This window comes from Vicia villosa, linkage group LG3 (genome assembly GCF_029867415.1).
Source record: "Vicia villosa cultivar HV-30 ecotype Madison, WI linkage group LG3, Vvil1.0, whole genome shotgun sequence".
NCBI lineage: Eukaryota > Viridiplantae > Streptophyta > Magnoliopsida > Fabales > Fabaceae > Vicia > Vicia villosa.
Window position 1 is genome coordinate 19,312,368 of NC_081182.1, and position 72,089 is coordinate 19,384,456.

The 72,089-nt window shown below is 33.4% G+C and overlaps 4 protein-coding genes and 2 pseudogenes across 5 annotated transcripts in view; 4 read left to right on the forward strand and 2 right to left on the reverse strand.

Moving 5' to 3' along the window:
* LOC131655058 (molybdate transporter 1-like) overlaps positions 1-1,097 on the forward strand; it is a 1,679-nt gene extending 582 nt beyond the window's left edge. Inside the window, exon 1 of the mRNA XM_058924961.1 lies at positions 1-1,097. This exon is cut by the window's left edge and continues 582 nt beyond it. Coding sequence (XP_058780944.1) covers positions 1-867 — 867 coding nt within the window. The 3' untranslated portion in view covers positions 868-1,097.
* A 4,133-nt stretch (positions 1,098-5,230) lies between these two features.
* LOC131657668 (uncharacterized) lies at positions 5,231-7,669 on the reverse strand (annotated as a pseudogene).
* Positions 7,670-8,586: 917 nt separating this feature from the next.
* Positions 8,587-10,535, forward strand: LOC131655059 (large ribosomal subunit protein uL10). The gene is made up of 5 exons (XM_058924963.1): positions 8,587-8,911; positions 9,032-9,100; positions 9,512-9,610; positions 9,693-10,085; positions 10,174-10,535. Exons 1-5 carry the CDS (start codon positions 8,654-8,656, stop codon positions 10,318-10,320), a joined length of 966 nt encoding a protein of 321 aa, XP_058780946.1. The 5' UTR covers positions 8,587-8,653; the 3' UTR covers positions 10,321-10,535.
* An 8,690-nt stretch (positions 10,536-19,225) lies between these two features.
* On the forward strand, positions 19,226-22,474 carry LOC131660539 (inositol transporter 1-like; annotated as a pseudogene).
* A 7,373-nt stretch (positions 22,475-29,847) lies between these two features.
* LOC131655060 (FCS-Like Zinc finger 10-like) lies at positions 29,848-32,765 on the reverse strand. 2 transcript variants are annotated; one of them, XM_058924965.1, is made up of 3 exons: positions 32,422-32,541; positions 30,951-31,991; positions 29,848-30,801 (listed from the first exon to the last, which is right to left on the reverse strand). In XM_058924965.1, exons 2-3 carry the CDS (start codon positions 31,976-31,978, stop codon positions 30,651-30,653), a joined length of 1,179 nt encoding a protein of 392 aa, XP_058780948.1. In that variant the 5' UTR covers positions 31,979-31,991; positions 32,422-32,541; the 3' UTR covers positions 29,848-30,650. The 2 variants fall into 2 exon arrangements, with proteins under 2 accessions (XP_058780948.1, XP_058780947.1); XM_058924964.1 differs by lacking the exon at positions 32,422-32,541 and adding an exon at positions 32,572-32,765 and having other exon boundaries at positions 29,850-30,801.
* A 14,300-nt stretch (positions 32,766-47,065) lies between these two features.
* On the forward strand, positions 47,066-48,518 carry LOC131655061 (gibberellin-regulated protein 14-like). Its single transcript, XM_058924966.1, has 5 exons — positions 47,066-47,128; positions 47,373-47,406; positions 47,902-48,116; positions 48,211-48,244; positions 48,337-48,518. The coding sequence occupies exons 1-5, from the start codon at positions 47,066-47,068 to the stop codon at positions 48,516-48,518; spliced, it is 528 nt and encodes a 175-aa protein (XP_058780949.1).
* The last annotated feature ends 23,571 nt before the right edge of the window (positions 48,519-72,089 follow it).

Genomic DNA, 72,089 nt, shown 5'->3' on the forward strand with positions numbered 1-72,089 from the left:
GGGTTTGATGGGTTGGTTTTAGCTATTGTTTGTGTTGTGTTTATCGTTGTTGTTAACGGTGCTGGTGAAAAGGATGATGAAGTACTTGAGAATGAGGAAGATTTGGTTGATTCAATTGAAGGTGCTGAGAGAAAAAAGAGTGGTAGATCATTGAAAAAGATGATTTTTTCACTACCTTCAGCTTTTTTAGTGTTTGTTTTGGGAGTGATTTTGGGTTTCATAAGAAGGCCTAATGTGATACATGAAATTAAATTCGGACCTTCGAATTTGGAGTTAGTAAAATTTTCTAAACATGAATGGAAACAAGGTTTTATAAAGGGTACAATTCCGCAACTTCCGCTATCAATTTTGAACTCTGTGATAGCAGTTTGTAAGCTATCTTCTGATTTATTTCCCACCAAGGATTTTTCAGTGACTTCACTTTCAGTGACAGTTGGGTTAATGAATCTTTTGGGTGGTTGGTTTGGTGCTATGCCATGTTGTCATGGGGCTGGTGGATTAGCTGGACAGTATAAATTTGGTGGGAGGAGTGGAGCGTGTGTGGCGATTCTTGGTGCGGTAAAGTTGGTTTTGGGTTTTGTGTTGGGAAGTTCGTTGGCGCATTTCTTCAAACAGTTTCCGGTGGGGATTTTAGGAGTGTTGTTGCTGTTTGCTGGGATTGAATTGGCTATGGCTTGTAGGGATATGAATAAGAAAGAGGATTGTTTTGTTATGCTTATTTGTACTGCTGTTTCACTTGTGGGATCAAGTGCTGCTCTTGGTTTTTTGTGTGGGATGGTTGTTTTTGGAGTTCTTAGGGTGAGGAATTTGACTAGTTTTAAGTCACTTTCTAGTATTTGGAAGCATGAAGAACAAGAGCAAGTTTGAAGAGAAAGATTAATGTATTTAGTGTTTCCTAATAATGTAATTGTGCTTCAATTTAGTTATGGTGTGTATCTTAAAAGTTTATATTTTGAGTTTATAATTTATGGCTTATAATTTTTAACTTTATTTTCAGAAAAAACAAGTTTGTATATCTTTTTATTTTAAATTTATAGTTTTCTTTTTCTTTTTTTTTTTGAGAAAATGAATTGTACAAGTGTAAATTATTTTTAGACGGTTCATTAATGACAATCATATATTCAGTCAAGTCAGAGTATAAATTTTAAATTATTCATATGATTTGACACTTTAAATATTTTGATTGAATGTTTGTGTAATATTTTTTTACTTCGACAATGTTATAACATTAAACTCGTATTTTTATTTTATAGACTTATATTTTTTTTAATAAGCTAATTTAAGTAATTTATAGATTACACTAATATTCTAAAGAGACAATTATTATTATTAGACAAAAAGAAATTAATCATTTTTATGAAAGGAAAGAAGTAGTACTCATTAGTAGGGGTGTTCAAAATCAAACCAACCCAATAGAAAATCGCAAACCAAACCAAATCAAAATTGCAAAAAACCGTATTTGATTTGGATTAGTTTGGGTCATCTTTTAATAAAACCGCACTGTTCGGTTCGATTTGCGGTTTGTATTTTGTAAACCGAACCAAACCAAATCAAACCGCATTATGTTACAACCTAACTTTTACTTAACTCACATCCAACCCAAACTTAAATCTATAATACCTTAACCTTATGATTACGAACAATTTTCTCATCGTTACACATGATTTTAGTCCCGATCTTCTCAAATCTCTAATAGCATTATCGCGCATTCTTTGCCATTACATCTTCCCTCTTTTTCTATAATCTTTACTCTCTTATATTCTTTCTTTTTCACGTTCTCATTTTTATGCAAATGTTTCCTATTTCAGTTTCGTTTTTATCGCACATCTTCTTCTCTAATCTCTCAACTCTTTTGTTTTTTCTTTTTCACCTTCACTAATCTCTCGTCTCTTCTATTTTTTTTTCATTCTAATAATCTTTATATTTTTTTATACTATTATTTTATGTTTATTATTCCACATTTGTCTAATTTAATTTTTACATATTAAATAGAAAGTTGTTGTCAAAATATGATGAGTTTTGTTGTTATTTGATAGTGTATGAATGTATAAATACAAAGTTATGTTGTTATCTATATGTATATGTATGGTTCAATAAAATATTTGTAAAAAACCGAACCAACCGAATCGAACCAAACCGCATTAGTTTGGTTTGGTTTGGTTCGGATTTTTTTTAAAAGCCAACCAAACTACACGATTTTTTCTCTTGCGGTTCGGATGATTTTTTTAGTTAAAACCGCCCAAACTGCGCGAACACCCCTACTCATTAGTAATTACACTACTTCCTCTCCTTGGAATAAATATTGTACTAGAAATTCTAACACTTTAGCATATTTTTAGTGCAAGGTTGTACGGTGGAATTAGATCCTCTGCAGTCTAAATATCAATCACTTTTTCTGCTGTTTCATTCTTGATCATTGCATAATTTGCATTAATCCTTTTAGTTCACCTGAACATTTTAATGGTATATTATTTTACTTGCTCATGACTAGTAAACACAATCCATTGATCCTTTCTTTTATTTTATTTTTTAAATAAAGACAAATATATAGATTAAATACCAAAACAATTACAAAAGAGAGTTGCTATATAGCCAACCAATCAAAATTCTTCTTAATGCTCAAAGATGGATTTAAAATAGTTTGAAAATTACAAATGAGATCTACATTAGAAAAAAAAAAGTTGGCACAAGAATCATCTCCTCTATAAATATGTGAAATGAAAATGTAACAATCATAGCAGTTTTGTAAAACCACATTCAGACTTTCTTGGCATAAAAGCAATCGAAGAAGAGGTGTTGAAAGGTTTCCTCAGCCTTCATACACATACTGCTTCAAGTAACAATGAAGCATCCTCTCTGTTTCAATTGATCATTAGTGCAAATCTTTTCCATCATAAGTCTCCAAGTAATCATGGAATTTGAAGGTGGAATGTCAACACTCCAAAAGATTTTGGCCCAAAGAAAAGAGATAGAAGGATCCTTGAATTGATAAACTTTCTTCAATAATTATTAATTGTTTATATTATTTATGTACTCTCTTTTCTTTATATTATTTTTTCTTAATCATTGATCTCATATTTCTTATTGTTTAGATATTCAAATAGTTATATATATTTTTCACTTAATTTGCTATTTTTTAAGTTTAAAAATAAAATAAAATAGTTGTACTTATTTCTTTGAATTAAATTTTTTAGCATGATAAAAAAAATATACTTGATTTGGTATCATGGGTTTATGGATCCGTTTGTTTTAACTTTAAAAAAATAACTTTTTTTATATTTTAATGTATTTAAAAAATTAAATTAATTATTATAAATTAAAACACTAATTTGGATATTTGATAACGTAAATATATATTATTGAAGTTTAAAACTTAGTCAAAATTATTCAAAATGGTTTCAAATTTAAGTGAATTAAATTTTATAAAATTTTGATATCTAAAAAAATTATAAAAAATAATAAAATATTTAAATATCATTTAAAAAAACTATTTAAATCAATTTTTCAATAAGTTTAATGGGTTCAAAAGACGAAAGCTCTTTCGACCATTTGTTGCAAACATCTTTCTTCTATTATTAAAGCAAAGCATAAAAGGGAAATTCACAACGGACTATGAGGGCGGGATTACAACAACACACTTGGCTTCATTAAAATAGGGTTGATGCACTTCGTATAGATATCATAACTCATCAACACCCTACACTTGCAAGGTAATATATAATTTTAATCACTTTTTTTGTTTATTTTCTTGACTGTGTTCTTAATTATGTAAAATTGTACTTATGTAAATTAAAATTTTAGGGAAAATGCTTTACTATGTTATCATAACTGCCTCAGGATAACAAACATTGTGAGGCATACTGTAATATCACTCAGGAAATTTCATTTAATTGTTAATTACCAAATTTTGTTTGGTAATGCATTTAGTGTGACCAAGAAGAAAGATTCATATTCATCATGTTTGTTTGGTCCTTTCCCTAAGACTTATGTAACAAAATTAGAGATTAATCTAACTCATCTTTATAAAATCAATTTGTAGAGTGAGGAGTGACACTTTATATAAATTTTTTATGGACATTATCTTTAACCAATATGGAGCTTGAATATTTTCCAATACACCCCCTAACTAGGGGTGGCAAACGGGCATGTCCGCCCCGTTTAGGCCCGCTCCGCAAAAGCCCGCGAAAAAACGGGGCGGGACGGTGCGGGCTTTTTTAAGAGCGCGGGTCTAAAACCTTGCCTCGCCCCGCAAAAAAGTGAGGGCGGGGCGGGGAAAGCCCGCGGGCATTCGGCTTTTTAGGCCTAAAAATAGTAAAATTCTATGAAAAAACAAATGCCCGCAAAAGCCCACAAAAAAATGGGGCGGGGCGGGGCGGGCACATTAAAGAGGCGGGTCTAAAACCTTGCCCCGCCCCGCAAAAAAGTACGGGTAAAACGGGCTTTCCCCGCGGGCCGGGCCCGTTTTGCCACCCCTACCCCTAACGCTTAACACTATTGGGCTTGGTGCTTGGATATAAACAATGGTGGCCTGAATCGATAAGCTTATGATACCATGATAAAATTAGAATTTAGCCTAACTCATCTTTACAAAACCAACTTATAGGGTGAAAGGTGTCACTCTATAGAAACCCTTCAAGGACATTATCTTTAACCAATGTGGAACTTGGATTTTTTCCAATATTATGTATACAAAAGTAGAATAAAATTGGTTGATGTCATGTAAGAAAAGTTTAGACCAAACTAGTTGTTGATCAAGTAAAAAAGCCAATGTCTAATCATTATTAAGGAGAACTAGATTTAAAAAAAAAAAAGCTAAATACCCTTTTATGCCTCGTATCTTGTACTCAATTTTTAATTTGGTCCCTTAACTTTTAAAAAGACCATTTTGATCCATCGACTTTTTAAAATGTATCTCATTAGCCATTTCCGTCAATTCTATTAGTCAAAATCATTTTCTAAGTCTTTGTGACACTAACATAGAATGCCACGTGGCTTAGGCCAATTTTGTGACTGATTTAGCAACGGAATAATCCGTCACTAAATTTTTTTTCTAGGTTTTAATTAGTTTTCTTCATCTTCTCCCCAAATCTTAAAATTTCAAATCAGAATTATCATCCAATCATAAGTGAAATGAAAAGAATTTTATACACACTATGAAAAAGCAAAGATATTGAAATTAAAATCCATTTAAATTTTGAGCAAATCTCAATATATGAGATTCAAATTTTCATCAGAGCTCAAAATTCTCATATGACACATAGTTCGGGTACTTGGTAGATTCATATGCATTGGATTCTTCAACAGGGAGATGACTCATATAAACTGCAACTTTTAGAGCTTTCAAAAATAGGAACTTCGCCTTTAAAGGAAGTTTCTAGAACAGAAGAATTTGCATGTGTCGATGTTTTATGAACTTCAGTTTCGCTTGTTTGAACAAATTATTTTGAAACAACATACGCACTCCATTAAAAACATCATAAATCACTAATCTTATTCTCCCACCAACCCAACTACCCATGTGACTCCCAAGAAGATAGCCAAATCTGCAAAAGCCTTGCTTCTCCAAGAATACTCCCCTATAAGTACCAAACAAAGTGTCAGTACCCCCCTAAGGAACCCTTATGTAACTGTACCGCAAGAGTGAATAACTTTGAAAAAGTCCCATCCAGAAGAGACCATGAATAAATCTAATAATGTAATAATAGATCTTAATTTCTTCCTTAAAATCACATGCCACGGTTCCAGAGCCCAATTCATAGAGTTTTAGAGATACCACCTTTGTTCTTTACTGTTGGAAAAATTCTTTTTTAAACATGCCAGCATGAAGATACCCAGAAATCAAAGTGTTCCAAGAAACGACATTTGTTTAAGAAATTTAATCAAATAGATTTTGGACATTATTAAAATAATGTATAGTAACATAAAATTTGATGAGGGGGGGGGGGGTATAAGCATAAATATTGAAACAACTATACCCAAAATGTATAACATAACTGTGAAGTTGTTATGCGGATTTGTGGCAAAGATCGGTGTTATACATTTTTTGAGTTTGAGTTTTTAAAGAAGATAAAGAATGTATTAAAATCTAGAAAACATATTTTAGTGACCAATTTTTCTGTCGCAAAATCGGCCATAAAAGTTGAACTGTACATTTCATTTGCCACATCAGCGAAAATTAAAATGGTCTTTTTAAAAGTTAAGGGACAAAACTAGACTCTGAGTACAAGATAAGGGACTAAAAAGAGTATTTAGCCTTTATAAAATTTGATATTAAGGAGAATTTACTTTAAAAAATCAATTATCTTTGAAAAATCACATTTTTATATGCCTTAAAACACAACATCATTAAGAAAACTTATAACTGAATCACTGATAAAATGACCTATAATGTCAAAATTGTAATCCTAACTTTAATAGTTTATACATAAAAGCTCAAATAGTCTCTTAAAATCCAATAAAGAAACATGTAATTAATATGAAGTTTATCTTATTATAATGTATTCTTGTTGCGGTAGGAAAAATTATGAGATGCGCTCGTACACAATGAAGACGCCACCAAAGCTTATTTTAAAATAAAAAACATTGATAAAACCCTTAAAAAATAAAAATATGGTCTTAGCAACTAAATTTAGGTTTGGGGTTCAATTATGCATAGGGAATATATTAACACCCTACAACATCCGTTTAAAAAAAAAATTACCTCTAATTAATTTTGCAAAAGAATGTTATTAAATTTATTATATAGATTTTCTCCTGATCATTAAACGTAAAGTATAGACAATTTACAAGAAAAAGGGGTGTTATTTTTATTGTGCTTGACAAGATTTGATCCTTGCTTCTACATATATCTCGGTGTGATGGAGAATTCAAAGCTACATAGTTTTTGGTAGAAATATCGTGTGTGTTGGTTGATTTTAAAGAAAAATGTTTTGATCGCATTAGAGCAGAAAAAATTGTTTTTTTATTTGTGATTGTATTTAGGAGGAAGACAGGTGTTAGAATGGGCAAGTCGTATGGCTTATGTTTGAACACTTGAAGATAAAAGGGATGTACATCCAATTATTCTTTTTTAACATATATTTGTTTATGAAAAGATGAAACTAAAAAATATCAAGTTATACCACACGCGTCTTGAAAATTTGACGAGAATTATGTGGCTTAAAGATGAGCTTTGACAATATTTGAGACAAAGGAGAATGCTATGAATTTTTCATCATATTTTAGATCATGACTTTTGTCTTATAATTTGATCATATCTTGAGATTCGTAACTCCGGTTAAGGTGGGACCAACGGAACATGAAAGCTAAGAAAAAAAGATAGTCAGTCCGATGGAAATAAAAACAATTTAAGATTATAGGAGGCCTGAGGGAATTACTCTCGTAATGGCTTATTTAGGGTAGGCCGTAATTCTCTCAAGCATCATCCAAAATTGCAATCAGGTTGGTCTTTGGTCGTGGTATTGACTGCAATGGCTTTTGGTTGGGATCTTGGACGTCGTAAAACTTATTTTATGAGAGCTTTTAAGACCAAGTTAAGCTCACAAACCGAACGAGAGTTTTAATTACGCATAAGTCCCAACCAAACAATGCCTTATCCTCACGAGCCTCATGTTATGAGGGATATGGATCATAGTAACACTCTTACACACCTCACAATCACATGCCTCATGTTTAGGGGGCTAATGGACTAGAACAAAAGTTCTTAAGAATATTACCCTTAAGTCAAATATTTGGGGGAATATGGACTAATATAAGGCTTGAAAACCATGAACGACATTACCATATAACCTCTTAACGTATGTCAAAAGCTCGCCACTCAAGCCCAACATGCTAATGTAAAATATCAACCACCACTTTCTAATGGACATATAACTCGGCGTTGAGGTCGTTAATTCATGACCCGAGTCCAAACACATGGACACCTATAAATCTTAATGTATTTGCCCTAACATGAGGATATGCTCGATCACCCTTTTCATCTTCGTAATAATTATGAGAAGATCTGTTAACAATTGCTACCCAAGATTATTGATGATATTAACCTCCTAAACAAGGTTGGAGAGGACACCCCCACAATTATAAATAAGAGGCCCTACATAAATCTTATTCATTAGATTATAATCCTAAAATACCAAAAACTCTAATCATAACACAACGTTAATAAAACTCCTCTCCCACAACCAAGACTTATCTATATCTTAGTGTTGGAAAATTTCACCCTTATCCGAGTAAGCCAAAAACAAAACAAAAAAGTAAAAGAGGAAGGAAAAAAAAAAGAAAAGTGTCTAGATTTTAATGGGTCTTTAATGATATTTTACTATTATTTATTCTTTACTTTGACTGAATTTTTTTTATTTATAAAAATCACTTTTTAAAAAAAAATGAAATTTTCTTATTTTTATTTTAATTAACTAAAAAAAATCATTTTTCATTTTTTTAATCAAATTTCATTTTTCTTAAAAGAAATTATATATAAACTAATCTAAACACTTTACAAAACCCTAATCTAAACACTTTACAAAACCCATTGGGCCTACAAAGGGTTTTACAATCCATACAAAACCATATTTAAACTCTTCGCTCATTTCTCCTCATTTCCTTTCACTCTCTTCCTCAAACCTTCCTTCCAGAAAGATCACCTTAAACCCTAACAATGGCGATCAAACCTACCAAAGCCGAGAAGAAGCAGAATTACGATGCTAAGCTCTGCCAACTCATCGACGAATTCACCCAAATCCTTGTTGTTAACGCCGACAATGTCGGATCCAACCAGCTCCAGAACATTCGTAGCGGTCTCCGTGGTGACTCCGTGGTTCTCATGGGGAAGAACACCATGATGAAACGTTCCGTTCGTATCCATGCTGAGAAAACCGGAAACAACGCATTTCTCAACCTCATTCCCCTTCTTGTCGTGAGTTATCGTATATCTGTCTCTCAATTTATTGATCCATGCATGAATTTGTATGCATGCATGAATTTCGATTGAATAATGCATGAATTTATTGATCTAATGTGTTGCATGTTCAATCAGGGAAATGTTGGTTTGATTTTCACAAAAGGTGACTTGAAGGAAGTTAGCGAAGAGGTTGCGAAGTACAAGGTGAAGTTAGATTTTCATAATTGTCGTATTTAATGTTGTTTTGAGTGTTATATACAATGTTATTTGTGGTAGCGTTGCTCTGTTTATGTTGTTGCTTTTAGTTTTGCTATTTTGATTGGATGCATGAATGTGAAATCGTCGATATAAAATATTCCGTGATCACTGATTTATTCAATAAGGTTATCTTGTTCGTAAATTTGATTCTTGTTCGTTGTTTTTATTCTCTTGATCTTGGGTGTTTTGGTCTTCTACATTTTGAGCTATCCAGTTGCAATATGTTTGTATTCTTGTTAAGAATTCTGCCGAAAACTTTGTTTGATCTATGGCAATTGCAGCACTGTGGTTGAATGTGCTCATCTGTTCCATTAATTGAATGCTTATTGAATACTGAATTGTCTTATATCTACATAGGTTGGAGCTCCCGCTCGTGTTGGTTTGGTTGCTCCAATTGATGTCGTTGTGCCTCCAGGCAACACAGGGCTCGACCCCTCTCAGACTTCTTTCTTCCAGGTTTGTTTGTAATCTTGTTTTAAAAATTGAGGTTGAGATTTATTGTTGCAGATATCAAACTTATGTTTATTCTCTTTTTTAGGTGCTTAACATTCCAACCAAGATTAACAAGGGTACTGTGGAAATCATTACCCCTGTGGAACTCATTAAGAAGGGAGACAAGGTTGGATCTTCCGAAGCTGCCTTGCTTTCCAAGTTAGGCATAAGGCCCTTTTCCTATGGTCTTGTGGTTCTTCATGTTTATGATAACGGTTCAGTTTTTAGCCCCGAGGTTCTTGACCTCACCGATGATGACCTTGTTGCGAAGTTTGCTGTTGGGGTCTCAATGGTTACTTCACTCTCTTTGGCTATCTCGTACCCAACACTTGCAGCTGCTCCTCATATGTTTCTCAATGCCTACAAGAACGTTCTAGCTGTTGCAGTTGCTACAGAATATTCTTTCCCCGAGGCAGACGAGGTTAAAGAGTACCTAAAGGTATGTGATTTGACATACTAATGATCCTTATACTAAAATAATGATTTTACTTTCCTATATTTCTTATACATTTATTTTTTCAATGCAGGACCCAAGTAAGTTCGCTGTAGCTGCAGTTGCTGCACCAGCTGCTGCTTCCGGTGCTGCCCCTGCTGCCTCCAAGGAGGAGGCAAAGAAGGAAGAGCCGGAAGAAGAATCCGATGAAGAACTAGGTTTCGGTCTGTTTGATGAATAAATACTTCAATTTTGCTATTAGTGGAGTTAAATTTTGCTTTGTTAGTTTAGATGAAATCAATACTTGATTCAGTCTAGGGGGCTAGCTATTTTTTAGTTTTCATATCATATTTCAACTCTACCAAAAATTTGTCTTAATTTTTTATTGTCTAATAACTTACAAACCTTTTATGGTTGTAAATTGTATTTGGAAAGCAAATTGCTGCCATTACTGTTATGAAAATAAAACTAGTGTTAGATGTTTTCAAAATATTTCTTTGGTCTAGTGATGTTATTATTTGAAGTATATGTGAACTCCAAAGATCACCAACTGGCATAATGATGTTATTTGTATGTAGTATGTGAACAAGGTCCTAGGTTCAATATTTAGGCATTCTAAAAAAACAATACTGCGAGAAATCGATTTGGAACAAGACAAACACACCTGCCACTCAATCAACACATTTGAAGTTGTCTAAATGCAATCTTCATCAACATTCTCCTTGTTTTATAGTTGCAACATTTTCTCATCAAGTATTTCTAAAGTAGAGTATGACTATTCTTGAATTGTCTCGAACAATTTTTCCTTGACTGAATTCATAAGTTATTTGATTCAAACCTTAACGTTGTTTATTTTTAAATATTAGAAGTGATAAGTTTTACAATCAAGTTCTCATTTATAAATTGTTTGATTTGATTAAAAAAAATATTTGTTTTGACACTATTAATAAGATCACATAGTAAATTATTTTGCGTGCAAATGTATGTTATGAGACCCAATTTAATACAACAATAAATTTCTATCGTATTGAGTATGATCATTGATCCGTTATATGGATCAAACAAACTATGCTATAATGTTCTGAACTAAATATGATTTGAAGAACAATAACAATAAATTTTTATCGTATTGAGTAGGATCATTGATCCGTTATATGGATCAAACAAACTATGCTATAATGTGTTGAACTAAATATGATTTGAAGAACAATAATGATTGGAGTAAAAGATTATATTAACCTCATATAGGGATAATGTGTGTATCGAAATAGGGGTGCGTAGGATTATATTAACCTCATATAGGAATAATGTGTGTATCAAAATAGGGGTGCGTAGAGCGCGAGTGATCAATTGTTTGCATAATTGTAAACGGGAGAATTGTTGATAAAATGATTAACTTTCTTATTCGAATTATGTATGATTAGATGTGAAATCTTATTTAACTATGATCTTTTACAAAACACGAATTTATAATATAACAATCCCTTAGATGTTGGGAGCCATCAATTGCAAGGTGATTCGCTTCACCAAAGCAACCCTTATATGTTGGAAGTCTTCAATAGCAATGACGAAGGTTTTACGACACATAAATAAGAAAACAGTTTTATAAAACACGAAATTTCATCTCGCAACGCTCCAAATGCTGGGAGTTTTCACTCGCAAAGATATCTGCTCCTTCAAAGCAACCCTCAAGATGTTAGGAGCATTCAATCACTAAGATAAATTTTGTAGAGCGTAAATAGACTAATGGTCGAGATTATTCCTATCGCAACACGAACAATCATTACAATGTCACTCTTCTGCCAATCGAATGAACAATTTATTGTTAAGTCTCATTGTCATCTACATTAATTCTCCCAAAATCCTTATATGGGAGAAAATATTAATTCAAATAAAATTATATATTTATATTCAAAAAATTATTACAACGCAGACACGGAAGATTACATTGAATCACATGTTTACGTTAAAACCATATAAAGGGAACCTAGTATAAGAGGATTAGTCACTCATTCTTAGGAGATTCATGATTTTTACAATCGGAGAGCAAATTTAAAAATTAACAATGATGAAGAACAAACACCTAATGATAGCCCTCAATTTCACCTCTTCTTAGCTAGAAAACACCTTAGGGTTCGTTTGGTTCAACGGAGGGAAGGGGAATGGAGGGGAGGGAATTTAACTAAATATATGCTTGGTTCAAAGAAGGGGAGGGGAGGGGACGGATTTTAACAAGTATGTTTGGTTCACAAGGGAAGGGGAGGAATTTTAAAATCCATTTACCTTTTTATCCTTATAAATATTATTATTTGTACTTAGTAAAAATAATTCTAAAAATCAATAATATTGAGTAAATTTCACCAAATAAAAACTTGTTTATTCATAAACCATAATATAACCGTAAACAACAATACACATTAGTTGAACTATATATCTTCAACGCAAATCAAACTATTATCTGATCTTATGATTCATCTAACCCAATAAAACAATTTCTATAATTAAAAATAAATAAAATAATGGTAGAATATTAAAAAAAATGAATAAATAATATTAGAGTTAAATTTTTTATTTATAACATAAATATATTATATTTGCATATTTTGTATATTATTATTATTTTTTAATTATTAATAGTATAATAAAAAAACCTTATTACTATCGTATATTATAAATAAGAACTGATATAAGTATAAGTATGTTATTATTATAAAAAAATAACATAATATCAAAAAAGGAACATCAACAAAATAAAAAAAACTCAACTGAGAGCAACAACGCACAAATAGCAACCGCACAATAGAAAAAAAATAAACGTGAAATAGTACAGAAAAAATCTAGTCTTTAATAATTCAATAAGGAGAATCTTGGAATAAAAAAATCATTGAGGTTAAAAAATAGGGAAAATAATAAAATTATGATTATTGAATATTTCCTCTCCTCCAAATCCTTCCAATTTGGAGGGGAGCAAAAAGTGAGTCTAGGAGGGATTTTGCTCCCCTCCCCTCCCCTCTCCTTATAAAAAATGAACCAAACACATATTTTTATAAATCTCCCCTCCCCTCCATCTACTCCCAACCAAACGGAGACTCTAAAAAATCGGAACCCTATTGAATGAACACATTTTTTTCTATTTATAAAATTATGAATTCGCGATGTTGCACCATGCACTAGCCGCACAATGATTGATCATTTAAAACACTTCCTTGTCTTTGCATAGTTGGGATTGCAACGTTGTGCTTTGGATGCGCCTCGATTTAAAGTTGAATTTGAAATATAACAAATCATATCTTATTGTTGGAGAAAATCATGGAGAAGATCATATCCAATTGAATCGGTTATTGTGTAATAAATCAAATTAGATATCCAATGTGAAACAATCAGAAGACATTGATATATAAGGAGGATCAGTATAAATTGAGACATGGATTTTGTGTGCAAGGTTTAGAATCTCCGTGCTAGGGTTTGAGACTTTGTAACTCGTATTCCACGCTAAAGCCATAATAAGAGTTAGGGTAGAATCTTTGTGTACACCACTCTATTTTTCAATAACTTGGCATAGTTGTTGGTTTGTCTTAGTTGAGTTGTAATATTCAATGTTCAATAGGGTTGTTATTAAAGTTGATCACTTTGTATTAGTGATTAGAAGAAAGTGAGAGGGTTTCTCATATTTAGGGGGAGACCTAAATAGAAAGTCATTAGGACTAAGAAGAGGAGTTGGACAACAAGAGGTTGTTGTTCATAGAAGACTAAGTGTACTAATTCAAAATAGTGATTTTTCTTTAGTGGACAGAGTGCCCTCTAGATGTAGGTGTTGTTTGCACCGAATTGGATTACCAATATCTGGCATTATTTATTGCTTTTCCATTGACTCTATATTACTTGTTAGACTACTTGTTCCAACATATGTCCCCTCAGAAACATAATTTCAATTGACATCATAGCAGACATCCTGTTGTGTTTGGGTGAGCTTCAAGGAAGATATTTTCTGTTCAAATGGACAAAACTAAATATGGAGATTCAGTCAGCATGTCACATGTTTTGGATGGCACAAATTGTGACTATTGGAAAACTATGATGGTTGATTTCTTAAAATCTATAGGTTATAACACTTGGAAGACAGTGGTTAAAGGTTGGAAACATCTTGTGATCACTTCTCAAGATGGTTCTACAAACTTAAAGCATGAAGCTGATGGGTCCAAAGATGAAGATGATGAAGCTTTTGGAAACTACAAAGCCTTGAATGCCATATTAAATGGTGTTGACAAGAATATGTTCAGACTAATCAACACTTGTACTGAAGCTAAGGAAGCTTGGGAGATACCCAAGACTACTCATGAAGGCACGTCCAATGTTAGGATGTCAATGCCTTATCTCCTCATAATTGAGTTTGAAAATATGAAGATGATGGAAGACGAATCCATATCTGATTTTAACATTAGATTGTGTGATATAGCCAAAACTTCCTTTGCCTTGGGAGGAAAGATGTCATAATAGAAGGTGGTGAGAAAGACTCTTAGATTCCTACCTCGGAAGTTTGACAGGAAGGTAATTTCTATAGAGGAGGCTCAAGACTTAAGCACCATGAAGGTTGAGGAACTCATTGGATCCCTACAAATCTTTGAAGTTTCTATAAACGGGATATAAGAAAAGAAGAAAAAAGGTGTAACTTTTGTATCCAATACTCAAGAGAAGATAGATCAAGGTGATAAGGATATTGAAGGCAATTTTTTCAGATGCTATAGTTTTAGTTGGTAGAAAGTACAACAAAGCTTTGAGAAGGCTGGACAGACAATAAAGGACAAATGGTCAAGATAATGTGTCTGACATCAATCCTCATAATAAGGATAAAGATGAAGAAAATTATATAAAAGGAAAGGGCCTTAAATGTTATGAATGTGATAGATTTGGTCACATAAAGTCTGAATGTCCTACCTTCCTAAAGAAACAAAAAAGAGATTCTCAATCACTTGGTTTGATTCTGATAGTGAAGAAGAAACTGCAAACTCAATGATAGCTTTCACTCGAAAATGTGTGTCAAATGATGAAGAAATGTCTAGAGTAGAACCTAATGTAACATATATGGGATTCTACATACAAAGTGGAAGGAAACATGTTTGAATGAGGAGAATAATAAGAGAACCATATGTTTGTTTCAAAAGGAAAAGGAGATGCTGACTTCAACCATCACAAGCCTGAAATAAGAAGTAGGCTTACTAAACTCCAAAAGTAAAAATATGACTAAGTTCGTGCTTATGTTGAATAATGGTTCAAATATGCTAGATGAAAAAATAGAGGTTGGAAAGATATCAAGATTTTGAATCCAGCATGATCAAGAAAAACACAAACCCCTATGAAAAGCTTGTTCCTCCCGAAAAAAAGACTGAGGTTCTTATGTTGAACCACATGTCCCAACATCGAGGTCAACATGTGTTTCCTCATCACAAAAGTCTCAAGAACATGTCCTGGAGATGTACTTATTGTGGTAGATAATATGGACATATAAGACCTTATTGTTAGAAACTATATGACTATCCTCAATTCTATTGTAAACCAAGACATAAGAGACAAAATGGCAAGAAGGTTCAAGAGAAGAAGGAGTGGAAGTCCAAAGTTGCTTACGCATCCTCAATAGATGATAGTTATGATGGAACTGGAGGAAGAATCAAGGATATAAGCAAATTTCTTAGTCTAGGTGTTCCTTGACCTCATGATGTGCTGGTGGTAGAAGAATTATCTACTAGCTTGACCACCAAGAGTAAACTATGTGATCAAAATCTGAATAATGTAGTACCAACCAAAAGTGTCAAGTAGAGAAGAAAGCTAAGATGTCTTATAAGATATTTCAATAAATCTAATTTTTGTTTTATATTAAGGACGAGAAAGAGTATGTGACAACAAAGACGAAACTATACATAATCATGTGCGTTAGTACCTCCACTAACTTTTATATATTTTTTGATGAACAATATAAATACTAATTACTATATTTTTTTTACTGTATTTATTAGAAGCAAAATTTGAATATTTTATTTATTTAATAATCAGGGTCGGCCCAAGGGTCAAGCTACTCAAGCAAGGCTTTAGGACTTAAAAGTTTGGACTTAAAAAAGGCCTCAAATTTTTTTCATCTAGTTATAAAAATATATAATGACACTTGAGGTACATATGTTATTGTAGTTGAGTTGGTAAAATATAGATCTATTTTTCTTATAGTCTTGAGTTTAACTCTTAGCAACCCCAAAATTAATATTTTAAAAGTCTCACTTTAAAATTTACTTTAGGCCTCTAAATAGGTTCGGCCGACCCTATTAATAATTAGTGTATTTATTAGAAGCAAACTTTGAATATTTTACTTGATCCATTAAACGAAAATTAAGTTTCAAACATACCATTTTAAACATTTTTTTAATATTACTTTTATTTTTGTTTAGTAATGCGATTATAATATAATATTAAATTTTGGTAGAACTTAAGTTCTGGCTTTAAACAGGGCCCCCGCTAGTGGATGGTGGAATTGGTCCTCTTGGATTAGTCGGTCGCAAAGCCGGATACCAAGATTTCTAAAAAAAATAAATAAATAGAATATTACATTAATTTTTCTATAAAACTTGTACCACTAGATAAACATGTTTCATATTTATTATATATTTATTTTTAATTAGAATTTCTTTCATACTATCTAAGATTCTAAAGTGTAATTGATGAGAGTTTTTTCTTTAACATATCATTAAGAATTTAATATAAATTTTTTATTTTAAAAAGTTATCATATTACTTTGTTTAGCTTTCAAAATATTAACCTCATGTCATAGACTAAATGTCAGATATATATCTTAATTTTGTATAAAAGTGAGTTTATATTTTGAATAACTGGATTAAATTTATTTCAGAATCTAGTGATATGTACTCGTGATTTAAAAACTGGATTCAACATTAAATTGGTGAGGATATTGTCATTAGTTTACTGTCGAATTATTGGATCACTAGTTAAATAGCATGACTAAACCGGATTAAATCGGTTGAATAGATCAATCGTTATAACAAAACTATATATGTATAATACCTGCCAAACCGTATGATTCGGTCTCTACAAAATATAAATAACACTTAAATTTTTTAAAAATATCATAGCATAAATAAATTCATAAGTTCATAATTGAAATTCAAAATTTAAATATAGGTATCACACATAACAAAATAGCATAAAATTATAGAGTATAATTACAAACAAAATTTAATCACAACATAATCTAATTGAATAATTTATAACAAAATAATTTAATTGTCTACTAAATTTAATTTTAAGAAAGTAAAAATTATTTCAAGATCTCTTTCTTTAATATCAAAATCATCTAACAACCACATATGTAACATATTTATTTATATTTTTTATTTTTATTTATTTTTATTTTTTATTGAAATAAACAAAACGGCGTCGTTTTAATTTTTTAAAATAAAAATACATTTAAACTGCTGATTTTTTCGATTTTAACCATTTACATTAATTTTGACTGGTTTATACCAGTTCACTAATATATCCGATCTAACAATTGAATCAGATCGATTACCTGACCGTTTTTCAGTTCAACTTGTTTGATCGGCAAATTCAATCCGATTTTTAAAACACTGATACGTACTACAACCCTTTGTCAAAATAATTTTGTTTTCTAATAAATATATATTTTTTGATGAAAAATAGATTTTAAATTAAATAAATGTTGTAAGAGAAATTGATTCATGTACAATAATGACGTGGACCCTAACGTGAGGAACGTTTGGTTTGACGATAAGGGTAATAGAGATGATAAATGTTAGGCTTACATAATGTTACAACTACACCGTATGTATATACGGTTAGACTTGTCTTTCTTATTTTTTAAAGAAATATTATGATTATACTAAAAACCTACATGTTGTATATGCATACAACTACATGCACTTTTGTTTTTTTTTAATAATTTTTTTTCTTTGATTTTTGTGTTAGAGTTAAAATATTTTGAAAATATTAAAGTGTAGATACGGTGTATATACATTTCAGTGTATATATAGCACTCCTCTATTTTTTAAGAGGTGTGCTATGTTTACACCTTTTGCATAAAGCATGTATCATTACACCGTATTATGTATATAATACCAAGATACTATACTTTTGCACAGAAATCAAAAAATTAAATTATTAAAAAAACAAAATTATTAGATATTATGTATAATAGTACGGTGTGGGTGTAAAAACTGGTGTATGAATATCTTTTCCCATTTTTTAATAATTATTTTTCTGCATTGATTTCTGTGTTACAATAAAATAATTTAAAAAAAGGTATGGTTTATATGCGGTGTAAGTGAATTTGGTGTATAGATAGCACACCTCGATAGAGATACACAGCACAACATGTCAGCACATATCAAAATGTGCTTCACTCACTCTCTCAGTGTGACCTTTGAATGAACATTTCAGCGACTCCCACAAGCCACCGTTGTTTCTCTCTCATACTCTTTTAGTTACTTATCATCATTTTCCATTTGTGCTTGTGGCCGACGACTATATTCCTGAAGATCAAATGCTTGATATTCTCTTCTCTTGTAAGGAATTGACATATTTCAAATTTAGCGGATTTAAAATTTTGTCAATTCCACCTAATTTCTGTGGCTTTAAAAAATTGCTACAACTTCACTTATCTTGTGTTGAATTCGAGTCGACTGCATTTGAGAGTTTTATCTCTAGTTGTCCACTTCTCGAAAAGCTCAGCCTTGATGAATGTATTGGTGGTAATCTTGTGATATATTCTCCTTCTCCCAAAGTCTTAAAGCTAGAAATGTGCAATACAAAGTCAATTTGTCTCAAGAAAGCAAATAATCTGATCGATTTTACACTCAATGCGGCATTTGAGGGCAGTGATTTTATCAAAAGTTTGCCAAAAATTAAGAGGTTTTCTCTAAATGGAATTGAAAAGGTTAGAAAACATCACTAATTGTGGTATTTTAATTACTGTTCAGTTGGCTTCACAGTATGATATTTTAAAGACTCTCACTCTTTTATTGTGTATATCTACTATCTACCCAATATTATAAAATTGACCAAACTACCAAATTTAACCTTCTGCCAAAAATACTTTACCCTTGCAAAAGGTTAGTTCAGTAATTAACAAATTGAATATTTTCACTTGCCATGTGTTGTTTGCTCATTCGTCAACTTTTGAAAATTTGTACTTGCTTACACATTTCACCATCATATCCCTTCCCTCACTTCTCTCTCTTTCTCCCGTTTTCTCTCCTCCCTCTTTTTTTCAACAAACCCTAACACCGCCGTCACCCCCTTTCTCCACCATTTCTACTGTCACCACCACTTCTAATGAAAAGACCGTAACCATTTTCTTACTTCTCATCTCACGACCTTCCTAATGTACCGCTTGGAGTTTTGTTTCGAAGAACTTCGCCGTGGACAACCGATGCAAAATGAACACGGTATATTTGTATCATCGTTTGTAATGGCGCACCAAAGCCGAAAATCTGTGTTCTCTTCAATCTCAGTTGATCGCAAGTCACCACGCATGTATGTTGTTGATTCTCTTTCAATTTTTCTTACTGATTTTTCATTTTCCTTTTGTTTTGATTTTGATAAATTTGATTGCAGATATCAGTAAATGAATGTAGATCCATGGAAAGATCCATTTCATTTTCCTTTTTGTTGATGTTTCAAATGTGAAAGATCCATATTTAAGGTTCAAGGTCTGAAAATGTTTGCTTTTGAACAAGGTATGAAAACGTTTGCTTTATGTTGTCAAAGAGTAATAGTTAAGGTTCAAGGTCTGAACTATTTCCTTTTGTTGATGTTTCAATGAAAAAATAAGTTTGTTGTTTTCCATTAAAAATTTCATGTCCTTATGAAATGGTGTTTTGTATGAAGATATTTTATCCTGACTTTTGAAAACAAATATTTGTGTAAGCTACCTCTCCTTTTTGTGTTGAAATTCATATCTTCTTTCGATTTGTATGCAAATGCTTTGATTTACACCGGTTTGAATCATTTTGCATATTTCTTTGTTATTTTTCGGTTTAATATACAGCCTATAACTTATTTTGTATCCATTTGTTCTCTTCATAACTTATTCAGTTTAATGAACATCTGTTGAAGTATAATGTATTGTTGCCTATAGCTGATTCTGTTTTCAGTTTAATATTCAGGTTTTGCACTTCTTTTTTCACAGGAAAATCAATGTTGAAGATCTTTCTTTAACATTCTATTGTACTTGATCAATGTGTGGTTTCCAATTAATATGTAGCTTTATCAAATGTAGTTTTTCACATCTTTTTTCAAAACACAACCAAGTCCCAAAATCAATGTTTTGGCTCCTATCAATATGTAGCTTCATCAAATGCTATATAATATATTTCCTGCTATATTTCAGTACATCATACTTCAGTTCAATTGTAACTATTTTTACATCTCTTCTCTGTGTATTGATATTCTAGGTGCATCTGGTTTTTGTTTCTATGATTGTGGAACTACTGTGTCAGAATTGAAGTTGCAACTTGTCTTTTAAATATTTTTGAATGGAACTTTGATACTATAATGCCTTTTTTGTTATCCTTTCTCTTAACAGCTGTTGTATCATATATTTTTGACAACTAGGCACACTGGAAATCTGAGTTGGACTCAACACATAAGAGCTGCAATGGGAGTAGCAAAGGTAATCCAGTTTTCCTAAGAATATATATTTCCCATGTGAAAACAAAGTGGGCTTATCATTTGGTTAGTGTCTTAACACGATTGGTCTGATCAAGGTATTTAGATAGCTTAAATTTTCACCTTATCTGAGAATATGATCATTGATCCTTTCTAGGAATATAATACTCACTCTTAATTTTTGATAATGATATTTTGTTTTGAGTTTCTGAACTGGACTGTTTTCTCTTATGCAGGGTCGGCTGTTATGCTTATGTATTGTGGTTGGCTATTAGGATTTTTTTTGTTATTTGAGAAACTATCTAATAAAATTTTAATAAAGCAGGTTCCTGGGACATGGCGATGGATGCTGGGCATTGCTGGTTTGCCAGCTGTTATTGAGTTTTTTGTCATGCTTTTCCTGCCTGAGTCTCCAAGGTGGCTTTTCCTGAAGGTGAAAAAAAGCTTCTATTTATATTTATGCATTATGTTTGGGGTATTGATTTCTCATTCCTTGAAAGCTTTCCTCATGCTAAAAGCTATCTTACACCAGTATCTTTATGTACAGAATAGGAAAGAAGAAGCTATTTATGTGTTGTCTAATATCTTTACTTATGAACATCTAGAAGATGAAGTCAATTAATGTTTCTGAAAAAGAACTGCAGAAACGGAAGAACATTAGATACATGGATGTTTTCCAATCAGAAGAAATCAAAAATGCTTTTTTTGTTGGGGCCGAACTTCAGGTTATCGAGCCAACAATAAACTTTCTGTTTTTTATTCCACTTTCAAATGATATATCTCTAGATATTGAATGAATTTGCTTGCATCTTATGTTGTGTAACTTCTCCCATATTCTCATTATTATGCAGGCTTTTCAGCAGTTCACCAATATCAGCATAGTCATGTACTACAATCCCACAATCATTCAAATGGTCGGGTTTAATTCCAATCAGTTAGCTCTTCTTTAATCTCTCATAGTTGCAGGCATGAATGCTGCTGGAACAATTCTTGGCATTTATCTAATTGACCATGCAGGGCGAAGGAAGTTGGCTCTCTCAAGCTTGTCAGGTGCAACTATAGCTCTGGCAATCCTTTCTGCAGGATCTTACCTTCAATCATTTGACTCCTCAAATATGATCTACGGGTGGATAGCAATTATCGAATTAGCACTGCATATTCTTTTTTTCGCTCCAGGAATGGGACCAATGCCATGACCGTGAACTCAAATCTACCCTGAAGAGTTCCGAGGTGTATGTGGATGAATGTCAGCTACTGTTAACTGGATTTGCAGTATGATAATGTCTGAAAGTTTTCTTTCAGTCTCTGATTCCGTTGGTCTTGGTGGGAGTTTCGTGATTCTTGGTGTTATATTGCGTGGTTGCTTTTTTCTTTGTGCTCTTCTTTGTGCCATAGACAAAAGGATTGACATTTGAAGAAGTGTCTCTCATATGGAAGAATTGACCCCTGGGTAAAGATTATAACATACAAACCCTTCTTGAGAGAGGAAGCCAATTCTAAGTGTCTCATTTGTGAGCAGCAATATTATTGGAAGCGAGCGAAGAAACCGATCGTAGTCATTTGAGTTGTTACTAGCTGCCACATAATGAGATGGTGGTGGTTGTGTTTTGTGTGATCATATGTTGTAGATTTGTATCATTACAAAGACATTATTGGTCTGTTAACTATAATGAGAAAATCAAGTAGCCTTGTGAGTTTTGGTCTGTTAACTATGAATACTATGTGTCATTGACTACTTTTTTGATGTGTGTATGATATTTAATGTTTGTATGTTGCATATTGCATGCCTGTTAATTTTACAATCTTAGCAGAACTAGAACAAGTTGACTTAGAGGTAATGTCAACATCTTATATTTTTATTCCATGTCATACATATAAAAATTCTTAGATTGGAGTGTAAAAGAGTTGACATGTATAAACTTTATAAAGAAAACAAAAATTCTATAAGTGATTATTAACATGTTAGTATCCCAAATCGGCCACATTCCTAAAATCAGTTCCTAAGTGATATATTGATAGTTAATTTAATAATCATTTACAATATATTCTACATTCCTAAAATCAGTTCTGAGGTGATACATTGATGTTAATTTAATAATCATTTACAATATATTCTCTTGAGATAAAATAATTAAGAGAATAATCATTTACAATATATTCTCTTGGGATAAAATAATTAAGAGAAGTATAAGTTAAAAAAAATTAAGAGAAACATGATATAAACTTTCACACGGGACACTATCACCACAATACCTATTTTATTTAAGTGACAATGTTTAATTTAATATTTTAATATTTTGAGATGAAATAATTAAGAGAAGTATAAGTTGAAAAAATTAAGAGAAATATGATATAAACTTTCACACAGAACACTATCACAACAATACCTATTTTATTAAAGTAACCATAATTAATTTAATATTTTATTGTCTTGAGATGAAATAATTAAGAGAAGTATAAGTTGAAATTTATTTATTTACATATATCTTGCACTATTAAATTCATGACTACGTGATTAGTACTCTGATAGACAATTACTACGGTTCCTGCTTACTTTTTTTTATATGTAATTAACTTTTACTTATCTCATTACAAATACATATTATCTTGCACTATTAAATTCATGACTACGTGGTTAGTACTCTGATACACAGTTACTACGGTTCATGCTTCCTTCTCCTTCCATTATATACATTATTTAACTTTGACTTAGCAAAATTCAAACCCGTGCGGACGCACGGGTCATCTACTAGTTTATAATAGAAGTGATGTTGAATTTTGATTGATGGTCTAATCCAATATTTATATTGAAGCTGTGTTATTGCTACTTCTAATTGTTGTACAGATAATCTCATAGATTTGTTGTTTATATGCATAGTATGAAGAGACCATTCCTGCCACGCTGTTAACACCCTCATTCAACTCTTTAGACCATCTCCAATGATAGTTTCTTCTATTGAGTTCTCCACCTGTACAGTTAATTTAATAATTAAATATTTAAAAAATTTGTCATGTCATAATAGAGTTGCATTGCAATGCAACAACTAAAAGATTGTAGTACTCAATCAAATCAAGTTATGAGGTAAAGTTGTGGGACCCATATCAGATTTTTATTAAAGTTAAAATTAAATAAATTTTTTTAATATGATGTGGCTTAGTGGGTCCCATAAAGAACTCAAATGTAAGTTGCACCATTGAAGATGCTCTTAGAGTATTTGAAATTGGATTACTTAAATTTGAATGAAAGAGGAGAGCTTTTGCGTATTGTTAGTCTACTCAAAAATGCACCTAGCTTGGTTAAACTTAATATAGAGATGAACATGAATACCTATACTTCTTAGCTTGTTTTTTATTGTTGCATTTTAAATGACAATTTTCATGTTTTATAATTACTTGTTTAGTTAACTTTTCTTGAATGGTCTTTTATTTACATTTTCAGCTGAAAAAATTTAATTAGTGTGTTGAACACTGAGATGTAAGAAAACAATGGTTGAATGTGAACTACTAGCCATTTAACTAGCTCATGTGTAGCATCCAACTTACTTTAGTTTTATTTTCATTGAAATTAATCTTTTTAAACACTAATTTGAGAAAAAAAATTACAATGATTTTGGCTTTTTAGAATAAGAGGCTAACGTGAAATAGTAATATTTTTGGGAGAAAGATTACAATGTGAAAAAAAAAAAAATTTAATACTTTTTATGAGGTGAAAAAAAATCTTATAGAAAATAGAAAGTGTCCTTTAATTTTCAAAAATATATTTTCAGATACATGTACACGCAACTCATTGTTACATAAGAAGAACTAAAGTCTACTTTTCAAGTAAACAATTTGAAACTTCTAATTGGTCCTAATTTTAATAACAAAAAACAAATTAACTGATACGATATACAATATAAATAATATAAATATGTATCTAAATTTGAAATTAGCTATTAATTTTAAAATAAATATTGATTATATAAATGAAATTGTATTAAAATACAAAGAAAAAAATCGAGAGATAAAAAAAGAATATTTAATATTAGAAAATAATAATTTTATCTTTCAAATTAAGATAATTATTGATTAAAATAATATATATTTTATTGATAATAACCCGTAAAATAGAAGTTTATTTAATACAATATAAAATCTAAGGGGACAACTTCTCTACCCATCACAAAAGGTTAGTGTACCTTCAACCAATCACAAGATTCCATTTAATTTTAATATATTTAATTAATTCTAAAAGAATAAAATTATTTGTTGTTTCCAAGAGATTTTACACTGAATGTAACTTTATCCAACTTTTTGAGTTTGGTAGATAAGAATTCACCAAAATTTATTTATATATAGATGTAAATTTAATATGAGTTATTTAATTGTAAAATAAAAAATAATTATAAAATCTCAATTTTTTTAAATAATCATACAAAAAGAAAACAAAATCATTTGTGAGATGAAAAAAGATAAAAAGAAAATTTCTGATATTTTGAAATAGAATTTTGTTTTTCAAATCAAGACAAATTGTTGATTAAAATAAAATAGACATTGTACTAATAATGACTCGTGAGATAAAAAATATTATTTGATGCGATATAAAATATATTTATATACAAATGCAAAATTTGAAATAATTTACTTAATTATAAAATGAATAATAATCATATAAATTTAATTGTAATTAATAATCATACAAAAAAGGAACCGTGAGACGGAAAAAGAAAAAAAATTTAAAAATAAAAATTTTATCGTTCAAATTAAGACAATGATTGATTAAAATAAAATAGATATTGTGTTGATAGTGATAACCCGTGAGATAAATAAATTTTTAAATTTATTAAAATTAAAAAATATATTATTAGTATTTTAAGTGATAATAAATAAATAGAGAAAAAAATTAAAATGAAATTGAAAAAGTGTGAGAAAAAAAAATGTGAGAGAGATTTGAAATTTTAATCAAGAGAGAGAATGAACACATGCAGTATTTAATTGTAATTATATTGGTGAAGGTTGAAAAATTAAATACCACATGTCACACATGTTGTAATATGAGATAATAATGAAAAAATAAAATACTCCCTCTGGTCTCATTTATAAGAAAAGATTCTCTTTCTAGATACATTGAATAAATAATGTATTTGGACACCATATTGTCCAGGTACATTACGTATTCAATGTATCTAAAAAGAGAATCTTTTCTTATAAATGGGACCGGAGGTAGTATTATTTAATAACTTAAATATCTTTTTTGTGTAAATAATTTATTGTAAAAGAGTATTTTATGGAGTCCATGTTATTGAATTGTTATAGATTGATACTAGAAGGACAAGAATCATAGACAAAAGCTTGAATATTTTATAAAAATTTTCATTGACGCATTACAATTCAACCAATTGGGTAACTAACTTTGTATTTCATTATTCACTTGCACTGGAAAAGAATCAATTTTTCTAAGATTCTGTTTCTCCAACTATGACAAACAAATGTGTAAAATCTTTTAGGAGATAAATGGAATGATTGTTAAGAGTCCCACATCGGATAATATATGGCCCGAACATGTCCTTATAAGTGGGGGCAATCCTCACCCTACAAGCCGGTTTTGTAGGGTTGAGTTAGGCCTAACCACACTTCTTAACATGGTATCAGAGCCTGGTTTAAGATCCGGTGGGCCACCTTCTATGGTTTCCGCTATCGGGCCACCCACCATTTATTTCCACGCTCCAGTTGTCTAGTCCTGGGCGTGAGGGGGTGTGTTAAGAGTCCCACATCGGATAATATATGGCCCGGACATGTCCTTATAAGTGGGGGCAATCCTCACCCTACAAGCCGGTTTTGTAGGGTTGAGTTAGGCCTAACCACACTTCTTAACAATGATATAAACTAGTTACCGTGAGATTGGAAAATGCAAGGTAGAAGATGATGACATGAGAATTTGAAGGTAATGTTTCCCGCGAAACCTGCCATATTCACGTAATCAAAATTTGTGCCTTGCAAGTAGTAAGTCATTTACATGTACAGATTTTGGAAGTACATTTTAAAACTAAAATTAATCATAAAATTGGGGCGTAGCTCAAAAGCAAATGAGTTGTGTGCATGAGGTGCCTTCGAAAATATATTTATAAAAATCGAAGTGCCCTAATAAATCATAAGGTGCATTAAGAAATTCCTAAAAAAAACACACAATAAATATTTGTTTCCACATTAATTTATCAGGCCAAGGACTAAGAACATACATCGAATATTTGGGAGAATTTCTTAAAGCACCTTATATACCTAAAAAACACCATATGCATTTTCTTAAAAATTTCTCAGTTTTTAAAGATGTATCTCCGGCACACCCTATTTTTAACGTCAGATTGTTCCAAAGATACATATCTGTGACGTGGTCGGAGATGTATCCTCAAAATTTATGTTGACATTAACGCATCAATTTGTGAATGATTCTCATATCAAATAATGTTAGAATATATTCTAAGATTCAACTATAATAACGATATGAATAAAACGACATATATATAAAGTTATAAGTCAAGACTACACAAATTCAAACCAAAAGTTACACCAAAGTAGATAAACAAAATACAATTCAAAATGTATTAAGATTACAAATACAATAACCTATTGCGTATAATGGACTATGAGTCAGCCTCGCCCTCGTCTCCCCAAGTTCCTGCGCTGCCTCTTGTACTGCAGAGTCTGTCGAGCCTCCGCCATCATGGCATCTATAACACCCCTCTCCTTAGAGTCATCCAGAAAGAGTCATCCATCAATACCCGTCTGCCCAATCTCCATGATACGAAGACACTTAGGCAAGACATCATGAGCATGATTCGCCCTAGCGTGTCCATCCTCTAGTATCTCCTGCTGATATTCAAGAATGTGACACCTAGAATAATCACCAATGTAACCGTCTACTTAGCTCCAATCATTTAGTGCTATGATACTTTCTGCCTCATCCGATACCAAACGATTAACAAAATCATCAAACACGGCATCCATATCTCTATGTTTCACAGTGGACGTAGCAAACACAAAAAGGAACTATGGGAATGTATTACATGTAGTCGAACTGACGCATGACACACTCAGGCAGATGAGGAGCCGTCAGATGCAACCCACAAGCCAACCATCCCTAGTATAAGACAATGTCATCAAAGAGAATCTTCTCACGATGACTGACGTAATAGTGGAGGTATATATCCTTAAATACTAAGCGGTCAATATACACTCTAAGCGGCCACAATTTTCCACAAGGGAAGATTGAAGTTCTTTGTGAAATGTTCCTTTGGATTGGTTGCATTTTATAAAACAACAACATGGAGAAGGGTTCAAAGTATTCAAGTTGATCTAGCTTGCTAAAGCTATACGAAGGTGTAGAAGAGACACATGTTGAACACAAAGTCCCAACATATTGCTACGACATATAGGTCTTGTGCACCAGAACTCTGCTGCTGCGTTTTGGAAGATTCTCTTATCAAAGATTGAATCAGATTTTATTGTTATTGAGTTAACAATATGATTATATATATGGTTTGTTGGACAACTGTGACGATCAAATCAAATTTAAAGAGATTTAAATTTGAATTTGTAACAAATCAAATCTTATCTTTTTGTTGGAGATATTCAAGGAACAAATCAAATTTCCAACAAAATCTGTATTATTCTGCACGACGTCAAATCCATGAAGAAAATCTCAGAAGAATAATGCTATATAAGAGGTCACAACCTACTTTGAAAATCAAACAATGAAGTATTGAAGCATTCACATTGAAGATCTTAGAGTGTTAGGTTTTTGTCTTATATTCCACGATAATGCTAATAGGATTAGTGTAGAATCTAATGTACACCTCTATGTTTAGTAATTTGGCATATAATGTTTGTCTAATTGAGTTGTAACATTCGACATCATTCATCTTGTTGATTGAAATTGATAACTATGGTTTAGTGGTTGTAATCACATATCACAGGTTGTGTGATAGAGAAAGAAATTGAGTAGGTTCTCAGATTTAGGAGGAGTCTCTAAATAGAAAATCATTGGGTAGTGTTAGGAAGAGGCATTGAATAACATGGGCTTGTTGTTGTTTGTAAGTCTAAATGTACTATGTTACTAATAGTGCATTTCCTTTCTCTAGGTTGTGGGCTCGACCATCTAGATATATGTGTGGTTTCACCAAACTAGGTTACCAAATTTCTATGTTATTTATCTTTTTTTCAGCTCCATCAACTGGTACAACTCATACTTGTGTTGGTTCTGGTATAACTTGTTGAACCTATTGTCGAAGCATCATGTTCGACATTTGTCCCCTGAGGAACATAATTTCACATACATCGTCCGTGCAATTTAAACGAACACTCTCTTTTCCTCGATCTCTTATCATCTTGTTTCAACTTCATCATTGTTAAAAACCCTTGTCTTCTATCCAAATCATTGTCGAACCTTCCGATTACAACGCCAAATCTCAAATTTTCAGCCTCCCTACAGACCCATTGCAGCATATGTTCACAAACAATAAACACTTATTTATTTGTAAATTGTGTACAAACATCTACCTCGGCAACAACCGGTCGAGCACCCGATTTAACATCATCATTCGCTTCATCCGATTTAACATCATCATTTATTTCATCTAGTTCAATATCATGCTTCACTTCGACTGATTTAACATCTACACTCACAATAACTTTGAAAAACATATTCGCGTGCACCATATCTAATACTAGCAACAATAGAAAAACAATATGAAACTCAAACTATCAGGACAATCTGGATATGTTCATCCGGACCACACCGAACTTCGTCCAAAGTAGCATATTCAAACTCAACGTTCATTTTTCAACTCAAAGACAAGATAAATGCAAGGAATGAGAGACAAAATAGATTAACTTTACCTGCAATTTCAATTTGTTTTGCTCCCTTTAAAGTGATAAAATACAAGAATGATATTTTGATTTTGAAAAATTGGTTGAAAATGAGAGAAATTCTTTTGAAGGGTTTTGCAATTAGGAATGTTTTTAACATGAAGATCATGTAAGGTGGTGTCTTATCAAATTTCTGCTGGACATTTTCGGAAATGCATCTATAAAAATATCACTAGTTTAGTTAATTAAATCAGTTGCGTGAATAACTAAACCCCAAAATGAATAGGTACTTCAAAGATACATCTCCAGATACACACAAACAATATACAAAGATGCATCTCCGGTTCATATTTTTTTAAAAAACTAAGGTGAAACTCAGAAAAGAAAAAATTGGTGTGATTTTGAATGCGTCCGAAGATACATCTCCGAATGAATGAAGTGCATTTTCGGATTTCCAAATGTGTGGAAGTCACGACTAAGTGTGGAAAGATCATTTCCCTTGCTATAGCTCGCTTTAAATTTCACATCATTGCTCTTTCTCATATAATATTGCAAAAATGCATCTTCTTGGACTCTACACTAGATTCTTCTGCCAAAATAGTAATCATAGGATTCGTCTAAATAAAGCATATTCCATCGAGTTGATAACCAGTAACCATCACTCTGCTATTTGTCCAGAATTTCAGTCCAAAAAAGTTATAGGCCAAAAACATTGTTTAGGTTGTGTACACATAGAGATAACAGAAATAATAATGCAAGAAAATTTCAAAAGGAGAAGCCAGAAAAACAGGCTTCAAACCCTTTAATTTCTACAAGCTATCAATAGTTTGATAACATTTTATATCTATAAAAAAAAACTAGCTTCATATAAGAGCCATAAATCATAATAATCCAACACAAAATCATAAATTATTATAGTCGAGACAAACGCAATGATTTACAAAACGATCATCCAATGGCTGCTAACGGATGCACATAAAACAGCTCAATTGTTCCGAACAGATGATCAAATGCGTCTACCCTATCTCATGGATAAGCCTCTTATATGATTGCTGGGATTCCTGTTTCAAAAATTTGCTCACCGGGTTTCGGTTTTGGAGAGTTCTCACAAGGAGGGTTGGATTTCTCAAGCTCTTCATCGATCATAATCGCCATTTCGCGACAAGTTAAGCTGCAAAATGCTTTCTCACCTCTGCAAAATATCAAATGAAATCAGTCAAAGAAAATATCAAGGTTCTGTGAATGTGATAGAGTCGCAAATTGCAACCCCAGTTCTTATCAAGGATTATGACAGAACGATAATTGAAACCATTGGAAGATATGCAAATAGTGCTAACTCACCTATAGATATAAATATCTTTCCCCTCCTCGAGTTTCTTGTCGCAATGGTGACAGAAACTTAAGAAGGCACGAGAGGGATACTGGTTTGGAGTTTGTAACCCTTTACCAATCAGATTCACTACCTTCTCCTTCTCGTGCTCTTCATTCTTAAAATGGTTTTTAACACATAAATCAGGATGAGTTTCCAAAACGCAATCACAAAAAATATGAGTTGTTTTGGGATTAGGCCCATGAGAGATCACACATGTATAATCCTCAGAAAGCTCAATCTCACTAGCCGATAGAGACTTCAAAATTTCATCGGAGGAACACATGGACAAAGTGTTTGGTTTCAACTCTGCCAATGCAATGGCATTTGAGTTCTCGTTTCCTCCAATAAAATGAGGAGGAAAGCTAACTTGAAATGCTGCATCTTTCATATCAAAATCATCAATATATGAATCACTAGCTTTCAATGATTTGCACGAATTCATTGAACAAGACCTAGTTCTCCCAATCGGTTCACCGAGTTCTAAGCTAGTTTCACCAATCTCAAAAAGGACATTGGATTCACATTCACCCTTATGAATAAGAGATTCGTTTCGGGTACAAAAGTCTTTAGGCAAAGACTCAGATGACTTAAAAGAATCCATACAAGTTTCACAAATTGGAGTTGTTTTGATCATCATTTGAAGAGTTTTTCGACAAAACCTAGAACAGTTACAATCTTCCAAAGACTCCACAATACTTAACCCAACTTTGCAACAATCCCAACTCCTCCGATTCTCCTCAAAAAGTGAAGATCTTTGGTTCCTAACAGGGTTACCTAAATTCGAAAGAACTTTAGTATCTAGAGGTGAAGTTGGACTTCTAACCGAATCCGAATCCAAAAACCCTTTTGGTCCTAAACCCACAAACAAACAAGGCATATTGAAAATCGAGTTGCCTTTGATATTGCGACCGAAGTTTTCAGAATTAGCATCAGAATTTGTCAAATAACCCATGTTGTGTTGATCTTTCTGGATTGAACTGCTTCTCTTCCTCAGCATTATCTCAACACACCTGTTCATCAAAAACCCAATTTTTTTCACATAAATCAAACAACCCAACACATTACAATGAAAAAGTTGAATCAACAAACAATGTTAAACAAATAGTTTCATCACATATGAGAATAAAAATTAAAACTTTAACCCACAAATATAAAAATTTCATAGGTCACACACATATTGCATGATTCAAGAGACCCATTAAACAAAACGTTAAAATAAACAATAAATTTGATTTTGAATATTACTAAAAACAATGTTACATTAATAGTTTCATCACATCTAAGAAAAAAAAATTAAAACTCTAACCTAGAAAACCATTATTGCATGATTCCATAAGACCCAGAAAACAAAATGTGCAAATTTTGAAACTTTAAAACAAAATCAAGTAAACCCCAAATGCATAAATTTGGGGAAAACAAAAAAAAAAGTTTTTTTTTTACCCAATAGAACACTGAAAGATTATTTTTTGATTAACCCCAAATGCAACATGTGAGTTATAGATAGGTCAAAGAAGCATAATCAGTGATGAAGAATGAAAGAAAACCAACCATAGAAAAAAGGGGAAAAGAAAAGGAAAAAGGAAAAGTCACCTGAGTTGTTTTGTTTCAGAGTTTTGAAAACTTGAGAGAAGGTTTTGAAGAGAAAAGAGTGACAAATGCGGTAAAAAAAGAGACTTGATGAGTGAAAAACTTGTGCAGTACTACTAGTGTTCTCTCTCTCTCTCTCTCTCTCTCTCTCTCTCTCTCTCTTCACTTTCTTTCTCTCTCTTGCATGCCTCAAAATCAGCGAAACAGTGAGCTTATGAAACACACTACTCTCACTCTAGAACTTCACTGTATAGTTTTGTCTTGTAGTGGTAGAATGTACTTTACCTGTTTTTGCATAATGGTTCATTGCAAATGGTGTTACTTTTTGTTGAATAAATTTAGTAATGTTAATTTATGGATGAGATGAAGGGTTATGATCTTAATTAAATAGAGTCATTATTTTCAGACAATTGTTTAGACGACAATTATTTCTTCGATGTGTCTGAATTATCCCTTCATTTCTCAATATAATTAATGATATATGGTTCTTAACCCAATTATAACGCTGCAGAGACATCAAGTGTGCAGAATATATATTTGAATTTGGGACATTTCAATTTTTTTGTTTGGATATTTCATAAACAGAATAGATATATTGTTATTCTACCCAAATCCCATGATATAAAAAATAATGGAAAGTAATTGAATGGAATAGAATGTATTAGATCCCGTTCTGCTCTATTCCATCTTTTTTAATCAATCTAAATGATGGAACATAAATTTATATCAGTATATTCCGTTCCATTCTCTTCCATTAATCCAAATATATTCTAAGATGTTAAACTAATAACATAACACATTCGATAAATTTTTATCTCATATCCGTATAAATAAATTCATTGAATTAAAAGTTATTATCATATATATTATGTCTATAAAATTTAACATCAATAGAAAGTCATTTGACATATCAACTAGATATATAAAAATTAATGTCTCACAAAATTTTATCTAAACATTAAAAATTTTAAACATGATCTATATATGACAGTAACTTTCAATCTTACGGTAAATTTTGTTATACAGATATACATTAAACAATTATAGGAAGTGTTATGCTACTGAATTTGACACTTTATTATAATTTGATGACCCAAAAATAATACGAGTACAATCAATATAATTTAATATTTTTTTAATAAAATAATATTTTTTTTAATTCAAAAATAAATATATTTTTGTGAATAAAATTGTTACCGCTGATCAAATTCATTAGACCTCTAAAATAAATTATAAAATTAATGCTTTAATAAGTAGAAATATTTTTTACATGTACAAAAAAAAATTACTAATCAATTAAAGATAGGTAAATATTAGTGTAAGCTCTGTTAAAGCAAAAGTTTTTTTAGGCCAATATTTATTAAAGCAAAAGTTAAACAATCCCAACTAAGAAAAAAGTGCATATGATTAAGATTGGAAATGGAGAAAAAAACTAATGAGAATAAGATTAATAATTAATTAATCGTTTACTCCTAAGTTTTACTATGTCATTAACTTTAACACTTTTCAGTAAACTACAAGCACACGTATAGCACGTGCGAGATTGGAGGGTAAAAACGGGACAGAGAGTGATCAGAAAACGACAAAATAGAGGTGCGATGATTGAATTAAAACTGACAATAAGTCACTTTCGTAGTCAGTTGACTGAGTTAAATAGGCCCACACAACTCCTTCACGCAAAAGAAAATAAACTCACTACCAGTGCTGCACTGCATCATTTAAAATTCAGTGTCTTACTCAATACGAAACCCGGAAAATAATTACTCCTATTTTTTAAAAATATTTTCTTGTTGGTTAAGTATAAAATCTTTCTATGTTAATTAAAGAGTATATAATATATAATAAAATTCACAACTTTGTCGTATTACCCGTTATTTTTTAATGTAGAATCTCAATTTTTTATTCGTTCTACATATTTGACTAAGTATTTCCTTATAAACCAATAGCAACTTATAAACCAATAGCAAATACTAATATAGATTATCTATAATATTGCAATTTTAGGTCGGGATTTTATAACAATTTCGACCAATCATGTTGAAGTTGGGTGTGGGATGTATGAGAGACCTTAAATTAAAACATGTGAGATGATTATGTGTTCAACACACGGGCGAGGATGAGGTGAATACGTTAATTTTTATTTTTATTTTGAAAGAGGTCACCTACCATGATTCTTGATGGAGTGGGGTTATTCTTTTTGAATTCGATGAAAAGGCAAGAAAGCATTGTGTCTGTCACTAGATCTAAAAATTTGTATATATCTATCTCTAGGAATGTATATAAGTATATGGAACGGTCTGGGTTTGGTTTGTTCAAAACTAAGACTCACATCATATAGGGTTATATCAATTTTGATGAGGTAAAGTAATCAACCACAATATTTTTTATCTGGTTTAAGTAAAAGAATAAATTTGTGCGTTGAATTGGGATGGATAGGTTGAATTGGGATGGATAGAGCGTTATCCTTTTTTTCATATTTTTCAAAAAATACTCCAACCATTTATATTTTGAAAATAGTTTAACCAACTAATGTAATTCTTTTAGCATAAAATATTTAAATTTATTATAGAATTCATCATAAAAATACTTACAAAAATCAATATTGCAATACTATAATACCTAGAATTGCATAAAAACTTACAACTTTTAACTAACAAGCTTTATCATCAAAATATTCATATCCTAAATAAATTAAAATTACGACTCACAAAATAATAAATGTGCAAAAGGCTAAAATTGAAGTAATACACCGAAGTCATCACTCATCAAATTACTAAAAAAGAATAAAAAGCATAGTCACCCAATAACTCTTGGGTTTCATTGCGTTAATTCGAATTTACCCAGAACCAATTTGTTTTGAATGATTTTTTATTTTTAAAAACCATGTTCATCCAATAACTCCACCGAGCCCATTTTTGTGTCTGTTTGGGTCTCTTTCACAGGGTTTGCTAGGTTTATACCCATACTTACCTTACGTTATATGATCACATTCTTTACAATCAATGACTACAAATATTTTATTTGGAAAATACATACAATGGCACTACTATTGTAGTCATATCAAGTATAGGTGACGCCCACTGTGAGGCCCAATAAAACATTCTTAGAACACACCTTTTCAATAAGAGCTTTTATAAACCAACCGTCATTTAACAATGGTGGCCACACACTTTTCATACAATTCTAGTGATCAGCAAGTCCTAGAGGAAATGCATGTCGCTATGGATGAAATGCATCGTTAAAAATAAACCTTGCGAGCAATCGTCCATACAATCCAACAACGAAAACATCAATGTAATGCACACTTGGAGTGGTGAAGGTTGACGACCTTCAACCCTCCTCTACCAAATTCTGGGATGGTTCATTCTCATAAAACTTCCAACTTCCCTCTATAGTGACGTTTGACTGGAAAAAAGACCCTCAAGATCGTGTCATTACCTTCAACGTACAGATGGTGATCGCTACCATATGGATTCTTCGGAAGGGGCGAGACGTTTTCCTCGCGAAAAATATATGCTTGTAAGGTTATGCGCGTCAATGACGTTCCTACAAAACCTTGTTCACCATCTACTCCCGAGGTCACTTTCTCACCTATGGACATCACTAAAATCCAACCTTATGAGGATGAACTTATGATCATTAGTGTCCAGACACTAGTACAAAATATACCTTCAATAAAGATATATTACGGCAGCCATTTGTTCACTGTGGTAATATCTTGTTTTTTATGCATATTAATTTATTTTAGTTAATTAAGAAACATTTCATCACAATTTTTAAACTCAACTGTGGTCATATAAATTGGGTGACAAGCTTCGAATCCCAGCGTCAACGTTTTTTCATTTTTCAATAAAATAAGTGCGTGACCCAACATATATTTTTATTTAAAAATTAAAAGTATAACAACCACGATTGTTTCACTAAACTGTGGTTATGTGTTCCATATTTCACTAGAGTTGTTTTTTGCAACTGTTGTAAAATCTTTTTCTCTAAATAAAAACATGACATGAGATTTATTTCTTTTATAACATGCAAGGGTGCCCTAGCAAACAAGACGACGACGATAGCGAAATATTTATCCTCTTCAACATATGGTATATTACCATTATGTGTTTGTTGTTTATTTCTTGTTCTCTTTTGATGTGGTAATGGTACTGCTTTCTGAAAGTTCTTCGCTAGGGTTTCTTTTTAACATAATAACATAATGACATATTGGGTTGTTCTTCGCTATGTTTATTTCTTATTCAAATTTTGTGACAATAACTTTGTGTAGATACAAACTCATTATTGGGTTATTTTAGGTTTTGGTCTTGGTGTTTTCGATGGTTATGCAAACGTCTGTTTTTATAAGAAATCTTGGTTAACATACAAACTGCCTTGAAGACTATGCATCAAGAATATGGGAAAGACAACAAGAAGGAATATGGGAAAGACAACAAGATAATTTACTGTAAGTTATAATTTATATATTAGATTTTGTGTATGAAGCATTAGTGTAACATTCACATTTCCTTTTTTTTGTTGCAACTGTGTTTTCCCATATTCCTTGATTTCTACTAAATCAAACACAGAATAAAATATGAATAAAAATAACTAGTGGTTTCCTCTTGTTCTACTAAAACTAACCTGAGCTTTTGTATAGGTTCAACCCAACCTCTTACAAAAAACTTGATATTTTGCACAAGTTCATCCCAACAAAATTATACAAATAACTTGAGCTTTTGCGCAAGACTCGTCCACTAACCTTTCACAAACAGCCTCGAGATTTTTACAAAAGTTCGACTCAATAACCTTTAACAAAACAACATCAGATTCCATGAGGTTAACTCAACAATATTAGACCAAGATTTATATAGTTTTAGCTTGCAACCTTCAAATCTATTACAAAAGATCAGAAAAGAACTACACTCTTGATTAAACAGTTACAACACAACATCAACACAACTCTTATATGAAACACTTTTCACTCTATCAGCACTAAAGCAACTCTAGTGAAAAAAACTTAATAAAGAAATGAGTAGTAGAAAGATACGCGCAGAATTTATTCAATAAAACTTGTGTTTTGAAAAGTGAGGAAATACCTGCTTTATATAGGAAAAAATATGGCTAAAAAAATCAACAATCCACGCGCTTTTCAAACTTTTAATAGATTAATAACATGTCTTAATTGATTACCTTAATCTAGAAAAGAAAACTTTGAATTTCTACGTCACTTAATCGATTACAAGACCCCTTAATCAACTAGGAGGCAGTAAAACTTGTTTTAATAAATTATATTAAAACTATTATGTAAAGGAAGCTTAAATAATGTATGAACAAGTAAACAAATGCTCAAATGCACATAATTAGCAACACGCGTTTAAAAGACCTAACTGCAAATAAGAACAATAAAAAAATTCTAGAGATGAGTGAGTAAAATTAAGAAGGTAATAAGCAAACCAAAGAAAAATTCTAGAACAAGCACATACAATGATATAAAACGGAATACAAGAGTTAAAGAGACATGCCAATGTAGTCGGCAAAATTATGATTTGCTACAAAATAGTGTTAGTGAAAACAGAGTATATATAGCAAATGAAACTAAACATAATTCTCATTCTATTTAAAGCACAAGGAATCTAAGATTCCCTAATCCCTACAAATCTTGTGAAAAGGTTCTGATGACATTGGTTTTGTAAAAATGTCAGTAAGCTGACTTTTAGTGTCAACGTATTCAAAAACAAAATCCCCTTTCTACATGATCTCTAAGAAAATGGTGTTGGATCTCAATGTGTTTAGTTCATGAATGGAGTATCAGATTCTTAGTGAGGCTTATTGAACTAGTACTATCGCACTTAATTGGAAAGTAGCCAAATTTTAAATCATAATCTAGAAATTGTTTCTTTAGTCAAAAGACTTGTTCACAACAGCTACCAACGACTATGTATTCAACCTCGACGGTAAAAAGAGCAACGCTATGCTGCTTATCAATGTGCCAAGAAAATAAATAGTTTCCAATAAAGTGACAAGTATAACTAGTACTTTTCCTATCCAACTTGCACCCTGGGGAATCAGAATCAGAAAAACCTATGAAGCTACAGGCACTACCTTTAGAATACCAAAAACTGTGTTGGGAGGTTCCGTTAAGATACCTGGAAATATATTGTATGATCTTAAAGTGGGATTCCTTAGGTGATTCTTGATATCTAGCCCACATGCACACGCTAAATATGATATTTGGCCTACTTGCCATTAAATAAAGTAAGGATCCGAGTATACCTATATACCTGGTAATGTCGAAGTCCATCCTCTCCTGTCTTTATTAATTAGCACATTAGATGCCATGGGAATTGAGATACTTTTTTAGTCTTTCATCTCAAACTTCTTGAGAAGCTATAAGTAGTATTTCGTTTTACTTATGAAAGTGCCTTTTTCGACTTACTTGATTTGCAATGCTAAGAAATATGTCAGCTATTCCATAAAAGACATCTCAATTTCTCCCTACATCAAACTCAGAAACTCTCGACAAAGAGATTTATTAGTAGAACCGAAGATAATATCATCTAGGGGTGTTCAAAATTGAACCGGCCTAATAGAAAACCGCAAAACCGATCCAAATCAAATCCAAACCGCAAAAAACCGCATTTGGTTAAGATGTATTTTGGTCATTTTCTAGCAGATCCGCGCGGTTCGGTTTGGTTTGCGATTTGTATTTTGCAAACCAAACCTAACCGCATTATGTTACAAAATATTAATAACCAATATATATTTATTTAATTTTTTAGAGAAATCAACTAGTATTATGTGTATATTTTATTATATTCTTTGTATGATATTTATTTTAATTTATATATCATCAAAAAACAAAATATTATTCATTTATAAATACTATTTTGACTAAATATAATTTATCGTATTCTTTGTATAATATATATTTATGAATGCAATTTTATGCATATCATTTTTTAGACCTAAGATAAAATTGTAAGAGCATTTTTATGTATCAAATTATAAAAAAAATTATGGTAATGTATGAATGTTTAAACGCAAAATTATATTTTTCTCTATATGTGTAATGTATGGCTAAATAAATTTTTTGTAAAAAACCGAAATAACCCAAACCGCATTAGTTTGGTTTGGTTTTATTTTTTAAATCCAACCAAACCAAATTGAATCGCTCGTTTTTTTCTCTCTCGCGGTTCAGATGATTTTTAGCATCAAAATTGCCCAAACTACACCGCGAACACCCTTAATATCATCCAAATATATTTGAACCAAAGAATATGATTTGCTTTGCGCCTAATAAATAAAGTGGCATCGATTTTACCACAATTGAATCCTTGTTTGATTGAAAATCCACGTAATTTCTCATACCATGCTCTAGGAGCTTGTTTGACACCATAGAGGGCTCTTTTCAATTTAAAAACATAGTTAGGATTTTTCTGATCCTCAAAACCCGGAGGTTGTTAGACACACACCTCTTCATTTATATGACCATTAAGAAAAGCAAATTTAACATCCATTTGATAAAGCTTAAAACCCAGGCAACAAGCAAATTCCAAAAGGAGTCTAATAGCATATAGACGAGCTACATGAGCATAAGTATCGTCGTAGTCCATTCCTTTAGCTTGACTATATACTTTTTCCACTAATATTGCTTTATTTCTAGTAATTACGCCATCTTCATCCATCTTGTTCTAAATAGCCATTTAGTGCCAATGACGGTTTTATCAATTAGACGTAGAACAAAGTCTCAAACCTTGTTACGTTTAAATTGGATAAGTTCTTCTTGCATAACAAGTAGGGATGTCAATTGCATCTGTTAATGGGAATCCCTGTGGGGAATATCTGTGTGGAGATCCGAAGTTGGGGATTTTTTTCCCCGTGGGGATGGGGATGGAGGGAAAAGTTCCCCCAATAACACTTTGGGGCGGGGATTGGAAAAGTATCCTCCGTCCCCGTGGATTCCCCGACTCCGACGATATATTTTAATTTATATATTTTATATATTATATAATTATATAATTTTACATGAAAAATATTAATGTATTAGAAAATGAAGAGTCATTAGAAGTTATAGATTTGTCACACATAATCAACCACTTGCGTTGGACGACATCGGTATTGTTGTAGTAAATTAGTGGAAGCACAGTAGCAAGTTATGTTACTATTTATTTATTTATTTTTATATTAAAAAATATTAGCAACATCAAGTTCTTTTGCTTTTTTTATTTATTATTGATGCAAGATGTATTTTTATTTTTTTTATAAAATAAAGATGCAAATATATGCGTTTTAAAAAATACGGAAAAAAATAAAAAAATATTAGTGTCATATCTATCATATAAGAAAGTTAAATGTTCTTGAAATACCAATTTTACCCTTTTTGCCAATACTCAACAATGAGCCTATCCACGTGGACACCCTCTACATTACAATGCTTTGGGCTGAAAATAATATTTTTTTATTATTTGGGTGGTAGCTAGGCAGACTTAATTTCTATTCTATGTTTTCATTCCCAACGTTTCTTCTTGCACAAAGCCTCCTCTTTCTTCTTGCACAAAAACCTCTTCTGTTTATAGGGTTTGTTGCAGATTTCTATATCTTTCTCTTTCAAAATTTAAAATTGATTTAATATTTCATAGATTGAGGCTCATGTTTTTGTATGTCTTCTATTTTTTTCTTCAGATCTAGAAAACATTTTGCATGTGAAAGGCAATAAGAGATCTATCATTTTGTAGTTTGTCTTCACCTATGTTGGCTTTAGAGAAGAATGAGTTCCTCCTTTTGTAACATTATTGTACTATCAAGAAAAGGAAAGAAAACTAATTGAAAAATGAGTTCATTCTAAAGATCACAACTTTTTTTTTAAATACATTCTAATTTTTAAAATTACTACATTTGCAATTTGAGCACGTGTTCTTCTTCTACTCCTATTAATACTCATTTATAACTTTATCATCATTTTCTTCTCTTATTCAAAATTCTGAAGTAAACATTTAGAAAATTTGGTATGTATTTAATTTGAATGGTGTGAATTTGATATGCATTTAAGGAGAATATCTTAAAGTTTAAAAGAATTACTATTTTTTAAAATCATAACTATTTGTGTGTTTTTAAGGACAAAATATATTTGATGAATTTTTAATTTTTTTCTGATTATATTTTTGTTGAATTCGTTTTTATATGAAATGTCTATATTTTGTTTGAGATAGTTTTAATTATTTCAAGTAAGTATATAATTAGATGGAAAAATTATGTATGGGATGAAATTTTCTTGCTATTTTTTTGAATTTTTTACTATACAATAAAATTTTATCCTCTTTCTATGATGCGTAGTGCTTATCGATGATGGAAGTGTTAGGTGGAGAAGTGAAATCAAATTTGACAATTCTATGACAATAATTGTATTTCTCCCTAATTTAATATTTGATTTTATGTGTAGTATTTTAAAAACTTTCCACACATAGACGGTCAAACTACTCTGCTATAACTAGACTGTATCTACTACTGCACTACTTTTTTTCCAACTTTTCAGTAGGGATAATAAATACCTATTTACACTAATATTTAAGGTAAGCTATATTATTGTATATAATTCTCTTGCTATTTCTTAAATAAATATGCTTCTCTTGCAATTTCTACGGGTACATAAATTTAAATTTATAAACTTTTATTTTACATTTAATTTAAATTAAGAATTTATTAGAGGAATAAAGTCTTTTTTATGACAGAAAAACGTAGTAACTAATAAAAAATAATTACATTTATCAATTTTATTTTATTATAATTAATTAATTTATGATTATTATAATGAGATATATTGGACCGTTAAAACACTAATGAATTATTAATAGCGATTCTACTTTGCCTTTCAAAATATACTGCATCATATGAATAATTTATGTATAATGAATTATCTACTTTTGTCCTCTAATAATTTATGTATAATTCATTTTGTTTCTAACGTAACAATTTGAAAAAGATTTGAAATGTGTATAAGGTTCACATATAAGCAACAATGACAATATCAAAACATATCTCTTTATATCTAATCTCACATTAAATATTTGAGAGACTTTGAATTTCATATTTTTCAAAATAATAGTTGATAATAAATCAACTAAAATTATTATATTTCATTTCACTTCTATCTATTTTTTTATACTTGACTAAAATGAAAATTATAGGTAGAAGTAGTCATAGACTTATAAATACAAAAGTGACTAAAGTAGCATTTTTTTTCACTCTAAATATCTTGCAAGGATATGAACCATACCCTTTCAATGGGGCATACAACGATATTACACTTTCAATGGGGCATACAACGATATTACACATTTTATTTACCTTCCCAATACAACTTTCTCTAACCTCATACTCAACATTTTCAATCAAAATATTTTAACTAATTAAATTCAAATATTTCTATTACTTTACCTTCTACAATTTATGAGGGGAATAACTAAAAGATTTGTTTTAATACTTAAAACGATTTACTTTACCTTCTATAATTAATGATTGTTTTTAAAAATTTATCATTCACTATCATAATAGTCGTTTAATGAGTTTGGTAGTAAGTGATTTTAAGGTCAATAATTTTTGTGACAGAATAAACTTAGCCAACATTCTCATTTAAGTAAATAATTTTATAACAGATTATTTTTAATAAATGTTTTTTACAATTTCGAATTTTAAAGAGAAAATAATATATGAGAAAATTTATGCTTCTAAATGAAATTAATAATATTTTTCAAGTTAGTTTTAGTGTATAAAATGTAATGTAAAAATAAGATTATATTTTACTAAACCTTTTGTACACGGAAACATGAAGCTATTGATCAAAATATTGATTATTAACGGGACATGAAATTATTGATCAAAATATTGATTATTAGCGGGACATGAAATTACTGATCAAATTATTTTTTAAGGTACAAGGGGACATGAAGTTATTGATCAAACTAATATTTGTACACGGGAACTAAATATTTGTACACGGGACATGAAGTTGTTAGTCAAAATATTGATTATTAATGGGACATGAAGTTACTGATCAAAATATTTTTTTATTAATTATACATTCAATTATTATTTTTTCAAGGGTAATCAGATATGTTTTATTAAAAAATATAAATCTGAAACAAATGCGCGTCCCGTATCAGAACCCGTGCAAACGCACGGGTTTGTTACTAGTTTTTGATCAAAAAGTGTAGAAATTTTCTTAAGATCCGATCTCCGTGGATATCCGTGGGGATCTGTGGGGATGGGGATGGGGGGAAATATTCCCCCGTGGCGAGGATTGGGGATGGGGATGAGGACTAAATTTGGGGGCGGGGCGGGGAGCGGAGAAGCATCCTCCGAACAATATCTGCCCCGTTGACATCCCTAATAACAAGTAACCATCCCTCGTCAAGTAAGGCATCAAATATCAATTTAGGTTTAATCTGAGAAATGAAAGCAGAGTACTTACAAAAATTAGTAACTTGTGATCTTGTACTTACACCTCTTTTGATATCTCCCAGAATTTTATCCAATTGATGATCCTTTTTTATTGTACAATCTTGAGGCAGCTAGTTCGAGGTCTCTTGTCTATCATCCTCATGTATGTTTTTCTCTTTATCTTCCTTAATGTCCTTATTCTTTGTTGAAGGATTTGGATCCTCTTTGAATCTCTCGTCGTTGATCAAATTTTCCATTATCACACCTGAAACATCATATCAAACACCTTCCCCCGTATTTTGGGGTGAGGACTCATGAAATGCAACATTAATAGATTCTTCTACTGAAGCAGTTCTATGATTACAAACTCTATGAGCCTTACTCATGGATGAGTACCCCAAAAATATCCCAACATTAGACTTAGCATCAAATTTCCCAAGGTTATATTTTCTATTATTCAGAATGAAACAATTGCAACCGAAAACGCAAATATAAGGAATATTTCGTTTTCTACGTTTAAGTAACTCGTCGGCATCTTCTCTTGGATAGGTCGAATGACCATCCTGTTTAAGACATGGCATGCGGTATTAATTGCATACGACCAAAAGTACTTGGGTAGGATCATTTCTCTTACCTTGGTTCGTGCCAATTCTTCTAAAACACGATTTTTACATTCAACAACACCATTTTGTTTAAATTTCTCAAAAAGGAAAAGTTATGAGCAATCCCATTTTTGGTACAAAATTTTTGAAATAGATGATTAACAAATTCACCACCATGATTACTACGTAGTGTGATAACTTCCTAACTAAAAATAGTTTGGACATCCTTAGAAAAATTAACAAAAGCTTCAAAATTTGCATCCTTATGATTTAAAAGCTCATGTATGTAAGGTAGACCATGTTTCATCTTCTTCATATTGAGCATACTTAAACTTCTAAAATTCAAGTGTCCATAACTATGATGCCACAAACAGTTATTCCTTTCTACTAGAGTCTAACCAAGACATTTATGCATCCTGAATCCATATACCACAGCCTAGTTAGACCATCATCGGGTTAAGTATTGGCCATCAACAGCACCTCATCAAAATCACTTGTATAATGACCAAATCTTTGACAATTGTAACACTATACCTTCTTCATGTCGACTTTCTTTAACGAATTCTTGTTGCCCATGACTTTCTTGATTGCATCAGTGTGATTTTTTGAATTCTTTCTTGAATTATCATCATTAGCAAGATTCTTTCTTTGATTCGCCTTTTACTTTCCAGAATTCTTGGTGAATCTTGCTTGCAATACCTTCTCATTTGTTTTCTCCCTCTCTAAGCTCCCTTGATTTAATATCATCTCACGAGCTTCCAATGAAGCTTGAAGTTATTCCAACTTAATCTCAACTAGGTTCTTGACCTCTTCAATAGACACTACAATACAATTAAAGTTTATAGTTAAAGATTTTAACACTTTCTAAATCTTCTGTAAATCATTGATTGATTCACCACACGCCTTCATCTGGTTCGTTAGCAGCAGCACATGTGAAAAGAATTCTAAAAATGACTCATCTTCCTTCAATTTTGTCATTTCAAATTGTTTTCTCAAGGCCTCCAACTTTACCCTCCTAAGTTTCTCATCACCATCATACAACTTCTTCAGCTTATTCTAAGTTGTTTTAGTTTATTCTTCTTCTACTACCTTCTCAAAGATATTTGGATCCACGCACTGGTGAATCAAGAAGAGAGCCTTCCCGTTTTTCTTCATATGTTTTTTGTGCGTAGCTTTCTGAACATCACTTGCATTCGCCACCAATGGTGAGACTCCTTCTTGCATGATTTCACAAACATCTTGAAACCTGAATATGACCTTCATTTGCACAATCCACCTCTCATAGTTTTCACCTGAAAACCGATATTTGTAGGAACTGTGTTAATGTTGTGTTACTGTTTTCCTTTACAGATTCTCTGAATCGCAACCCAGGCTCGTTGATACCAACTTTTTTGAACAAAAAGTACTCTAGGGTTAGAGAAGGAAGAAGAAGAGAGTGAATAATTTTTTGTGTAAAAGTGGTGATTGAAAATTCTCTTGTTGTATTCATAAGAGTGCATTACATAAGTATTTATACACAAAGCTAACTAATTTGTACACCATGTGATCCTAGTCAAATTCACTTACTTGGTGAGCTTGTGACTTCACATCGACAACACAACTTCGACTTCTCATATAAACACAACTCGACCCTACTTAGAAGACACAACTTGTCTTCTAGTCGAAAACACAACTAAATTTCTAGCTGAAAAAATAACTAATTAGATAGCTTTAAAATACAAACAACAACAATTATTATTATTATTATTATTATTAGGGAAATGCTAACAAGTGCCCCAGGGGCACTTTTTAAGAGCTTAAAAGAGTAAGTTTTTCTTGGAAATATAAATAATTAATGCATCGAAAATTGAAATAGTTAACTTTTTAAAGAATATTTTCTTTAAATAGAATGCTTAAAGAGTGCCCCCGGGGCACTCGTTAGCATGACCCTTATTATTATTATTATTATTATTATTATTATTATTATTATTATTATTATTATTATTATTATTATTAATTATTATTATTATTATAAACTAAGCTTGAGCTATTCTTAAGTTAAGATTGTGACTATATGTTACCTATTCTTAAGTTACAAAATTTCTAACTCTTTCTTGAGCTATAGTAATTATCGATATAATAGCAATAAATAAAATTAAATATGTGACTGGAACCTCATCCATAACATATCTAAAATAACATATCTAAAGACATAAAATTCATAAAATCTTGAAATACCTTTTAGTTTTTTTGGCATGGATGAGATTGTTTTATTTATAAGTATTGTTTGAGTTAGTCAAATTATTGTTACATGAACTTGTATAAGTTCAACCTTAGAGTAAGTCCAACATAGATTTAGGTAAAGGTGGCGCTAACTAAATGGATCTTCACCACCAACATAGATTCATTTACTATAAATAAGTAACTCTATAATTCTTCATAAAATCACAATTCACGTACCTTCATTTTCTACGTTTTTGCAAAAGCTTTGAGTAATGGCTATCAATCTAAACATCATAATGTTGGGTTTAGTTGTGTTTCTTCTTGTACAAAGCAAAGTAAATCCAAATAACTTCTTTAGTTGTTATGCTATGCTATGCAGACCTTCATCTTTTATTTTAATTTTCTTTTATTTTTTTCCTTTTAAATATTTGAATTATAAAGAGAGTGTTTATGAACGTGATGTTGTTTGCATGCATGCATTTGATTAAATCATTTACGTGATTTTCTACAACTTTATAAAGATATCATTAGGGTATATATATATTCTTAAAATTGTATAAATAATATAGTACTTTTCAGGCTCAGATTGGTGTAACTGCAATTGAGGCTCCAACTCTGGCTCCAGCCTCTGCACCGGCACCGGCTCCTACTCTAACTCCGATTACGGCTCCAGCTCCAGCTCCGAAATCAGATTCAACCCCAGCTCCTTCTGTAAATCCAGCGGCTCCCGGTGTTCCTGTAACTCCCGAAACGCCGGCAGCTCCAACAATCCCAGAAACTCCACCAACTCCGGATCCGCCAGCAACTCCGGCAGCCCCAGAAGCTCCGACAACTCCCGAAGCTCCTGCAACTCCAGAAACTCCACCAGCTTCGGATTCGGATACGCCGGTAACTCCAGCTACTCCGGCAACTCCAGAAGCTCCTACAACTCCTGAAACTCCACCAGCTCCGGATACGCCAACTACCCCGGCAACTCCTGAAACTCCTGAAACTCCTGCAACTCCTGAAACTCCATCCAATCCAGCCACTTCCGAAACTCCACCAACTCCACAAACTCCATCTTCTCCTGCAACTTCAACTCCGACTTCATCTCCATCTCCGGCTCCATCTCCATCTCCGGCTCCGGCTCCGGCTCCAGCAAATCCAACAACTAAGAAAACTCCATCAAGTCCTACAACTCCAACAACCCCGGTGACTCCATCAACTCCAATAACCCCGGTGACTCCATCAACTCCAGCGGCTCCGGACACTCCAGCAACTCCTACAACTCCATCAGCTCCAGTGACTCCAGCAACTCCTACTCCGGCGACTCCCGATCCAGCAGTAAGGATTTTCACATGTTGTATTTTTTAATTCAGACAGTTTTACAATAATATTTCTTCTCATGTTAATTTCATCTTTTTTAATTGAGTTTCAGCATGGCACCACAGAAGGCAGTCTTAAACCAGAAGGTACTTATTCAATACAAGATACATAATTTTACTTACAAATTGATGTTACAATAATATTCACTAAAATGATGTATACTTGATTAAAATTGCAGAATGTGCTCCTAGATGTGAAGATAGATGCGCAAAAACACATCACAAAAAGCCATGTTTGTACTATTGTAAGTACTGTTGTGCCAAATGCCTGTGTGTACCTCCAGGAACTTATGGAAACAAAGAAGTATGTCCATGCTATAATGACTGGAAGAATAGAGATGGAGGACCCAAATGTCCTTGAGCATTGTTTCTACTAAGCTGCTCTCTCATCATGTACTATACCATCAAATTTGTTCCATGTAACCATGTTTCATTTAATTAGGCTTAGGTTTATTCTTCTTCAAGGAATAAAAGAAAATTTTATATCTACTTGTGTTGATACTTTAAAAAATATAATTAGTAGTTTAGAATTTGATGAAAATGTCCAAGCCAGAGAAACTAGAATTAAAAAATGGTTATAAAAAGATACTCCTATAACATGTTTAATGCTGTGCTGATTACAATTGGTTTTATTTTTTGGTTATAGATTAAGATTGATAATAATGTATACAAATTTGATTAATTTATAAAATATATTCGGATTTTAATTATTCACTGACATTCTTTTATTGTGAATAATTTACAATATAGTAAGATTTGATGTTTTTATATCCATAATTATTATAAACATAAGTTTTTTTAAGTGTGTTAAAACAAAATAAAAATACATTATATAACTATTACATTTAAAAACAATTGATCATTTTTAATGGCAAATATACAATTATATAAGAGGAAAACAAGAGAACAAATAATACAAAGTAAGAAAACAAGAGAACAACACCAACTAAAAAATAGGTGATCACCCCTTACCATGAATTTAGTTTGGTATCGGTATCATCAACCAATTAATTATTATAAGGACAATGCTAACGAGTACCCCGAGGCACTGGTTAAGAGTTTAAAATAGTATATTTTGTTTATTAAATATTTGTATTAAATATAATAAAAATTAAAATAATTGACTTTTCTAAGAAATAAAAGGTATGTTTTTCTTGAAAATACTTGTATTCAATGAATTGCAAGTTTAAATTATTGATTCATTTAAAGAATATTTTCTATATTTGAAATTCTTTAACCAGTGCCCCTGGGGCACTCGTTAGCATGACCCTTATTATAAAGGGACAACTTTTCTACCCATCACAAAAAGTTGGGTAGTGTATCTTCAACCAATCACATGATACTATTTAATTTTAATATATTTAATTATTTATTAAATAATACTATTGTTTGTTGTTTTCAAAATATTTTACATTGAAGATAACCTTACCCAATTTTTTGAGTTGGGTAGACAAGAATTCGCCTCATTATAATTCATTGTCGCATCACTTTTTATTTTATTTTATTTAAAAATAAATTAAAATTTTGATATAATTTGCACTAAAGATACCAATACCCAGTTTAAACTCTTGAGTATCAAAGAATTTTCCCAAAAAATATACCAACTAACATGAGCAAGAAAATATGGCAACAACAATCTTTGTATATCAAATGTGAGAATGAATCCCACATTGCATAGAAAATTGGATGTTGAATATTTTATAAGTAAGAAGATCCATAGACCCAATGTCTTAAAATTTTGAGTTATTATAGTGTCAAACTCATTTAAAATGAGTGTTAAAAGTTCAATATAATGATTCTCGAATTCCCTCATGATCCAACAAACACCAACAAAAAACCAAACACAGGACAACACCAAAGCCACTGGGAAACAACATCGGCAACCACAACAAAGAACATAAGACCAAATAAACACGTAGAAAAATATCAAAACTGAAGGAAGGATGAACAAGGTCACATTTTTTTCAAAGGGGCAAGAACAACTCACAAAAGTACAAAGAATTGTAATATAAGTTATGATAAGATTTACTAAGTTGATAACAATAAAAAAAATTCCTCATACATATGATAAATCATCCAAAAAATAAACAAAAAAAATAAAATAACCCAAGAATAAAGCCTCATCCTCAACTAGGGAAAATTCGTGCTAGATTTCCAACCACAAAAACCACCATTAATATAACAAATTCCTCCTGAACACCAAGAATACTCCATTATAGAAATGAGGTAAAAAATGATAAAGTCACGGTTGGTTTAAACATAGGATATGGTTCTTAAGTCAAGTAGAGAAAACACAAGAGATGACCATAGACCTACTAAAATAACATTTCAAAGCATGAAAATGATCTTTTATTTCACATCTTTCACACTAGTCGATGAATAAAAGTAATAACATCATTATGAGAATTATAAATAAATTAGACAACCAAATTCTAGATCATAGCAAATTTATCTTTAACCTTTTCTGTTTTGCAGGTACAAATTAGGATACCAATATTGTTAATGAGGTAATTCCATCTTTAATGGACACAAATACTAAAATAATGATGATCATGCTTCCCTCCTATGAGAAAATTTCCAATGCTATTTTTAGTCTCAACGAATCCAATACTCCAGACCCCGGTGGTTTTAGTGAAGTCTTTTATCACACATATTGGGAAATTATCAAGAAAGATGTTGTTGCAACAGTCCTGGAATTCTTCCAAATTGGGTGGTTACTCTCTAACTTTAATGCTAGCACTGTCATTTTGATACCTAAAATCAAAGATGCCCAAACCATGGATAGTTTCATACGCATAGCCCTGTCTAATTTCAAATATAATATAGACTCCAAGATTTTAGCTTATAGATTGTCTACTTTGTTGCCTTGTTTCATCTCTAAAGAACAAAGAGGATTCATCAATGATAGAAACATAAAAGATTGTACCTGTTTAGCCTATGAAGCTATAAATGTCTTGGATAAAAAGAGTAAACACGGTAACTTGGCCTTTAAGGTGGATATTGTTGAAGCTTTTGATACCATAAGGTGGGATTTCTTGCTTTTTTTTTAATAAGCAACTCTTGTATTGATAGAAAAGAGCACTGGGGGTGCTCTAACCCTTACAAGAAAATAAAAACAGCAACCAATTAACCTACAGATTCACTGACACAAAGCAGGATTGTGGAACCATTCATAAAAATTAGACAAAATTCTGTCCTTGGATTCTATTGCCAGCCACCACCAAGAGAACCATATTATCATATAAAACAGTTCATCCATATCCGCTACCGCATTGTTGAAGATAATGTCGTTACGGTGTTTCCAAATAGCCCAGCAAATTGTTACCCACATAGCTCCCGCCCTGCGTTTCGACATAAAACCAGACAGAGACTCAATGCAATTAATAAGATGGGTACATAGATCCGGGTTTCTTGCTTAAAGTCCTCTAAAGGTTTGGTTTCTGTCAGCAGTTTTGTAGTTGGATAGGCACCCTATTATCTTTTGCATGTTTGTCCATAAACTTTAATTGAGTTCAACATGGCTACTTCAAGTGCTCTCAAGGATTTAGGCAAAGAGACTCTCTACCTCCCATTTTGTTTTGTCTAGATGAGGATGTCCTTAGCAAAATCATTGGAAATTTGGTTCATCTTCGGGATCTGGAGGTTGTTAAATCTTCCAAAAATGATTTCATCCATTCCCACATATTATATGCAGATGATATCTTGATGTTCTACGCTGGTAAAATGCCTAACATTTTTGCTCCTTAAAAGGTTTTTCACGATTACTCTGAGGCTTCTGGTAAAAACATAAACCAATCAAAATCTTTCATTTATCCTAGTGCCATCAACATAAGGAAATTGAGAAAAATTATAGACTACATTGGGTTTAGAAGTGGTACCATTCCCTTCACATACTTGAGAATTTCAATTTTCAAAAGGAGATTCAAAGTAAACCATATGCCCCCAATTACAGATAAAATATTAGCTAAGTTTTCCTCCTATAAAGGCTCCCTTCTATCTATGACAGGAAGGCTCACTCTTGTCAAATCCACAGTCTATAACATGATATCTTATTCTATTAATATGTGCTCTTGGCCAATTGTTCTGCGTAGAAATATTGAAATAGCCTTCATGAACTTTATTTGGACATGAGATATCCAAAAAAGAAGTCTTTTCATGGTAGCTTGGAAAAATGTTGTTAGCCTTTCAGTGGTGGTGGTCTTGGTTTAAGGTCTCTGTTGAGACTAAATGAAACCACAAACCTAACGCTTGTGTGGGGCCTGTTAAGTATATTTGAAAACTGGGTCATCATCCTTAGAAACATGATTCTTAAAGCCAAAGGGAATATAAAGTATCATATTTTCTCTTCCATTCGGACTGGTGTCAAAGAAGAATTAAACACTGTTACCAACAATACCTCATGAATTTTAGGCTCTGATCGTGAAATCAGGTTCTGGTTAGAGAATTAGTATGGGTAAACTCCGATCCAATATTCCTTTTTGGAGTTCCTAGCCTCAAAAGATATGAAGACTAATAGCATGGTCTCTGATTTTCATCAATGACAACAATTGGAACTTTTCTTTGGATTGTCAAGTTTGGTTTCCTTTTTTATTAAACTTAGTCCCTCATGCACCTGGAAGCAACTCTGATATAAAAGATAGACTAATTTGGATTCAAAGTGAGAATATGAGCTCACGCTTAAAGGATGCATATTTGTTTAAAGCTTCCTCCTCATCTCAATATTATTCGGCAAATAGTATTTGGAGTATAGACACCCCCTAGAAAGTCCCTTTTGGTCTGGAGAATTCTACATTGTCATATTTCAACGGATAACTTAGTGATGTGTAGAGGAATTTCTTTAGCTTCAAAATGCCATATTTGCAACTCTGATATTGAATCTATTGACCATATTTTTGTTAATTGTAATCATGTAAAGGGTCTTTGGAGGTGGCTAAAGAGTAAAGTCAACATTTCTTTACAAGTGTCGACTGTTGAGGATTGGTTTAAGCAGTGCAAAGTTGGCATATCTGATCATGCTACTCTAGTTCTTATAGTTGCATCAACTTTTCTGTTGAATCAAATTTGGACAGCTAGAAATAATAACAAGTACAACAATAGAAGAATGTCTATTAAGGATTCCATAAACATGATTAGTACTCAAGTAAATATTTCAGGGGACAACATAATCAACAATTATTTTATCTCAGTCATTAACTTCGCTACCATTAAGGATTTTGGTGTGAATATTCGACCACCTAAATCTCCCAACCAGGGGTGACAAAATGCAACTGTGATGGTGCTTTCGATGCAATATTGATACCGCAAGCGCTGGTGGAATTTTTAGCAACCCCTATATCCTATTTTTTGCAGTCATAAAGTGTTTGGAAATTGCAATTCAACATGGCTACAATAAACTTTGGATTGATATTGATTATTTAATTGTCGTCAAAGTTTCTTCCAACCCTCTTTTGGTCCCGTGGAGACTAAGAAACAATTGGAAAAACTGCTTAGATAAATTTAGCAACAATAACATCATTATAACCATATTTATAAAGAATGGAATTCTTGTGCCGACTTTCTTACAAATATAGCTCTTAGCATGAATTTTTCAATAGTTTTTTATTTCATCCTATCAGAATTAGGTATAATTTTGTAAAGAATAGGTTAGACATAATTTTATTTAGATTTTCCTCTTTAGGATTAATAAGGATAATCAATTTTTTTTATTTCTTTATAGATTTTTTTTACATTGTATCATTTAATTTAACTTTAATATATTCAAAATTTAGTAAATTTGTTATTATTTTAATTAAAAAAATTATTTATTATTTTAATTTTTAGTAAATTTAGTAAATTATTTATTATTTTAATTAAAAAATTAAAATTAAATAGATAATAAATTAATAAAGTTAGTTATTAAGTTTTAATTTTTTGAATTTATTCCAATCTAAATCAATATTTATAAGATTCCATAAAAAAAATTCAATAGTTCAATTTTATTTATGCTATTATATTTGTTGGAATTAAACTCAACACTTTGAATAATTCCTAATCAATCTTGATGAACAAGAATCAACCATACCGATCGAGATCTCTTATTCTTCACTCTTCACTGAAATGAATCAACCAACATTGGTTGCAAGATGATTATCGCTACACAATGACAATGGAGAAGAAAAGAAAATTTGAGAAGAAGAGTGAAATAAGGAATTTGAATAAAATAAGAGGAGGAAGAAGAATTTCTGCAAAGTTTCTCTCTGCTTCCAAACTGGAATTTAATTTACTTTTCAACTGCAAATTCTCAAGTGTTACAATAATAGGGGTTACTCCCTCTATTTATAATTTTTAGGTTGCTTTCTCCCTTAGCCAAAACCCAAAACTACAAAAGCCCAAAATACATATTTTGGTCTAAGTCGAAATCTGGTGTCAAGCAACCTACTTCGACACTTCGACATTTAATACAACTTGACACACATTAGTTTATTTCGACACACCCTTGTTCCTATCGAACAACATACTGCTTCAATATAAGGGATTACATTCTCAACACACCACCTAATTCACTGTGTCTAAGCTATCTACATTCATCATAGCTCTTAATCTTTTGAATACTTCGACATGCACTCCTTTCTTCATATGATGTATGCAATCTGATTCTCAATTCTACAGTGTCCCAAATTCATATTTTCTTTTGCTACCTGTTCTCGAAGATAATAGAACCTTGTTTTGATGTGCTTGCTTCAACAGTGTGCTATCAAATTCTTCTCCAGATTAATAGTACACGTGTTGTTGATCTTCATGGTAATTGCTCCATGATTCATTCTTGCAAACTCTTTGACCAGATTCACCATCCATGTTGTTTGACATGCACAAATAAAAGCAGATATGTACTCTGTTTCACATGATGATAGTGCCACTACTAGTTCTTTTCTCGAACTCCAAGCAACTGGTGAACCACCTAGCATAAACACATAACCAGCTGTGGATTTTTTATCCTCAGCATCACTACACCAACTTGAGCCGTTGTACCTTACTAACTTGCATTCTTTTCCCTTATCATCTACAGGAAACAAAATGCCGTAGTCGAGAATTCGTTTCTGTGGACCGTCCTTTCGGGCCATACCCCTCCGTGGTGTGGGATACGTGAACTGACTCCTTTTTTGTCGATCGGACGCTTTCGCGTCACTTTTGAAAAAGTTTACAGAGTCGCCACCGACCTTTTATTTTATCCAATGAAGGAAAGGTTTATAAAAGAAACAGAAAAAAGACCTTTGAGAGATTCTGGGTAAGGGGGTAGGTTATACAAAGGGAAGGTGTTAGCACCCTTTGTATCCATGGTTATCCATGGGCTCTTTAGTTTGCTTAGCTCATTTGATTTACTTTTCAATTGATTCGGAATGCTTTACCTGTGTTTTTGAAATACCTTTGCAAATAGAATTTGTAATGATCCTTGTGCGGATATATACAAATGCTTGTTTATCTTTCGAAAGATGTTTTGAAAAGATCGTTAATTTTGTAATGATCCGTGTTTGGATGTATACAAAATATTGTCTTTTGGAAAATTTGTTTTGAAAAACAACAGTGTATGAGAATTTTGTTTGTTTTGATTTTGAGCAAGCAAACTAGGAGGTCTACCCTGAGTTAGGAGGTCTTTATCCTTGTTCCCTTTAAAAATCTATCCATTCGTCGGATATAAACAAAAGGTTCGATTTTGTACTCGAAACAGTAGAAATGTAACTTTGATTTTGAAAAGAGTGAAAAGGGGTTACCCTAGGAGGTGCAAATGTGATTGTGATTGAATTCAGATATTTATCTTTGAAGTTAGTGATCTGACGGTTCAGTTTTATCTTTGACATACACGCAGTTTATATGGGTGCTGGAAATTAAAATGCGGAAATGTAAAGTGCAGAAAGTAAATCTACGCTATTACATCGATTGTGCGGGAAATGTAAACTAGCCTATTTACATGAATTTGACATCCTATACATTTATCTAGGAATTTTAAATTGCAAGAAATAAAAGGCATATTTTTGTATTTTTGTGATTTATTTTAAATATAATTAATGCATTATTAATTAATTTAAAATAAAGAAAAGATGGAAATATGATTAAACCTAGCAAATAAGTTTAAAAATATGTACAAAATGTTTGTTAATTGATTTTAGAACAAAACTAATTTTTTTTGGAATTTTTGAAATTTGTTTTTGGATTTTTTAAGTTAATTAAAACATAATTATATAAATAATTACACAAATAATTAAAACTTAATGATAAAATTATCCTAAATATGTACAAAATTAGTTTATGATATATAAACAATATTTAACACAAAGAACAATTTTTTTATGATTTTTTGATTGGTTAGAATAATTAAAAAGTAAATATATAAACATATACTAATCAATTATGTAAAATATTGAAATTATGAAGAAAAATAAAATATTTTTATTTCAGAAAATAATATATATTTTTAGAAGTCTAAAATATTTTTTGTGAATTTTTTTGGATTTTAAAACTATTTTTAAATAATTTTGCAATAAAAATAAAATAAAAATAGAAAATATGAAAGGATACTAATCCTGTGTGGTGAGGAGCTGAGGTTCCATGGTGTGCTGCATGTTGTGATGCGTTGGATTGAACTGGAAATTGAATCATGTGGTTCAGATTTCATGGCGCATGATATGATGGTAGGGAGCACACACTGAATTCAAGGAGAATTCAAATTCTCTGACTAGGGCCCACGCTGGTTGACCAGCGAATGAGGAACATGGAAAGGGCCACGCATGCAGTCAAAGGGTCAAAGCTGGAGCTGACGAACCACGCTTGGACGCGTGGTCGTCTTCAACCTCCAGAAGTGTAGTTTTTTGATTCAAATAGCGGGGGTTTTTAACCTCCCCTATTTGGACGATAAAAAATGCAGTTTTTGGCAACTTATGAACCTGCAAAAAACAAGCGTTAGCAATGAATGAAAGTGACCCAGATCCCCTTAAAATCACCTTCTGAACACGATGGTGGTATTAGTTTTGTAATTTGAGGCCTGTAGCCGTGGGTTCGAAGAGATTCAAGTATGAACACTCATATGCATGTGTTAATGGTATAAGGTTATTCTCACGTGGGAACTCTCATGTTAAAGCCCAGATCACTCATATAGGACCTTATAGACATGTTAGTATGGTTAGTTTACATGGAAATTAATTGCAATTAAGAAAATGAAAGTTAAGTGCATATGTACATGAAGAACATTATATGCTTTATACGACTCTCATGGGCCTGTGTTAAGAGTTCAATCTTACTCTATAATGTTTGAGAAGATGATTGGAAAGCTTTATTTGTATTGATAGTGATTAGAAAGTAGAATTTGAAAATTACAAAGTGTATGTATTTTTTGGAGAATTTTATGATAAAGATGGCTAAGCTCTTGTTCTAATTCGTGTCTCCTCTCCCCCTTGTTGTGGATGTATGCTACTCCTTTTATAGCCCAAAGGCTGCTTGGAAGTGAAGCAAGAAGCTTTGTTGCCTTTGTTGAAAGTTTGGTTCTTTAATATTAAAAAACCTTGAATTTTTGACCAAGCCTTGACTCCATTCAATGCTCTTGCCTTGCTCTTCAATTCTTGCAGAAAAATCAAAGATTCTTGGTGGTGAGTCATGCTTGGAGATCAAGCTACCATTATCCATGCATTTTCCTTTTAATTTTAATCTTAAAATAAGATAAAATCATGCAAAAAATGGACAATATAGATGTGGGCTTTGTCTTGGTCGTGGGAGGCCCATAGTAACATGGCAAAGATGTTTGGACCATAAAAACTTGGCATCTTTTGGAAAAAAAACATTTTTGAGCAATGTTGATTTCATGCATTTTCCCAAAATTTAGCCAACTTCAACAAGGTGTAGATCCTTCAATTTTTGTCATATGAAGGAGATCTTGCACTTTTTGGAAACCTCAAAGAGTCCTCTAACCAATGTCTTTGGTCTCATGTCAAAATGATTTTTGAAGCTCCTTGTGTGTCCTTTTGAAAAAAGTGTCTTTTTGTTGACTTTGAAAATGACCTGTAATGTCTTTGGTCATATTTTTCAAATGGTGAATCCAATGACCATGGGATCAATGGCATTTGAAAGATAATTGAATTTCCTTCAAAACAAGCTTTGGTTTGAATTTTTTGGATGAAGGATGAGAGAGTTATGATCAGTCAAAGTTGAGTTGACTTTTCAGGCAAAAACCCTAATTTTGAATCTTAGGGTTTTGTTGATTTTTGATCTTTCCTTGATGAATTATGATCATCCAATGATCAAATGTTGAATCCTTTGACAAAATATGGACTTTGACAAAAAATTTCATTTTTGACTGTCAGTTGACTTTTTTGGTCAAACGGGTCGTCTGTTGACTGTTTGAGCTGCTGACGGTGCGTCTGAGTGAATTGAAGTTTGAAAATTTGTATGATGGTACTTTGAGATGTATGGATGTATATGAAATCCATTTGAGCTCTCAAAAACTTGTTGCTCCTGTTAAAACAAGAAAAACCCTGATTAGGGACTGTCTGTATAGGAGGCAGTTAAGCGTACCTGATTTTTGTGCAGTGCTGAGTTTCTGCTAATCATGTGATATTCAGAAGACTTCTAACACAAAAATCTTGGAAATTTGAATTGTGAATGATTGATTTGATTGATTGTACAAATCACTGTGAATTGTACCGTCTGCAGTTTGTCTGTCAACCGACTGTTCGTGTACTGAAGCAGCAGTTAAAGTGAAAAAAATCAACTGTCAAAGTTAATTTTCTTTTTTTGTTGTTATTTTATGTGAAAAATGAAAGTTTATTTACATGACTTGTTAGAAAAACACAGACATAATAAATAACTAATGTTTACTGTTACCGGTACAGTCTGAGTTTCCTGATTTTGCGCCTGCAAAAGATTTAACTCTGTACCAATTGTGTCAGTACTATTTATCTGTAAATAAATAAATAGCATGTGTGAAGTAATAAACAGTATTTGGTGTTTGCGTAAGAATAAATTCAACTGCAAGCCAAATTACTGTATAAGAAAGATTCTAAAAACTAAGTATTTCATATGTCAGGATTTTTGTTGAAATAAAAATCCATGATTATATGAGACCCTTAATTTTCAGATTGGAGTTTTCTTGAAAAATATGTGGGCAAATTTTGGGGTATAACAGTTGCCCCTATTCAATCTTCTTAAACCTGAAGAGATTGTCTGAAATCTGAGGGTAGAAGATGATTGAATAAATAGATGCCCTGAAAATTTGCACTTACCTTGATCAGCAGAGATGTTGGAAGTTGCATTTGAATGTTGTCTGTGAAATGTTGTTGGCAGATTGAAACATTACCTGAGATGGGCTTTCGGATGCCACCTGGACAATGTGTTGATGGTTTGTTCATCAGAGTGAATCTGTTGATTATATCTTGATGAAGGATTTGAAAGTTGATCATTGTGGAACCGTTTGAGGTATCACTTTAGATCTGCAATGTTAGATCGTTCTGGAACCGTCGGAGGTTTCGCCTTAGATCTGAAATGCTAGATCGTTCTGGAACCGTCGGAGGTATCGCCTTAGATCTGAAATGCTAGATCGTTCTGGAACCGTCTGAGGTATCGCCTTAGATCTGAAATGCTAGATCGTTCTGGAACCGTCTGAGGTATCGCCTTAGATCTGAAATGCTAGATCGTTCTGGAACCGTCTGAGGTATCGCCTTAGACTAGCAATGAGTTGAAAATGAGAGTTCTTCAGAGTGAATCTTTGGTTTGATTGTATCTGAAAGGACTGCTTGTCTGAATAAGATTCAGGATGAACACTGCATGTGAGTGAGAACATCTTTGTTGAAGATATCTGCCTACCTGAAAAATCAAGTTAATAATATGCGATGTCTATGATGCATGTATGATATGAGATATTCCCGGAGAAATATGCATGTTATGTTGTGTATGAATATGCGCATGATGCATGATGTATGAATATGATGTATGAATATGATGTATGAATGTGAATATGTGAATGTGAATATGTGAATGTGATGTCAAGCTTCTAATTGGAAAAATAAATTCCCACTAGTCAGCTGGACATGAATGTATTGTGATCGTTGATGATCTTTTGTCTTGCTTGAGTACCCTCGTCTGGGGAAATTCTTTGAGAACCAGGATATTCTATTGAAGGATCTTTGACTACTGCTTGGGGAACCAAAGGTAACTGGAAGCTCTGATGCCCTTTCAAATGGGAATGAGGAAGATGCATAATCCTCCGATGCACTATCTGACCAAGTCCGGGTGCGGGGATCACACCTTCTGAAGATAGTAATCTGGAACAACCCTGCTGAGGAATAAGACTTCTTTCGAAAGAAAAATCTTTTTGAGGGATTTGTTGAGGAATGTGTCTCCATTGGGAAAACTTCCTTCTGATGCTGGTTTAGGATAATGTCCAAATAATTGGGACATGTCCGGAATGCTATTCCTGTTTTTCCTGGTAAACATCAATCATATTCAAATGCATATGCTCATTCAAAATATCATTGGGATGCTCGCGTATTCAAAACAGAAAAAATGAAAATGTTAGTTATAAGCTGCATTGATTTTTGAAAAGGTGCCGTGATAGGCGGATTAGTATAGGGAGACAACAATCCTAGAAGTAGGAAATTGTCAGAAAGTTTTGAAAAGTATTTATGAAAAGAAATAGCTATGTGAGAACGATCCAGTCAAGTTTCAATTCTGCTATTGCCAATCTGTCTTCGAGCATCTCATCCCTCACTTGTTGGAAGAAAGTGATTGGACTGATCGGTGTCTTTGAGGTGTTGAACCTTGTCGGTGAGTAGGCAGCTGAGCGGGACATAGTTGTATGCTTTATTCCCTAATTTTTGCCTAGGCTGCCCTTTCAGGTTTTCAGCCTACCGGGATAGTATTTGTTTTGTCTCTAATTTTTGCCTGGATCGCCCTTTCGGGTTTTCAATCCACCGAGACGCTCATTTTTGCCTAAGTTGCCCTTTCAGGTTTTCAACTTAGCGAGCTGTATATTTTTTTTTAAGCAAAGTACTTTTTGACTATGTCCGCATTCACAGGGTGTGGGAAATCCTCGCCATCCATGGTGGTAAGCAACATGGCACCGCCGGAGAATATTTTCTTGATTATGAATGGTCCCTCGTAGGTGGGGGTCCATTTGCCTCTGGGATCACCTTGTGGTAAGATGATGCGTTTGATAACCAAGCCACCAATTTGGTATGCTTGACTTTTGACTTTCTTGTTGAATGCTTTGATCATGCGCTTTTGGTATAGCTGGCCATGACAGATAGCTGCAAGTCTTTTCTCATCGATCAAGTGTATTTGGTCGAATCGAGTTTGAATCCAATCGTCTTCGTCTAGATCGGCTTCTTTCATGATCCTTAAGGAAGGAATCTGGATTTCGATTGGGAGAACTGCTTCCATACCGTAGACTAACGAGAATGGAGTTGCCCCTGTTGAAGTACGCGCAGATGTGCGATAACCATGAAGAGCAAAAGGTAACATCTCATGCCAGTCTTTGTAGGTTACTGTCATCTTTTGTATGATTTTCTTGATGTTTTTGTTGGCGGCTTCGACAGCGCCGTTCATCTTTGGTCGATATGGAGAAGAATTATGATGTTTGATCTGGAACTGCGTGCAGAGTTCAGTAATCATTTTGTTGTTTAGATTCGTGCCATTGTCAGTGATGATCCTTTCGGGGATGCCGTACCGACAAATGAGATTGTGCTTGATAAACCTGGCTACCACATTCTTGGTGACAGAAGCATATGAAGCTGCCTCTACCCACTTTGTGAAGTAGTCAATAGCGACCAGGATAAAGCGATGTCCGTTGGAAGCAGTAGGTTTGATTTCTCCAATCATATCAATACCCCACATTGCGAAAGGCCAAGGAGCCGTCAGAACGTTTAATGGAACTGGAGGTACATGCACTTTGTCGGCATATATCTGGCATTTGTGACAAGTTTTGGAATGATGATGGCAATCTGTCTCCATGGTAGACCAGTAGTAACCTGCTCTCAAGATCTTTTTAGCCATTGTATGTCCGTTGGAATGAGTACCGAAGGTACCATTGTGTATGTCTTCCATGATTTGTTCTGCTTCCTTCTTGTTTACGCAACGAAGTAAAGTCGAGTCATGGTTGCGCTTGTACAAAGTTCCATTGCTTAGGAAGAATTTGGAGGCAAATCTCCTTAGAAACTTTCTGTCGTTAATAGATGCCCCTTCAGGGTACTCCTGGGTTTCGAGATACCTTTGTATTTCATGGAACCATGATTTGTCTTCCATTTGTTTGGTATCGATCTCATTGCAATAGGCTGGTTCGTCTTGCCTGTAAATGGTGATCATAGGAGCTTCGTCGTCCCAATTGACTTTGAACATGGATGACATGGTAGCTAAGGCATCAGCTAGTTGATTTTCTTCGCGTGGGATGTGTTCGAAAGTGATCTCCTCGAAGTAAGGAATCAAACTCAACACATGTTCTTTGTATGGAATTAGATTTGGGTGCTTTGTGTCCCATTCCCCTTTGACTTGGTAGATTACCAAGGCCGAGTCTCCGTAGACTTCAAGGAATTTGATTTTTAGATCAATTGCAGCTTTGAGACCCAGAAGGCATGCTTCGTATTCGGCTATATTGTTAGTGCAATTGAAACATAATTTGGCGGTGAAGGGTGTATGACCTCCTGTGGGGGAAATGATCACAGCTCCGATGCCATTGCCGAGCGCATTAGAAGCTCCGTCAAAAACCATAGTCCATCGGGATCCTGGTTGTTTGTAGTCATTGACTAGCATAATGTTTTCGTCTGGGAAGTCAAAGTTCAATGCCTGATAATCATCTACTGCTTGATGAGCTAAATGATCAGCTACCACACTTCCTTTGATTGCTTTTTGCGAAGTGTATTGAATGTCATATTCTGTTAGGATCATTTGCCATCTTGCAATCCTTCCAGAGAGAGCAGGTTTTTCGAACACGTATTTGATTGGATCCATCTTGGAGATCAGGAAAGTGGTGTGATTTAGCATATACTGTCTTAGTCGGCGAGCCGCCCATGCTAAGGCACAGCAAGTTTTTTCGAGTAGTGAGTATCTTGTTTCACAATCGGTAAACTTTTTGCTAAGATAGTAGATTGCGTGCTCCTTTCGACCGGAATCGTCATGTTGTCCGAGTACACACCCCATTGAATCTTCTAACACAGTTAGGTACATTATCAGAGGTCTGCCTTCCACAGGAGGTAACAAGATTGGCGGTTTTTGAAGGTATTCTTTGATTTTATCAAAGGCTAACTGGCATTTGTCATTCCATCTTTCCACTTGATCTTTCTTCAGTAATTTGAAGATTGGCACACAAGTAGGAGTCATATGGGCAATGAATCTGGCTATGTAGTTTAGACGTCCCAAGAATCCTCTGACTTGTTTCTCGGTACGGGGTATAGGCATTTCTTGAATGGCTTTGACCTTGGCAGGATCAACCTTAATACCTTTACTGCTGACGATGAAACCTAAGAGTTTACCGGATCTTACTCCAAAGGTACACTTGTTCGGGTTCAGTCGCAATCTGTATTTCTTGAGTCTGTCAAACAGCTTGTGTAAATGACTCAAATGTTCTTCTTCGGTGTTGGATTTTGCGATCATGTCATCGACATACACCTCTATTTCCTGATGAATCATATCATGAAATAGTGTTACCATTGCTCGTTGGTAGGTAGCTCCAGCATTTTTTAGACCAAAGGGCATTACTTTGTAACAAAAGGTTCCCCAGGGAGTTGTGAAGGTTGTTTTTTCCATGTCTTCGGGTGCCATCTTGATTTGATTGTACCCTGAGAATCCGTCCATAAAGGAGAATACCTTGCATTGTGCGGTATTGTCAACTAGTACATCGATGTGCGGTAAAGGGAAATCATCTTTAGGGCTTGCCCGGTTCAGATCTCTGTAGTCTACACACATTCTGACTTTCCCGTCTTTTTTGGGTACAGGCACGATGTTAGCTATCCAAGGAGGATAACTTACAACTTTTAGGAATCCGGCATTGAATTGTTTTTCAACCTCGTCTTTGATCTTTTTTGACATATCAGGCTTACTCCTTCGCAGTCTCTGTTTGACCGGAGTGCTTCCTTCTTTGATTGGCAGGCGATGAACTACAATGTCCGTGTCAAGGCCAGGCATATCTTGATAAGACCAGGCGAATATCTCGGCGTAGTCTTGCAACAATTGAATCAGTCTTTGCTTGACACTGTTTTCTAAATCAGCCCCAATTCTGACCTCTTTCTTTTTTTCGTCACTGCCCAAGTTGATGACCTCAATCGGCTCCTCATGAGGCTGTATGGCTTTTTCTTCTTGTTCTAGAAGTCTTGCAATTTCTCTTGGCACTTCACAATCTTCCTCACTTTCGTCCTCAGTTTGGTAGATCGGATTTTCAAAGTCATGACGGGCAATAGCAGAGTCGTTATTGACTGGATCCAGCGTGTATGTGAATCTGCATGGTAGATATGTGAGTGTGTATGAAGAGAAAAACATAGCTATTTGAAAGCGAATAAAGAAAGAAAAAGGATCACAAAATTTTGAACATGCAAGCATCCCATGATTTTATTGAATGCACATAATCATGATATGACAAACCCTTTTTATAGAAGGACCGTTGTGCTAAGGCACACGGCTTTCAAGCTCATGGTTCGATTGTTCAGGAACCACTTTTATCTTTGCACAATATACACAAAGAAAACAGGAAATGGCATTTACTCCTGATCAAAGGAGATCACATCCTCTGCTTTCCAGTTGTTCAATCCACCGTTGTTAGCAGGGAGCACCCAGCTGTTCCAGTTGCAGTTGTTCTTTTCGTCTTCCGTAGCATTGATTCCGCTAGTGGGAAAATGCGTAGGTAATTCCTCAAGATAAGTTGGATGATTTGTTGGATATGAGAATCCAGGTGGAGGTCCCTCTATTGGCTGAGCGAGATGCTCGATAAGGCCGTCCCATGCAGTAGGAATGATGTTTTGAATAGAGACTTGTGCATCCTGATAAGGAGTGTACTGTGACAGAAAATAACCTTCGTTGTTTGGCATCTTCCTGGCTTCTTCAAGAGCGAAGTTGTCGTCGTACTGTTCGTCCCATCCAGTCGGGACAATGTCTTTGATGGGAGTTGAAAAGCTCGGAGGAGCGGAATATTTCACCATATAGTCGTATTTGCCGCTGGGTTCTCCTAGCGTGTCCCATACTTCTTTGGGTGGATTTTGATATTGCTGAGTGACGGGACTTGTGATACTTCCGTCATTTTGATTACCCTCTTCTGTTGGAGTAAGATCTTCCAGAGCAATGTAAGAATTCTGAGGTGTGATATACTGGTAGTTGTAACCGTCATTTGGTCCTCCCACAGCATCCCACATTCCCATGGTAATGGGTGGAATTTCGTCTGGATATGGCTGAATGATGTGGTTCAAGTATGTCCCTTCATCATCAATGGCGTTTACTTCTTGGCTGGCGAAGTGTGATATTAACCCTTCAGAGCGAGGATTTTGATCATTCTTTTGATTTTCACCATTATAGCCCAGACCTAGCTTGTCGGACTTGTAGGGTATATCAGGGAGTTGTCCCCATACTGTGCGATCACCCTGTTCAATCATGGCTTTGGCATCTTTGAGAGAAGCCATAGTTGTAGCTGGAGTAGCAGGAATATGCTTGGTGGTAGAGATATCTGGAGATACAACCTCAAAAGCTTGATACGGAGTTTCGATGGATTCGCCCTCCATCTCAACATACTTGTCGTTGCTCAAGTGACTGACCATATATTCTTCTTCGCCATAGACTGTGACAACCTTTCCTTTTACTGGGTATTTTAACTTCTGATGCAGGGTAGAAGTTACAGCGTTTGCCCCATGTATCCAAGGGCGTCCTAGTAAACAGGAGTATGTTGGAAGAACGTCTATTACGGAAAAGATAACATCGAAAGTTTGAGAGCCCACTCTGATTGGGAGCTTAACTTCTCCGTACACCGTTCTTGTTGACCCATCGAAGGCTCTTACAACCACATCACTTGGTTGTAGCACAACTCCTTTGAAGTCAAGTTTTTCCAGTATTACCTTTGGTAACACGTTTAGAGAGGAACCATTGTCTATTAGCACATGAGACAGAGTGGTGCCGTTGCATTCGATAGAGATGTGCAGGGCCTTGTTGTGATTTCTTCCAGCAGGAGTTAGATCCACATCAGAGAAACCAAGACCATTGGGCACTGTAAGACTGGCGACACAATTCTCAAATTGGTCGATTGGGATTTCTTGAGGCACATGCGCAGCTTGAAGGAACTTCATTAGAGCTTTAGCATGAGCTTCTGAATATTTTAGCAGAGATAACATTGAGATTTTTGAAGCAGTATGCCCCAGTTGTTCGACAATATTGTAATCACTTTTGCAGATGATTTTCAATATTTCGTCCATCTCTTGCTTTGATGGATCCTCAGCAGTGATCTCTACCGGATTTTGAACTGGTTCGATCAGTGGCTCTTTGCCTCGAGTGTTGATATCTGGAATAGGAATTGGAACCTGGATTGGACTAGCAGCAATATTTGGAGAAATTTCTGGTGAAAAGATTCTTCCACTTCTCGTGATCTTGCTAGTGCCTGCAATGTTACTTACAGCTGAAGTAGTTAGTGTTGCGTCCTCTTTAGTCGAGGGATCCTGCTTAACTCCATGAATGTAAACATTAGTGTCATATCCCCATGGGACAGCTTTGTCTGAGGAGTATGGAAATGGAGTTGGTCTAGCAATGACTACTGATGCTACTTTGAGTGTAGCAGAAAGTTTGAATGGAGCCTTGGTAGAGATTTTGAATGGTAAGCTGGAGATCACTGAGACGTCTTCCATTCTTATCCCGTTGGCAAAGACTTCGCACAGTATGTCCATAGAAGGGAGCCTCTCAAACATAATGATACGGCGATCCATGTGTTTTTGAATTCCCATCCTCAGATTTTCACAACCATTGGGCAGGCAAGAGCAGTAAAAGCAGTCGGGGTCACACCCTGGAAAGTAACCAGCTCGGATTAGCTTTCCTTTGACTTCGCAGAGTGGAGTTGATAATTCGTTCACATCATAGATGTAAACAGTGTCCAGGATAGCGTTGACAGTTTTGTCATGCTTTGGCATAGGTGCTGTGATGACATTTGGAGTTTCTGGAGGATCGAACTCAATTTCACCAGCATCTATCATGTCTTGGATTTTATTTTTCAGGGCCCAGCAGTGATCTGCGTCATGTCCTGGACAGTTTGAATGATAGGCACATGTTGCATCAGGGCGATAATTCGGAGAGGAAGTGTTGACATTCTTTGGAGGACCTCTTAAGGTGATCAGATCTGCTTTTAGCAAGTGCTGCAATGCCTGAGAGATTGGCATGTTGATTTTGGTGAAATTTCTTCTTGGTGCATCTGGTCGATGCGTATATTTTGGCTGTTGATCTTTTTGAGGTGCAGATGCGGAGATCATAACTGCCCCTACAGATTGATGCTGATCACTTTTGTGACTTGTCTGAATTTGCGCTGTATTGACCTCATTTTTGATGGGCCTTTTTGTAGTACCAGAGGAGGATCCTACTTGAATTTTTCCATTTCGAATGCCACTTTCGACACGTTCTCCGGTCAGTATTAGGTCAGTGAAACCTGATGATGAACTTCCCAGCAAATGGCTATAGAATGGGCCAGTTAAAGTGCCCATGAACATGTCGACTAGTTCGCGATCAGATAAGGGTGGTTGAACCCTTCCAGCCATATCTCTCCACTTTTGTGCATACTCTTTGAAACTTTCTTTTGGTCCCATGGACATGCCTCGCAATTGAGTACGAGTGGGTGTAAGATCAGCATTGTATTGGTACTGTTTGTAAAAAGCAGCAGCTAATTCTTCCCAAGTATGAACCTTGGTATTTTCTAGCTGGTAGTACCATTCGAGTTGTGTACCTGACAGACTTTCTTGGAAAAAGTGAATCCACAATTTGTTATCTGTTGTATGAGGTTGTATCTTCCTCACATAAGATCTCAAATGTAGTTTTGGACAAGAAACTCCATCTTACTTTGCAAAGGTTGGAACTTTGAATTTTGGAGGGATGACAACATCCGACACGAGTCCCAGATCATTGAAATCTAAGCCAGGTATTTTTTGTATTTCCATAGCTTTCATACGATCCTCCAACTGTTGGTATTTGTCATTATCCTGTTCGTCTCCAGAATGATCTTCTTCTTCATTTGAAGAGAGAGAGGGTTTAGCAGAACCCTGGTTGCTTTGATTATCTTCTTGTTCACCATCACCGACTATTTCAGGGATTGGTGGCTTTTTGATCTTTTTGACAGGGATCTTGATCTTCCTTCTCAGGTAACTCAAGCCTGCAGATTCTTTGGGCTTCTTCTTCTTTTTGAGTATCAGGGCTTTCAGCTCTTGTTGCCCCTTTGCCAGTTCCAGAATTGCCACTTGAACTTGGGCATTCTGTACTTCGAGATTCTTGATGCTTGCCTCAGATTCCATCTCTTCTGACTGAAATAAACAGCGAAGAGATGAGAAACCCGTCATGAGAACCTGTTATGAAATGTGTATGACTGGATGCCATGTGTATGCAATGTATGAAATGCAAATGCAATGTATATGAATGCAATGTATGAAATGTATATGCAATGCATGAAGTGAAATGTGTGTGCAATTTTTCAAGGATCTTAGAGTTTAGATTTGTTAAAGAAGAAACAAACGTTAGTTAATCAATTTATTTCTTTTTTCTTTTTCTGCTTCTTTTTTTTTTTGCTTCTTTTTTATTTGCCTCATTTGGGCTTACAAGACAGAAATAAAATGGAATGATCCTTCAGGTCTCCCGTGGACGCTTTCTCTTTGTCCCCAGGAATGCGTTGATTCTTTGTTCTTCTTGAAGCTGTCTGGTGAGCTCGAATAGCCTTCTCTCATAGTCCTGACAGTGTTCTTTGAAGGTGTCTCTTTCCTTTTTGAGTTGAACCCAGGATTTTTGCAACTCTTCCAAGTCAGTTGGCATATCCGGGTGTAGAATAACTTGAGGTTCGTAACCTTCGACTTCTGATTCGATAGTCACAGGTAGAACAGCGGGATAGGGCATCATGAGTTTTTGAGTATGAGTACGCACCCATCTGAGGTAAAGTTCCATAGGAATAGAATTCCATTGCCCCAGAGTTTTGCTTTCTATTCTATAGACACTGTCCCAAGCCTGTATGAATCTTCGTCGGTGTCTGTGAGAATCATTCTCGTAATCAAACACAATGCCACGGATAATCATGTCATGAGGACCGTTGCTTCTTGCATATCCGAATTGGCGTAGAGCTAGAGAGGGATTGTAAGTGATACCTCCTTTAATGCCAAGGAGTGGCACATTAGGGTATTCTCCACAATGATCAATGATAGTAATGTCTCTTTGAAAGAAGTTGTTCCATCGGATATCTGAATGAGATAAAGACATGATTCTGTAAGACCATTGTGCTCTTTGTTCATTTCTCAGTACTGATCGGGGAAGATGACATGTAAACCACCTAGCCAGTAGTGGTATACAGCACATGAGAGTTCCTCGTTTCTTCATGGTACGAGTGTGTAGAGAGTGTAGGATGTCTCCCAGCAATGTTGGTACCGGGTTACGGATTAGGAAAAGGTTGATGATGTGTACACTTATGAACTGGTCGGGATTTGGGAATAAAACCAACCCATAGATTAAAAGTGCCATAACTTCTTCAAAAGCTGGATAACTTTTGTTTTCTAGCAGTAGTCGAGCCTTTTCCAGTAAGAATTTGGCAAGCAAACCCTCAACTCCACTCTTTGTTTCCCAATTGGATTTGATTTCTGACTTTTGCAGATGTAAAGCAGCAGCAATGACTTCAGGTTTTGGTTTTCTTTCTAAACCAGTGAAAGGTAATTGATCTTGGATTGGTAATCCAATTAATTCAGAGAATTCTTCCAAAGTGGGTACCAACTGGTAATCAGGAAATGTGAAGCAATGATGTTCAGGGTCGAAGAACTGGAACAGGACCCGTATCATGTCTTCTTCAAACTTTGAGGTAACCAAATGGAGTAGGTGACCATGCTTTTCAGTGAATTGAACATTCCTGGGGAATTCTGATACCAAGTCTTTTAGCTCAGACGGTATCGTTGAGATGTTGATTCGGATGTAATCTCTGGTGGCGGGAGCCATTACCTGCAAAAACAAAAGTAAACTCTTTGATCCTTGAAATGTGTAGTGAAAAATGATGTGTTTATGATGCAAACATGTGGCACACAAAAACAAATCAAACAATAGCCTTAGGTTTAAAGGCTTGCATGAGGTTGATAGGTGATACCCTCCCCTCTGAAGTTGAGTTGGTTGAAAACCTGTCCTAGAATAGTATTCGGGTTCTATGATCCTTGGAGACAACATCTCAATACGGCGCTCGGACGGCCGATCAAGAATATTCCTCGAGGATAACTAGCTTCGATCAATTTCAAAGCTAGCCACTTAATAGGCCACAAGTCAAGTTCAACTAAAAGGTTCTAAGACAAATTAGTGTTAATGACACTTCGGAAGCCTAATATACTCCTTGATCGCTTTCAAGGGACATCAGTATAAACCAAAGTATCACACTAACGATGACTACCAGATCAACCGTATCGGTACATGCCGTACAGTTTCCTTGGTCTATTGTCATATACTTAAGGTATCTCGAGATTCGGGTTAGAATCTTTTACACAAGCAAAGTACCCAAGCAAACCTGTGAAAAGTAAAGCAATCAGATCAAACAATTGAAAACATCGAAATGATCTATACTCTAAAGGTAACCCCTTTTGAAAACATTTTGAATTTGTATTCCCCAGCAGAGTCGCCAGTTCTGTGGACCGTCCTTTCGGGCCATACCCCTCCGTGGTGTGGGATACGTGAACTGACTCCTTTTTTGTCGATCGGACGCTTTCGCGTCACTTTTGAAAAAGTTTACAGAGTCGCCACCGACCTTTTATTTTATCCAATGAAGGAAAGGTTTATAAAAGAAACAGAAAAAAGACCTTTGAGAGATTCTGGGTAAGGGGGTAGGTTATACAAAGGGAAGGTGTTAGCACCCTTTGTATCCATGGTTATCCATGGGCTCTTTAGTTTGCTTAGCTCATTTGATTTACTTTTCAATTGATTCGGAATGCTTTACCTGTGTTTTTGAAATACCTTTGCAAATAGAATTTGTAATGATCCTTGTGCGGATATATACAAATGCTTGTTTATCTTTCGAAAGATGTTTTGAAAAGATCGTTAATTTTGTAATGATCCGTGTTTGGATGTATACAAAATATTGTCTTTTGGAAAATTTGTTTTGAAAAACAACAGTGTATGAGAATTTTGTTTGTTTTGATTTTGAGCAAGCAAACTAGGAGGTCTACCCTGAGTTAGGAGGTCTTTATCCTTGTTCCCTTTAAAAATCTATCCATTCGTCGGATATAAACAAAAGGTTCGATTTTGTACTCGAAACAGTAGAAATGTAACTTTGATTTTGAAAAGAGTGAAAAGGGGTTACCCTAGGAGGTGCAAATGTGATTGTGATTGAATTCAGATATTTATCTTTGAAGTTAGTGATCTGACGGTTCAGTTTTATCTTTGACATACACGCAGTTTATATGGGTGCTGGAAATTAAAATGCGGAAATGTAAAGTGCAGAAAGTAAATCTACGCTATTACATCGATTGTGCGGGAAATGTAAACTAGCCTATTTACATGAATTTGACATCCTATACATTTATCTAGGAATTTTAAATTGCAAGAAATAAAAGGCATATTTTTGTATTTTTGTGATTTATTTTAAATATAATTAATGCATTATTAATTAATTTAAAATAAAGAAAAGATGGAAATATGATTAAACCTAGCAAATAAGTTTAAAAATATGTACAAAATGTTTGTTAATTGATTTTAGAACAAAACTAATTTTTTTTGGAATTTTTGAAATTTGTTTTTGGATTTTTTA

Coding starts and splice junctions, on each gene's coding strand:
- LOC131655059 (XM_058924963.1), top strand. CDS start 8,654: ATGGCGATCAAACCTACCAAAGCCGAGAAGAAGCAGAATTACGATGCT. Junction 9,101..9,511: donor AAGAGGTTGCGAAGTACAAG/GTGAAGTTAGAT, acceptor ATATCTACATAG/GTTGGAGCTCCCGCTCGTGT. Junction 10,086..10,173: donor AGGTTAAAGAGTACCTAAAG/GTATGTGATTTG, acceptor TTTTCAATGCAG/GACCCAAGTAAGTTCGCTGT.
- LOC131655060 (XM_058924965.1), bottom strand. CDS start 31,978: ATGCTGAGGAAGAGAAGCAGTTCAATCCAGAAAGATCAACACAACATG. Junction 30,802..30,950: donor AAAGATATTTATATCTATAG/GTGAGTTAGCAC, acceptor GATATTTTGCAG/AGGTGAGAAAGCATTTTGCA.
- LOC131655061 (XM_058924966.1), top strand. CDS start 47,066: ATGGCTATCAATCTAAACATCATAATGTTGGGTTTAGTTGTGTTTCTT. Junction 47,407..47,901: donor AACTGCAATTGAGGCTCCAA/CTCTGGCTCCAG, acceptor CTCCGGCTCCAT/CTCCATCTCCGGCTCCGGCT. Junction 48,245..48,336: donor AGGCAGTCTTAAACCAGAAG/GTACTTATTCAA, acceptor TTAAAATTGCAG/AATGTGCTCCTAGATGTGAA.